This window comes from Vulpes lagopus, chromosome 12, assembly GCF_018345385.1.
Source record: "Vulpes lagopus strain Blue_001 chromosome 12, ASM1834538v1, whole genome shotgun sequence".
NCBI lineage: Eukaryota > Metazoa > Chordata > Mammalia > Carnivora > Canidae > Vulpes > Vulpes lagopus.
In genome coordinates this window covers 25,349,183-25,410,130 of record NC_054835.1, presented here as the reverse complement: position 1 = coordinate 25,410,130, position 60,948 = coordinate 25,349,183, and the positions used below count along the sequence as shown (strand labels likewise).

Sequence of the window (60,948 nt, the reverse complement as noted above, 5' to 3'; positions counted from 1 at the left end):
TATTTGCACATAACATGATGCTATATATATATTTTTTAATTTTTATTTATTTATGATAGTCACAGAGAGAGAGAGAGGCAGAGACACAGGCAGAGGGAGAAGCAGGCTCCATGTACCAGGAGCCCGACGTGGGATTCGATCCTGGGTCTCCAGGATCGCGCCCTGGGCCAAAGGCAGGCGCCGAACCGCTGCGCCACCCAGGGATCCCAACATGATGCTATATAAAGAAAAACCTAAAGACTCCACCAAAAATCTGCTAGAACTGATAAATGAATTCAGTAAAGTTGTAGGATACAAAATCAATGTACAAAAATCTGATGCATTCCTATACACGAATAATGAAGCAGCAGAAAGTGAAATATAGAAAACAATCCCACTTACAATTGCACCAAAACCAATAAAATATCTATGAATAAAATTAACTAACAAGGTGAAAGACCTGTATACTGAAAACTATAAAACACTAATGAAAGAAACTGAAGATGACACAAAATGGAAAGACACCCCATACTCATAGGTTGAAAGAATAAACATCATTAAAATGTCTATATTACCCAGAGCAATCTATAGATTTAATGCAATCTCTGTCAAAATACAATAGCATTTTTCACAGAGCAAGAACAATCTTAAAATTTGTATGGAACCACAAAAGACTTCAAATAACCAAAGCAATCTTGAAAAAACAAAACAAAACTGGACGTATCACAATTCCAGATTTCAAGTTATATTACAAAGTGGTAGTAGTTAAACAGTATGGTACTGGCATAAGAATAGACCCATACTTCTCCGAGAGAACACCAAATGGCCGAGGGCACTGGTGCTGCGGGGGCCCGGAGGCCGCGGGGGCTTCCGCGGAGGCTTCGGCAGAGGCATCAGGGCCGGGGCAGTGGCGGCGGAGGGCAAGGAGTGGATCCCGGTCACCAAGCTGGGCCGCCTGGTCAAGGACATGAAGGTCAAGTCCTCTTTTCTCTGCCCATCAAGGAATCTGAGATCATGGACTTCTTCTTGGGGGCATCCCTCAAGGCTTGAGGTTTTGAAAATCCTGCCCATGCAAAAGCAGACCCGTGCTGGCCAGCCGACCAGGTTCAAGGCATTTGTTGCCACCGGAGATTACAACGGACACGTGGGTCTGGGCATCAAGTGCTCCAAGGAGGTAGCCACTGCCATCCGTGGGGCCATCATCCTGGCCAAGCTTTCCATCGTCCCGGTTCGGCGAGGCTACTGGGGGAACAAGATCGGCAAGCCCCACACTGTCCCATGCAAGGTGACTGGCCGCTGTGGTTCTGTGCTGGTGCGTCTCATCCCTGCCCCCAGAGGCACTAGCATTGTCTCAGCCCCTGTGCCCAAGAAGCTACGGATGATGGCTGGTATTGACGACTGCTACACTTCGGCCAGGGGCTGCATTACCACCCTGGGGAACTTTACCAAAGCTACTTTTGATGCCATCTCCAAAACCTACAGCTACCTCACCCCTGATCTCTGGAAAGAGACTGTGTTCACCAAGTCTCCCTATCAGGAATTCACTGACCATCTTGTAAAGACCCACACCAGAGTCTCCATGCAGAGGACCCAGGCTCCAGCTATGGCTACCACAGAGTTTTATACAAGAAAAATAAAAGTGCATTAAAGCTGGTTTAAAAAAAAAAAAAAAGACCCATAGATCAATGGAATAGAAAACCCAGAAATAAACTCCCAATTATATGGTCAGTTAATCTTCAACAAAGGAGAAATGAATATACAATGGGAAAGAAGACTTCTTTTCAACAAAAGGGTGTTAGGAAAATGGGAGAGCCACATGCAAAAGAATTAAATTGGACTACTTTCTTTCACCAAACACAAAAATAAATTCAAAATGGATTGGGGCACCTGGCTGGCTTAGTTGGTAGTGCAACGCCAACTCTCAATCTTGGGATTTCTGAGTTTGAGCCTGTTGGGTGTAGAGGTTACTTAAATAATATTGTTCAGTCAGTAAAAATAAGGAATGAAATAATGCCATTTGTAACAACAACAACACGGATAGAGCTAGAGAGAATAATGCTAAGCAAAGTAAGTCAGTCAGAGAAAGACAAATACCATATGATTTTGCTCATATGTGGAATTTAAAAAACAAAAGAAACAAGCAAAGGGTAAAAAAAAAAGAGAGAAAAAGACAAACCAAGAAACAGACTCATAACTATAGAGAACAAACTGATGGTTACCAGAGGGGAGGTGGGTAGGGGAGTGGGGGAAATATCGGATGGGGATTAAAGAGTACACTTCTCATGATAAAAAAAAAAAAAGAAATTTGGGATGCCTGGGTGGCTCAGATGGTTATGCATCTGCCTTCAGATCAGGTCATGATCTCCAGGACCTGGGATGGAGCCCCGGCATCAGGCTCCCTGCTCAGTGGGGAGTCTGCTTTTCCCTCTCCCTCTCTCTCAAATGAATAATGAATAAATAAAATCTTTAAAAAAATTAAATAGGGGTGCCTGGCTGGCTCAGTCATGGTGGAGCATGGAACTCTTAATCTCTATGTTGTGAGTTCAAGCCCCACATTGAGTGTAGAACCTACTTAAAAAAAAAGACAAGAAAATTTGATTAAGGAATTAAATAAATAAAGTAACAGGCTAAATACACATTAATAGAGAAGTGGTTAGGTAAGTCATAGATTCAGTTAATGAACAATATGCAGAGGATCAAACAATTGAAGTGATTGGAATACCGAGGTGTGTTTATATAGAAATCACTAAGAAAGATGAATATAGGAAAAGCCTATGATAAATAATTACTGGTTACTTTGGGTATATAAAAAACACATAGACATATTTGTATAAAAATACATGCAAAACAGGGGATTCCTGGGTGGCTCAGCGGTTTAGCGCCTGCCTTTGGCCGGCGGCGCGATCCTGGAGACCCAGGATCAAGTCCCAGGTCGGGCTCCCTGCATGAAGCCTGCTTCTCCCTCTGTCTGTATCTCTGCCTCTCTCTCTCTATGTCTATCATAAATGGATAAATAAAATATTTTTTAAAAATACATGCAAAACAGCTTTTCTCAAAGGATATATGTTATAAAAACATATTGACAATGAGCACATTTGGAGAGTAGGATCAGGGGTGGGAAAATAAGGAAATAAGAGAGGAAGAACTATTTCTTTTCATTCTATAACTATCTTTACACTACTGAAATATTTTTTTTTGAAATATTTTTACCAAGAAAAAAAATTCTTGAAACCCTATAACCAAGAGATAAGTACATTTCAGATATTGGTGCATTTCTCTATTGTCTTTTTTTTCTGTATGTGTGTTTATTTCGCATTTCATTCATGCCTCATTTTGATATCCAGACTTCATTCCTATCGTGACTGTTTCCCTACACTATTATATATGGAAAGTGTTATTTTTAAGTTAATTTTTTTAATTTTTAAAAAAGATTTTATTTATTCATTCATGAGAGACACAGAGAGAGATAGAGACATAGGCAGAGGGAGAAGCAGGCTCCCCACAAGGAGCCTGATGGGGTACTCAATACCAGGACCCTGGGATCATGCCCTAAGCCAAAGGCAGACCCTCAACCCCTGAACCACCCAGGTGTCCCTAAATTAATTTTCAAATTTAAATTCAATTAATTAACATATGTGTATTATTAGTTACAGAGGTAGAATTCAGTGATTCATCAGTCAGTGCTCATTACATCACCTGCTCTCCTTAATGTCCATCACCCAGTTTCCTCATCCCCCCTCCCCTCCAGCAACCCTGTTTGTTTCCTATGATTAAGTCTCTTATGGTTTGTCTCCCTCTCTGATTTCATCGTTTTATTTTTCCCTCCCTTCCCCATGATCCTTTGTTTTCTTTCTTAAATTCCACATATGAGTGAGATCATATGAGAATTGTCTTTCTCTATTGACATTTTGCTTAGCATAATATCCTCTAGTTCCATCCACGTCGTAGCAAATGACAAGATTTCATTTTTTTAATGGCTGACTAGTCCATCAAAAGCTACAGTAGTCCACTGTATATATACATACCATAGGTTTATCCATTCATCTGTTTTTTTTTTTTAATTTTTATTTATTTATGATAGTCAAAGAGAGAGAGAGAGAGAGGCAGAGGGAGAAGCAGGCTCCATGCACCGGAAGCCCGATGTGGGATTGGATCCCGGGTCTCCAGGATCGCGCCCTGGGCCAAAGGCAGGCGCCAAACCACTGCGCCACCCAGGGATCCCCTATCCATTCATCTGTTGATGGACATTTGGGCCTTTCCATAGTTTGGCTGTGGTGAGCATTGCTGCTATAAACCCTGGGGTGCAGGTGCTCCTTTGGATCACTACATTTGTATCTTTGGAGTAAATCCCCAGTAGTGCAATTGCTAGGTCATAGGGTTGCTCTATTTCCAACTCCCTGAGGAAACTCCACACTGTTTTCCAGAGTGGCTGCACCAGCTTGTATTCCCACCAACAGTATAAGAGGGTTCTCCTTTTTCTGCATCCTGGCCAATATCTGTCATTTCCTGACTTACTACTTTTAGCCATTCTGACAGGTGTGAGGTGGTATCTTATTGTGGTTTTAATTTGTATTTCCCTGATGTCAAGTGATGTTAAGCATTTTTTTATGTGTCTTTTGGCCATTTGTATGTTTTCTCTGGAGAAATGTCTGTTCATATCTTCTGCCCATTTCTTTTTTTTTTTTAAGATTTTATTTATTTATTCATGAAAGACACACAGAAAGGCAGAGACGTAGGCAGAGATATAGGCAGAGGGAGAAGCAGGCTCCAGGCAGGGAGCCTGATGTGGGACTCGATCCTGAGACCTTGGATCATGCCCTGAGCCAGGGGCAGGTGCTCAACTGCTGAGCCACCCAGGCATCCCTCTTCTGCCCATTTCTTGATTTGATTGTTTGTTCTTCGGATGTTGAGTCTGATAAGTTCTTTATAGATTTTGGATACTAGCCCTTTATCTGATAAGATGTATGCAAAATACCTTCTTCCATTCTGTCAATTGTCTTTTGGTTTTCTCCACTGTTTCCTTTGCTGTGCAAAAGCTTTTTATCTTGATGAAGACCCAATAGTTCATTTTTGCTTTTGTTTCCTTTGCTTTTGGAGACACGTCTAGCAACCAGTTGCCATGGCTGAGGTCACAGAGGTTGCTGCCTGCATTCTCTAGGATTCTGATGGATTCTTATCTCACATTTAGGTCTTTAATCCATTTTGAATCTACTTTTTATATGGTGTATGAAAATGGTCCAGTTTCATTCTTCTGCATATGGCTGTACAATTTTCCCAACACCATTTGTTGAAGAGACTATCTTTTTTTCCATTGACTATTCTTTCCTGCTTTGTCAAAGAGTAGTTGACCATAGAGTTGGGGGCCATGTCTGGGTTCTCTATTCTGTTCCATTGATCTATGTGTCTGTTTTTGTGCCAGTACCACACTGTCTTGATGATTCCAGCTGTTTAAAGAGCTTAAAATCCAGGATTGTGATGCCACCAGTTTTGGTTTTCTTTTCAGCATTCCTTTGCCTATTTGGAATCTTTTCTGATTCCATCCAATTTTTAGGATCATTTGTTCCAGCTCAGTGAAAAAAGTTGATAGTATTTTGATAGGGATTGCATTGAATGTATAGATTGCTCTAGATAGCACAGACATTTTAACAATATTTATTCTTCCAATCCATGCACATGGAACATTTTTCCATTTCTTTGTGTCTTCCTCAATTTCTTTCATGAGTGTTCTTAGTTTTCAGGGTACAGATCCTTTGCCTCTTTGGTTAGGTTTATTCCTAGGTATCTTATGGTTTTTGGTGCAATTGTAGATGAGATTGATTCCTTAATTTCTCTTTCTTCTCATTGTTAGTGTATAGAAATGCTGCTGATTTCTGTGCATTGATTATATATACTGCCACTTTGCTGAATTGCTGTATGAGTTCTAGAAATTTTGGGGTGGAGTCTTTTGGGTTTTCCACATAGAGTATCATGTCACCTGCGAAGAGTGAAAGTTTGACTTCTTTGCCAATTCAGATGCCTTCTATTTCTTTTTGTTCTCTGATTGCTGAGGCTAGGACTTCTAGTACTATGTTGAATAGCAGTGATGAGAGTGGACATCCCTGTTGTGTTCCTGACCTTAGGGGAAAAGTTCTCAGTTTTTTTCCATTGAGAATGATATTTGCTACGCTTTTCATATATGGCTTTTATGTTATTGAGGTATGTTCCCTCTATCCCTACACTGTGAAGAGTTTTAATCAAGAAAGGATTCAGGGGGATCCCTGGGTGGCTCAGCGGTTTGGCGCCTGCCTTTGGCCCAGGGTGCGACCCTGGAGTCCCGGGATCGAGTCCGGCATCAGGCTCCCAGCGTGGAGCCTGCTTCTCCCTCTGCTTGTGTCTCTGCCTCTCTCTCTGTATCTCTCATGAATAAATAAATAAAATCTTTAAAAAAAAAAAGGAAGGAAGAAAGGATGCTGTACTTTGTCAAATGCTTCTGCATCTATTGAGAGGATATGGATCTTGTCCTATCTTTTATTAATGTAGTGTATCACATTGATTTGTGGTTGTTGAACCACACAGCCCAGGAGTAAATCCCACTTGGCTGTGGTGAGTAATCCTTTTAATGTACTGTTTGGATCCTTACGGCTAGTATCTTGAGTATTTTTGCATCTGTGTTCATGGGATATTGATCTGTAGTTCTCCTTTTGATGGGGTCTTTGGTATTGAGATCAAGGTAATGCTGGCTTCATAGAATGAGTTTGGAAGTTTTCCTTCCATTTCTATTTTTTGGAAACAGCTTCAGAAGAATAGATATTAAGTCTTCTTTAAATGTTTGGTAGAAGGGAATCCTTGGTTGGCTCAGCGGTTTGGCGCCTGCCTTCGGCCCAGGGTGTGGTCCTGGAGACCGGGGATTGAGTCTCATATCGGGCTCCCTGCATGGAGCCTGCTTCTGTCTCTGCCTGTGTCTCTGCCTCTCTGTGTTTCTCATGAATAAATAAATAAAATTTAAAAATAATAACAATAAATGTTTGGTAGAACTCCCCTGGGAAGCCATCTGGCCCTGGACTCTTGTTTGTTGGGAGATTTTTGATTATTGCTTCAATTTTTTTGCTGGTAATGGGTCTGTTCTGGTTTTCTATTTCTTCCTGTTTCTGTTTTGGTAATTCATACATCTCTAGGAATGCATCCATTTCTTCCAGGTTGCCTTATTTGTTGGCATATTTGTTGCTCATAATATGTCCTTATAATTGTATTTCTTTGGTGTTGGTTGTGATTTCTCCTCTTTCATTCATGATTTTGTTCATCTGAGTCCTTTCTCTTTTCTTTTCGATAAGTCTGGTCAAGTGTTTATCAATCGTATTAATTCTTTCAAAGAGCCAGCTCCTAGTTTCATTGATCTGTTCTACTGTTCTTTTTGGTTTCTATTTCATTGATTTCTGCTCTAATCTTTATTAATTTCCTTCTGCTGCTGGGTTTAGGCTTTATTTGCTCAGTTAGGTTGTGCATTTGAAACCTTTTTTGTTTCTCGAGAAAGGCTTTTTCTATACTTCCCTCTTAGGAGCGCCTTTGTTGTATCACAATGGTTTTGAAGAGCTATGTTTTCATTTTCATTTGTTTCCATGAATTTTAAAAATTCTTCTTTAATTTCCTTTGGTCCATTCATTCTTTAGTAGGATGCTCTGTAATCTCCATGTATTTAAGTTCTTTCCAAATGGAAAGTGTTATTTTTAATGAGTACATAGTATACCAGTTTGTGAATCAGCCATAATCTATTTAATGCATCTATAATTGTTGGAAATATTAGTTATCTGTTGCCACATAGCAAATTACCCCCAATTTAATGGCTTGAGCAAAAATATATATATTAATTACCAATTCCTGTGGAACTGGAATTCAGGAGTGGCTTAATTGAATGGCTCTGGCTTAGGATATCTCATGAGATTGCATCAAGATGGCACCAAGGTTGCAATCATCCTAAGAATTGGCTACACCGGGCACCCCAGGTGGCTCCACGGTTTAGCGCCACCTGCAGCCCAGGGCCTGATCCTGGAAACCCGGGATCGAGTCCCACGTCGGGCTCCCTGCATGGAGCCTGCTTCTCCCTCTGCCTGTGTCTCTGCCTCTGTGTGTGTGTGTGTGTGTGTGTGTGTCTCATGAATAAATAAGTAAATAAATTTTAAAAAAAAGAATAGGCTACACCTGGAGGATCTGCTTCCAAGATAGCTCACTCACATGGCTGTTGGCAGGAGGTCTTCGTTCATTGTCATATGGGCTCTCCATAGGCTGTTTGAGTGTCTTCACGACACGGTAGCAGACTTCTCCCAGGACAAGTCCTTCCAACAGAGCGAGCAAGACAGAAGCCTCAATATCTTTCATGCTCTACCCAGAAGTCACACTCACCATTTTCACCATATTCTATTCATTAGATTTGGTCACTAAGTACAGTTCACACACAAGAGAAAGGGAATTAGCCCCATGTCTTGGAAGAACCAGTATCAGAATTTGTAGATATAGTTTAAAACCACCACACTGGACATTTAAATTGCTCCCAGTTTTTCCCTATTGTAAATACCTCTCTGATGATTATCCTTGACACTAAAACTTTGTGCACATCTTTGATTCATGTCTTATAAATTCCTAATAATGGAGTTGCTGAGTCAAATTTTGACACACACAGCCAGGTTGTACCAGTTTCCATTCAAGTTGTAATATATCAGAACTCTTAGGGTCACCTGGGTGGCTCTATCAGTTAAGTGTCTGCCTTCAGCTCAGGTCATGATTTCAGGGTCCTGGGATCAAGCCCCAAGTCAGCTGGGTCCCTGCTCTGTGAGGAGCCTGCTTCTCCTTCCCCTCTGCTGCTCCTCCTGCTCTCTCTCTCTGTCAAATTGATAAATAAAATCTTTTAAAAGCACACACACACACACACACACACACACACACACACACAAACTCAACAAAACACTGGGCTTTATAATTCTTTTCATTGCCAATGTGATACAAAAAAAGAATCTCATTCTTTTTGCTTGCATTTCTTGGATTAGTGCAATTAGGTGATGCATTCTGGGTCTGTGAAACACTGACTTTTCAGAGACTTATCTCAGACGTCTTCTGCTGGCAAACAATGCCCCTATATCAGTCCTAAGTGCACCAAGAGCATTTCCTTATTCCAGAACATCTCCCATGGCTCTGATACTCCTGTTCCAGTTCTCTAGAAACTTGTCAGCTATCTGAAGTTCAATACTTGATTTGGACTCCAGTCTGCCCCTTCATCCCTCTTCCTTACAGAAAAAGAATCTAGGGGAGGGATCTGTTTTGGGGTAAGCTTCTAGGCTTGCATCAAGGCTGATGACCATCCTCTGTTTTAAAACAGGAGGAAAAAAATAAATAAATAAAATAAAATAAAATAAAATAAAATAAAATAAAATATAAATAAATAAATAAACCAGGAGGAATATAGCTCTTTTAGAAATAACAGAGAGGGACACCTTGGTGGCTCAGCGGTTGAGTGTCTGCCTTCGGCTCAGGGGATGAAGTCCCGCATCAGGATCCCTGCAAGGAACCTGCTTCTCCCTCTATGTCTCTGCCTCTCTTTCTGTGACTCTCATGAATACATAAAATAGAAAGAAAGAAAGAAAGAAAGAAAGAAAGAAAGAAAGAAAGAAAGAAAGAAAGAAAGAAAAAGAAAGAACAGGCAGTGGATTAGCTAATCTTTTGAAACATTTTATTTAAAACTTTTTCAAATATATACAGATTTTCTTTTTTTTTATATACAGATTTTCAAATGTATATCCCTTGTACCTCTCATCCAGTTTAAAAATCCATGACCAATTTTTTCTTTTAAGATTTTACTTATTTTATTTGAGAAAGAGAGAGAGAGTAAGAGTAGGGAGAGGGGCTGAGGAAGAAGCCGGCTCCCCCCTAAGCAGGGAGCCCAGTATGGGGCTTGGTCCCAGGACCCTGAGATCATGACATGAGCTAAAGGCAGACACTTAACCAACTGAGTCACCCAGGAGCCCCAAATCCATGGCTAATCTTGTTATAATTATTCCTTCAGCCTCTATGCACTCTGCCTTTGCCACTAAATTATTTTTATTTTATTTTTTTTTTAATTTTTTTATTTATTTATGATAGTCACACAGAGAGAGAGAGAGAGGCAGAGACACAGGCAGAGGGAGAAGCAGGCTCCATGCACCGGGAGCCTGATGTGGGATTCGATCCCGGGTCTCCAGGATCGCGCCCTGGGCCAAAGACAGGCACCAAACCGCTGCGCCACCCAGGGATCCCCACTAAATTATTTTTAAATAAAATCTCAGACATCATACTATTTTGTCCACAAACATTTCACTGTTTATATATAAAATATATGTATTTTAAAAATACATAACTCCAAAATGTTATTACCACACTTAAAAATATTGTTATCCCTTTATATCTTCAAGTAGTCAATTCATGTTCAATTTCCCTGTTTCATATACATTTTTATGTAATGTTTGTTTGTTCTAATCAGTATGTAAACACGGTCCCCACATCTTATTTGGCCATAACTTTTTCAGTCTCTCCCAATCTTTAGATTTCCTCTTCCTCCCCCTCAATGTTTTCTGTTTATTAAGGTAACTGGTTTATTTGTTCTTTGGATCTTCCTATAGTCTAGAGTTTGCTGCTTCTGTCTTTGTAGTGTCAATTACTATGCTCCTCAGTTCCTTATATTTCCCATGAACTGGAAATTTGATCAAATTCAGATTCAAAAACAATTTTTTAAAAAGATTTTATTTATTCAAGAGAGACAGAGAGGCAGAGACACAAGCAGAGGGAAAAGCAGGTTCCACGCAGGGAGCCCGATGTGGGACTCAATCCCGGGGTCCAGGATCACGCCCCAGGCTGAAGGCGGTGCTAAACCACTGAGCCACCAGGGCTGCCTTCAAAAACAATTTTTTTTTTTTTTTGCAAGAATACAGCCTCACTGGATGCTCATAATGTCTGGCTATTTCTCTTTATGATATTCAGATTTATCTATGAATTCAGATGTTGTCTACTATTTAACTTGACCATTAGATTTTTAATATCAATGATGTATTCTTCATTTCTAAAATGTTCTATTTGGCTCTTTTTAGAATCTGTGTACCCTTTTCCTGTCATATACTGTTTTGCTTATTTTAAGTAATCTCTGCACCCAATGTGGGGCTGGAATTCACAATCCTGAATTCAAGAGTCACATGCTCCACCTACTGAGTCTGCCAGGTGCCCCTTTTCATATACTCTTTTGTTATGGTAGTATATTTTTCTCCTTTTTCGTAAAAATTCTACATGAAAGACAGATCAATGGATCAGAACAGAAAGTTCATAGATAGACACAAATAAGTCAGGAATTTAATGTATCATAAGAGTGACATTTCAAATCAGTGTAGGAAAGACGAATTTTTTCCCCTATGTTATATCCTATAAATACACTCCCACATGTGCAAGGACAACTGTTTAGCCATCTGAAAAAGAATATGTTGGATTCCCTCTTATACAATTTATAGCAAAAAAATTTCAGATAGACCAAAGATTTATTTTTTTTATTATTTTTTAACCTTTTTTTAAAGATGTATTTATTTATTCATGATAGAGAGAGAGAGAGAGAAGCAGAGACACAGGCAGAGGGAGAAGCAGGCTCCATGCAGGAAGCCCCACGCGGGACCCGATGTGGGGACTCCAGGATCGCGCCCTGGGCCAAAGGCAGGCACCAAACCGCTGAGCCACCCAGGGATCCCAAGCCACCCAGGGATACCTTATTTATTTTTAAAAAAGATTTTTATTTATTTATTAGAGAGAGAAAGGAAGAGCACAAGTAGGCAGAGTAGGCAGGCAGAGGGAGAGGGAGAAGCAGACTCCCCACTGAGGAGGGATACCAATGAGGGGCACGAACCCGGGACCCTGGGATCATGACCCTAGCCAAAGGCAGACTTTTTTTTTTTTTTTTCAAAGGCAGACTTTTAACCAGCTGAGCCACTCAGGCTCCCCAGACCCAAAATTTAAATGTAAAAATTGAAACCCACTGCTAGAAGGAAATTTTAAATATTTGCTGAGTGGGGAAAACCTTTAAAAATTATAAAGAAACCATTAAAGGAAGGACTGATTTAACTACATAAAAATAGAAAATGTCTGCATGAGCAAAGGAAAAATCATAAAGTCAAAACACATAAGCAATTGGTGTGGAGTCAGGAGACCTGGAAAGTAAGTATTTCAATTAAGTTGTGCCAGCCCTAAGTTGCTGTTTTCTATTCTGTAATGGGGAAGAGTCTGGGATGGAAGTGGGTCAGGCAGTGGTCAATCATTTCATCTGTGGTCAGGACCCTGTTCCATTTAAGACTTTAGGAAAATATCCATTATTCTGTACGAGAGGAGCCCTCCTTGCTGCCTGGTCTGGCTTTTGGTGAGGCATTTTTCCTACAGTGAGACTACCTAAGGCACCATAGGCCAAGGTATGATTGGGGGTTCCCATGTGGGCACATCACCTCCAAATAGTCTTCCCCAACCTGCTTCTGGTGTCCCCAAGTCCAGCTTAGAAAGTCATACTTTGGGTAGAGATATCTTAACTAAGAAAATACAAACTATTCTGGAAGTAATGCGTTGAGTCTTGTTATTTGTGGGTTATTTGTGGGATATGAGCATTTTAGCCAAGAGTAGGTGGAGCATGTGTCATTGGTGTAGGGGAAATGTGCCCATCCAGGGACATCAAGTTTGAGTTCTAGTCCCAGTTCTGTCATTGACTTCCTGCCCATCCCTGGTGAAGTCAACATTTCTTTTGGGGCCTCTTTTTTTTTTTTTTTTTCCCTCTGAATCAGGAAGGGGTTGGACTAAATGCTCTAGTTTGATTTGTTAGTTCATTCATTCATTCTCCAAATGTTTACATACCTACTATGTGCTAGGGGACTGCTGTAATTAATTGCTTGGGATAAGGCAATGAACAAAACATACAAATGCTCTGCCCTTGTGGAACTTAAATGTTAGTGGGAGGATACCATCAATAAACAAGAAATACAATCATTAACTAAATTTTATAATATTTGAGAGGCATAAGTGCCTTAGGAAAACAAAAACAGAGGAAGGGATATTCAGAATGTGTGTGGGTGTTGGAATTTGAAATGCGGGTACATGCTAGGCTACACCAAGAAAGTGACATTTGAACAGAGATTTGAAGGCAATAGCTAACAGGGTATCTTGGGAAAGAACATTCCAGACAAAGGAAAGAGCCAGTGAAAAGGCCCAGAGGAAGGAGTATGCTTGACAAGTATGAAAAAAGCAGGAATGGGATCAGACAGGTAACAGAATGAACAGTGAGAGTGAGGGTGGATCATTAGTAGGCCTTGTAGGCCCTTGCAAAATCTTTGGCTTTTGATTTGCATGAGATCAGAAAAAAGTCTTTTTTTTTTTTTGAGGGTTTTATTTCTTTGTTTTAATACTTAATTTTTATTGCTTATTTATTTATTTATTTATTTGAGGTGGGAGGGACAGAGTGTGAGGGAAAGGAAGAGGGAAAGAATCTCAAGCAGACTCTGACTCTGCACTGAGTGCAGAGCCCCACACAACGTCTTGATCCCAAGACTCTGAGATCATGACCTGAGCCAAAACCAAGAGATGGACGCTTAGCCAACTGAGCTACCCAAGAGCCCCTTAATATTTTATTTTTCAGAGCAGTTTTAGATTCACAGCAAATTTGAGCAGGAGATTCAGGGATTTCCCATACACCACCATCCCCACACATGCACAGCCTCCTTCATTATCCACATCCTGCGCCAGAGTGTTACACCTGTTACAAGGACACATCATCACCCAGAGTCCATAGTTTACACTAGGGTTCACTCTTGATGTCTCACACTTTTATGGATTTGGACAAATGTATAATGACAGGTATCCACCATTCTAGGATCACACTGAGTATTTTCACTGTCCTAAAAGTCCTTTGTGCTGTCGTAGGGTTTTGAATGAAGCAATGTCCCATGATCTTCTTTTGTGAAAATCCAAGATCCTACCAAATTTGAGGAGAGTTAAGAGGGCTGTAAAACCACGACTGTTGTCTATTTTGCCTTCAGGCCTTCTCCTCGTCCCCTTGCTGGCTGTAAATTCCCCTATTTCCTCCTGGTCTCTGCCTCTGCGCGCACCCTGCCATGGCTGGAAGAAGGCTGTAGGATCCCATAATTCCTCTAGGTGGTGGTGCTGCCTCACACACAAGGTTCCCAGAACCGCCAGCCCTTTCCTGGGACCTCAATGAAACCGCTCAGGAGTAGGGAAAATCGGAGGGAACCTCCATCATCAGGGACACCCTCCACCCTGCTCACCCTTCTCTGGAAAATCCTCTGTGCTTTGTCAGGACTATCAGGGACCACTGGAGTGAGGCTGGCCCCCAAGCCTGTATTCTCATCTTGCCTCTTCTGGAGAGCAATGAGTGTGAAGAACACAGAGAGAGCTGGGGCCTTCTTTCACTCTTTAATGCTTCCCTGTACTTGTTCTTCGAATCTTGATATTCATTTTAGCACTTAGTATTTGATGACACTCACTCCTGACTATGAATTGAGGGAGAGGAGGAGAGTCACACACATGCATTCTGGTGCCACCGCCTCCGGGGCAGCCCTGGGTACTGTATGCTGCTGCCTCAGGCAGAGTTCAGATTCTCCTGTGCTTTTGGAAAGTGATTGCACCTGCTTCCCCTCCTGGAGTTGACCATCATCTACATGGTCTTTCTAGCCAGAAACAATGTATTATCTTCACTTCCTCCTCCTCCTCTGCTTTTATCTCTTACATCTGTCACCAAAAACTGTCCATTTACCCTGCATAAATGTCACAAGTCCACCCCTCCCCCTGTTATGCGTGTCTTCACTGACTTTTATTTCCCTAGGGGAGCAAATATGAAAACTGAAAAGAGTTAAAAGGTTGATATAAACGAGGGAAGGGGGCACCTGGGTGGCTCGGTGATTAAGCATCTGCCTTCAGCTCAGGTCATGATCCCAGGGTCCTGGGATGAAGCCCCGCATCGCTTCGGCCTCCCTGCTCAGTTGGGGGCCAGCTTCTCCCTCTCCTGCTGCCTGCAGCTAGCTCTACTCTTGTTGGGGCTATCTTTATTTAAAGATAAACATCTTTAAAAAATAAATAAATAAATGAGGGAAGAAGGCCAGTGTGTGAGGCAAGAGGGATGGGGTGGAGACTGTGGTGAACTAGAAAGAATATCGGTGGAACCTGAGCCACTGCTTCTCAGCCCCAGCCATGTGCTGCTGTGGGGAGGCACACCCATGGGTGGCAAGTTTTTATTTTTTTATTTTTATTTTTATTTTTATTTTTTTTGCAAGTTTTTAAAAGCCAGAAATCTGTTGCTGTTTTTAATGTGAACTGTACAAAGTTAATATTGGCAACTTATTTTTTAAATAACATGTTTTAAACAATGAGTAGACCACCACAAGGGGCAAACAACACACCGGCGGTCTGAATTTAGCATGCAGCAGCTGATTTTTGACCACTGGTTTGAACCATCGTCCTAGCTACGATTATTTTTTTTTTTTTAATTTTTTTTATTTATTTATGATAGTCACAGAGAGAGAGAGAGAGGCAGAGACACAGGCGGAGGAAGAAGCAAGCTCCATGCACCAGGAGCCCGATGTGGGATTCGATCCCGGGTCTCCAGGATCGCGCCCTGGGCCAAAGGCAGGCGCCAAACCGCTGCGCCACCCAGGGATCCCCTAGCTACGATTATTGATGTGGTTTCTTCTCTGGTCTCCAGCCTCTACCGTCTCTCACTTCCATGCACTTTGCTCACAGCCTGCAGAGCATTTCCCCAGTCAAGTCACACCAGCTCCTCCCACTGCTTGACATCAACCTTGCCACGGTCCCCCAGATTACCCAGGAGACCAAGTCCAGACAGTTGAGGCAGGCCATCAGACTCCTCTGTCACTGCCTCTAGGCCCGCTCCACTCCCCACTGTGCTCTCCTCTGGCACACATCACTCCTTTGTCACAAGCCAAGACGTCCCCGGGCACCTCTCTTCAACCCCTTGTAATGTCTATCCCTGTGTGTCTCCTGCACTAGATTGTGAGGGATGGTCATTGACCCAGGTGACCATCTCTTATCTGTCTGTGCTTATGTGGGGCACCTACCACTCAGAAGGTAGCTGGTAAATATTTTTTTTTGATAAATTAAAATATGAACGAATGGGGGTGCCTGGTGGCTCAGTTAAGTGTCTGTCTGCCTTCGGCTCAGGTCTTGGGATCGAGCCCCTGCTTCTGTCTCTCACACTCCCCCTGCTTGTGTTTTCTCTCTGTCGAAAAAATAAATACAATCTTTTTTAAAAAAAATAAAAATTTAAAAAATGAATGAATGATGATTGTTAGCCAAGTAAGGTAAAACTGTCTTAAAGGATGTTTATTTCCTGCCCCCTTTATATATAACTAAGACTTGAGCATCCTTTTGACAAAGACAGTTTTCTTCTTTCCCCTCACTGGTCTCTAGCCCCCAGGATGCAGGGGTGTTGAAGACAAGTGGTCTGGGAGCCAGGACACGCTGGCCTTCTGTCCCGGCAATTCTTATGGGCAGGTCTCTGGGGTCTCCGGGCCTTCCTTAATCCGCTTTCTCTTGGGCTTTGTTTTGTGAGGAAGTTTCCTTAGAGAACCTGAAAAGGGAAGGTGAAAGAGTCCTGATAACATCACAAATCGTAAGAGAATCTCAGCCTGTGACATTTAGGGGGTGTGGTAGGGAAAGAAAGGAAGAGCAACAAAATGTTATCTTCACTTGCAACATAGTCCCTTCCTCTTTCCTCACAGGAACCCTGCGGCGTAGGAAGATGGTATCACTCCCATTTACAGATGAGGGATCTCACCTAAGCACAGAGTCCACCCAGCCCAAAGCCCTAGGCAAGTTGGGGCACAGTCAGGACTAGACCACATTTCTTGACTCTGAGTCCTCCCCACACCCAGCTCAGATTTCATGCCCTACTTCCCAGGACATGCATCTGGAAAGTGCTAGCAGTAGCGAGGACAATGTGATGTTTATATATTCTTGTTTTTACTTATCAATATTATCTTATTTTCTATGCTATGCTTATGTTTTTAGGAACAAAATGTTATTTTAAGAATTACATAAAAACCCATCCAAGGCTTTTTCCTATTATTCCCCATCCTGCACTTCTGCAACCTGCTCTTCCATTCACCTCCAGGCCCAGACTGTATGCTCATCACCCCTCACCTCTGTACACACCTTTCCTCTTTCCCTCCCTCCCCCCTTCTTCTCCTTTTCCTTTCCCTTTCTTTTTTATCTTTGATCTTTTAAAATTTTAAAAAGATTTATTTATTTGAGAGAAAAAGAGAGAGAGAGAGCGAGAGAGCATGAGCGGGGTGGGGGGGGTTAGGAGGGAGAGGGATGGGGGAGAGGAAGGGGGGAGAGGAGGAGCAGAGGGAGAGGGAGAAGCAGACTCCCAATTGAGCAGGGACCCTAACATGGAGCCACCCAGGAAACCCTTTACCCTTTATTTAAAGCCTGTCCCAGAGTAACCTCCTTTAACCAGCCTGTCCTACCCTTTGCCCTATGGCCTCGGATTGCTCCTTTGTAAAAGGGAGTAGTAATACCCATCTCCTGTGAATGCTGCAGGGGTTAGGGTTAGGTAAATAAAGAGATACCAAGCACCTGGTATGGGGATAGGCTGGCCCCAAAGCCCAAAGCTCACTTTCTTTATCTGATTCATGAATGACTTGGCCTGGGGTGTCTGAGTGGTTCAGTCAGTTAACCATCTGCCTTCAGCTCAGGTCTTGATCCCAGGGTCCTGGGATGGAGCCCTGCATCAGGCTCTCTGCTCAATGGGGCGTCTGTTTCTCCCTCTGCCCCTCCCCCCTCACTCATGATTTCTGTCTCTCTCAAATAAATGAATAAATAAAATCTTTTTTAAAAAGGATGGACTGGCTTTCATCCCATTGTATATTTTGCTTCCTCAATTTAAACTGTAGGCAGCAGGGCCAAGGGCCCTCACAGAGCCCAGAGAGGGTTCTGGGCCTCAGTAATTGTCTGACTCACGCCCACTGCCCCTGCCCTGTTCTCACTCTTGCTATTACACTCGAGGTAGCTGTGACCGGTGGCAGAGGCCCAGAGAGCTGCTGACCTGCATCAGTCCAGCCAGCCTGTCAGAGGAACACCTAGGGCCAATTTAGGACCACATTTTAAGATTCTAGGCCAGTTTGCCTTCACTTCCTCCCCCAGTAGCTAAGCAAGAACAGCTAGCTAACTGTAGTCCCAGAAGCCAGATCCAGAAGAGTGAGGAGTACGTGGCTCCAATATCAGTGCACAGGAGGGGACTTCATAGGTTCCAGTTTTGGCTGGGACCCCTCCCCGAAGAATCTCTGTCCCCTAACCCCACAGCCTCTATCCAGAGGGCCAAGCAGTGCAGTCATGGCAGAGACCAAGGCTGCTGGGAAGGCCATGCCCAGGCCATCTGACTTTCTCCGCACTGTGGGAATGAACCGCTCCCTTAGCCCATATCCCACCTGACACTGAGAGTGGGCATCCTGCCACTGCTGGGACAATTCCTGAGAATCCCCACTCTTGGCTGCTAGAAATGGTCTCTGCTTCCAGTCCTACAGGAAAGTACCTTCAGTTAAGTTGAATCCTTAACTGAAAAAGGCAGGATCCAAAATGGTATGTATGGAGACCTCGGGAGGGAAATCCTACAGAATGCTGAAAGAAACTCTGAACTCTTAACAGTTGTGGCCTTTGAGTGGTGGGTGACTTTTCCTGTCTCCTGGTTTATGCTTATCTATACATTGCAAACTTTTTATGATAAGCATACCTGCAGGGAGGGGGACAAAAAAAAAAAGAGAGAAAACAAAGTGCAGAGGGGGAAGGAGAAATAGAGAGGGAAATGCAGGGTAAAGATGGAAAGGGGAGCTCATCTGGCTGCACCACAGCAAGGCCCCTCCTCCAGGTGCACCCCCAACTTAAGGGCATTACCTTTCCTGACCCCGGTCAGGGATGTGAGCTCCCCCAACAGAGAGGCTTCTCCGTGGGGAGCCTGCATCTTGGACAGCCTCTCCTTCATGCCGCTGATGTTACTGTGCAGCCCCCAGGCACTGCAGAGCTTGGGCAGGTTGTCTTCCTGGTCTGCCAGCAAGGAGCTCTCCGGGGCGTCCAAGGGGCAGACCGCCACCTGCAACGGGCCCATAACGTTGAGGAGAGTGTGGAGGAGAGACAGCTCCACCTTCCAGAGGCCCAGCCCTGCCCTTGTTAGGAAATTACTGTGGTTGGCTGTGCCTCACCCCTGCCTAGCCAGCGGAAGGAACCAGTCACAGATGGGGGAAGAGAAAGGACCGTGGGGGACATGCAGGCCAGGCTGCCAACTGTGTCTTCTTGGGTGGTTCCTTACTTTGATATATGTCCCCCATCTCTTTTTAAAGTTATATATAGGGCCTCTCTTATTTGATTCAAGTTTTTATTTAAATTCGATTTAGTTAACATAGTGTAATATTGGTTTCAGGTGTAGAATTTAGTGATTCATCGCTTACATACAACACCCAGTGCTCATAACAATACCTTAATACCTGACACCCATCTAACCCAGCCCCTGCTCACCTCCCCTCCAGCAACTCTCGGTTGCTATACTTGTCTATAGCTCCATAGTTAAGAGTTCTCCATAATTAAGAGTCCCTTATGGTTTGCTTCCCTCTTTTTTTTCCCCTTCTCCTATTTTCATCTGTTTTCTTAAATTCTATGTGAGTGAAATCATGATATTTGTCTTTCTCTGACTTATTTTGTTTAGCATAATATACTTTAGCTCCAACCACGTCATTGCAAATGGCAAGATTTCATTATTTTTGATGGTTGAGATTGTGAGATAGATAGATATACATCATCAGTCAATGGACACTTGGGCTCTTTCCATAATTTAGCTATTGTTGATAATGCTGCTGTAAACATCGGGGTGCAGGTACCCCTTTGAATCACTGTTTGTATCATTTGGGTAAATACCCAGTAGTGCAATTGATGGGTTGTAGGGTAGCTCTATTTTTAACTTTTTGAGGAAACTCTAAACTGTTTTCCAGAGTAGCTGCACCAGTTTGCATTCCCTTAACAGTGTTAAGAGGGTTCCCCTTTCTCCACATTCTCACCAACACCTCTTTTTTCCTGTGTTGTTAATTTTAGCCATTCTGACAGGTGTGAAGTGCCATCTTATTGTAATTTTGTATTTCCCTGATGTTGAGTGATGTTGAGCATCTTTTCATGTGTCTGTTGGCCTAGAGTTATGGTGTCTCATGTGCTTGTTTGTAATGAAACAATGGTATTTGTTTCAAAGTCCTTGGCAGGGGCACCTGGGTGGTTCAATGGTTGAACATCTGCCTTTGGCTTAGGTCATGATCCTGGGATCCTGGGATTGAGTCCTGCATCAGGCTTCCCTAGGGAGCCTGCTTTTCCCTCTGCCTGTGTCTCTGCCTCTCTCTGTGTGTCTCATGAATGAATAAGTAAAATCTTTAATAATAAAAAAAAAAGTCCTTGGCAAAATTAAAATTGAGAGCCTAAAAATATTTTTTGAAATTTTCCTGGCCAGTGAAATCGAGAAATCACTAAAATGACACCTCATATTCAGATGATTCACTGAAACGATCCATCCATTCATGTTCAGAGGAAAAAACAGAGACCCAGAGCGGGGAAGGCTTTGGTTAAAGCTGCACAGCTAGAGTGGGGTGCCATAGTTAGAGCAGGGCTTTCCTCTGAGCCAGATTACATTTGAACCCAGATCTTCCCTCCATTTGCTATGTGGTCTGGGTCATGTTACTTTAACTCTCTGCGTTTGACATCTTCATTTACACACTGTGGACACTAATTCTAATTACCATGTTGGGTTACTTTTGAAGATTACAGGAGGGAACATAAAGTTCATATAAACTGTTACCTATGATTATTATTTTGAACTAGTGATCCTCAAAGTGTGCTCTGTGAACCCATGGGGGCCCCTGACATATTTTTACCTCACTGACCCCCTGAAACGTGGGGTCTATTCAAAGTGCAAGAGAGAAACCAATGGATTCTAATGTAACCCAGTGTGAAGAGGTCATTGATAAAATCTGAGAAAGCTATATACTTTATATATGATTTCAACTGTATGACATTCTGGAAAAGGCAAAAACACTGAGACAGTAAAAAGATCAATGGTTGCCAGGAGTTTGAAGGGAAAGAGTGGAGGGGTGAATACGTGGAGCAAAGGGTTTTTAAGGCAGTGAAACTATTCTGTAGAATATTGTAATGGTGGATATGTGTCATTATGCATTTGTCAAAACCTATAAGGGGCACCTGGGTGCCTCAGTTAAGTGTCTGCCTTTGGCTCAGGTCATGATCTCAGGGTCCTGGAATGGGGCCTACATCAGGCTCCTGGCTCATCAGGGAGCCTGCTCCTCCCTCTCTTCCCCACTCGTGCTCTCTCTTGCTATCTATCTCTATCAAATAAATAAATAAAATCTTAAAAAAAAGTATAGAATGTACAACACAAAGAGTGGGCACTAATGTAAACTATGAACTTTAATAATGTGAACTTTTATAATGTGTCAATACTGGCTCACTGATGTAATAAATGTGCCTCTCTAATGTAAGTGCTAATAATGGGAGCAGGAGGGGATATTAGATGCGAAATCTCTGTACTTTCTACCCATATTTTCTGTAAACCTGAAACTAAAAATATTTATATATTTTAAAATTCATTGATTTGGTTTCATTTATTTATTCATGAGAGACAGAGAGAGAGAGAGAGGCAGAAACATAGGCAGAGGGAAAAGCAGGCTCCCTGCAAGAAGCCCCATGTGGGGGATCCCTGGGTGGCGCAGCCGTTTGGCGCCTGCCTTTGGCCCAGGGCGCGATTCTGGAGACCCGGGATCGAATCCCATGTCAGGCTCCCGGTGCATGGAGCCTGCTTCTCCCTCTGCCTGTGTCTCTGCCTCTCTCTCTCTCTCTCTCTCTGACTATCATAAATAAATAAAAATTAAAAAAAAAAAAGAAGCCCCATGTGGGACTTGATCTCAAGACCCCAGGATCACGCACTGAGCGTGAAAGCAGACGCTCAACCACTGAGCCACCTGTGTCTTCCTCATTGATTTGGTTTCAGATTCCACGTTGCTACTAAGTAGCTGCCACTTGCTGAGTTTTGGTATCAAGGAAAAATATCCACGACTATCTGACAAAGCTAATAGAATTCTCCTCTCATCTCTAAATATACATCTATCTGTACAGGCTGGGTTTTTTACAATCAAACCACTGATCTTAAGAGATTGCAGAAACGATTATTTTTTACTAAGACACTGAAGAAGTTTGCGAAAATGTGAAACAGTGCTACTCTTCTCGCTCACTAAATTTTGTTTTGGAAAATATAGATATTTCTTGTAAAAATGATCTATGTTAAAATGCAATGGGCTCCTTGTTTTTATTCTTAAATGGATTAGTAAGTACATATTTGAATTTTTTCTTTAGTTTCAATTTCAATTAGGGCAAATATCAATAGATAAAACCAACATAAAGGCTTTTGGGCTTTTGGGGCTTCTCGATAGCTTTTAAGAGGGTGACCATGACTTGAGACCAGAATGTTTGAGAGTGACTGTTTTTGAACAAAGCCAGGCCAGGCTCTGTTGATAGTCGTTGGAGCCTTCCCCAAGCTGGCTGTGCCCTTCTGCCCCGACTCTGCCATCCCCACCCATAGCTCCTCGGGAATGTCCCTGCACCTGTTACCATCAGGGTGTGGGTGTGGAGAGTGAATATGTATCAAGAACATGAAGCTAAGCCTCTGCCCTCTTCAGCCCCATTTGATCCCCTGCAGGGGTAAAGATAGAGGTAGTGGGGTCTTCCTGAGGCAGTGTGGAAATGAGCAGAGGGATGCTGGCAGTATCAGAGGGCCCCCTCAGCCCCAGGCCTCCCCCCATAATCCAAGAACACACCAGCCAACCCTCAGCTGGGCCCGGGAGGAGCTTTCCTGAGCGCCTCACCAGGAGCTTGGCCGTCTGGTTGCTCTTGGTGTACTTGTAGAGCCTGCGAAGCTGTTTTGCCTCCAATTCTGAGAAGAGAGAAACAAATCGCCAGAGCATCCTGCAGGGGAGAAACCATGGCTAAGGGAGGCAGAACACAGCCCCCTTTGCCCTTCAGTATTTGTCTTGTGTTCAGGACCCACCCAGGGAGAAATGGGTCATATGCTGCTTCCTTGGATTTGGTTGGACACATGGAGAAATGGAGATTTGCTAAACCTTGAATATCCCATCCTGGTGATGGACACCCACACCACACAGCAGTTGTTCCATCAGAGGTTATTCTCCACAGGGTCAGGAGAGTTCTTTGTCCACTGTGTATGCAAGCTGCCATGAATCAGCACTGCCCTGAATAACTAAAGGACTGTTCTCTCCACCCCCTTTTCACCATGCTCAATCCAGGATCCTGACTCTTTCACATAAAGATGAAGGACTCAGAGATTTTGACTGAGGTGTGTCCTTGAATGGAAGGGCGTGCGTGGGGCATGACCCAGGAAGGGGTATAGTGGGAAGAGCAAGGAGGCCGCCCTACTTCCTCCAGTGCTTGATTTCCCAGGTTCGGCAGTAGTGCTGCAGAAAGGTGTTGATGTGGTCCCCTAGGACCACCAGGCTCTGCTTCATGTACTTTAGCTTCTTCTTCTGGGGAAGATCCTTGGGCAGGTGCAACTTTCGCAGGAACTTCTTCAGTGGCCTTAGATATTCTTTACACTGAGGAAGCAACAAATGAAGTGAGGGACTATAGGAGAGAAGAAGAGGCAGTTGGGGAGTCCCAGGTAACCAGCAGCCCTTCTGGGCCAGGAAGTGTTAAGTCAGTTAGGTAAGGAGGCTCTAGTCAAGGTCTTACCCCACTTCCTTCCCAAAAGCACAACAAGTGGACAGTAAACTGGGTGTGAGGCCTTCCAATTTCTGTCTCTGGGGGAGGGACACGGAGGAGAGACAGAGTCCCTTACTCACAATTTTGAAGGTGTCCTGGCCCAGGCCCTTGGCATGGCGTACAAGTGAGTCTCCAGTGCGGTTGGTGCTGGAGCTCTTCTCTAAGACGTGTACATCTGTCACCTGGGAGGAGGCAGGGGGCAGTGGTCAGTCGGGGGGTGGGGGCTTAAGTGAGTGCTCCTGAGGGGCAGTGCTAGGCAACCAGTGGTCCAAATTCCAGCCAAAGCCCTTCTCCCTTTTCTCTAGGACCTCTTCCTTGGTCCAGCCCTGAGGCAAACAAGCCCTTCACAAAGAAACCCATTCCTGAAGATCCCTGCTTAGAAAACCTAGAATGCCCTACCCATTTCTTTTATAATAATTATAGCACAATATAGTAGCTAATTTTGCAAAGCACTTGATAAACATGAACTCATTTTATTCTCCCACAAATTCTTTTTTTTTTTTAAAGGTTTTTATTTATTTATTCATAGAGACACACAGAGAGAGAGGCGCAGACACACACAGGCAGAGGGAGAAGCAAGCTCCATGCAGAGAGCCCATGTGGGACTCGATCCTGGGTCTCCAGGATCACGCCCTGGGCTGCAGGCTGCGCTAAACCGCTGAGCCACTGGGGCTGCCCCTTCCACAAATTCTGCAAAGTGAGATATCCTTATCCCTGGTTACAGATAAGAACCCTTTGAGGCACCAAGAGATTTAGGGAACTCCTTGAGGGGAATGAGCAGGGAGTCATTTACTCCTTCATTCAGCGAACATTTAGTGAGTGCCCAAGTCCCAGGCCTGCCTTTAACCTCTAGCATCAAGCCATGGTAATGGGCACTCAGAAAAGCACATGACAGTGATGGTAATGAGAAAAAGCTTTCTGACAGCAAAAGTGGGGCCAGAAAAAAACTAAAAATTAAGGAAGACAAAGTGACTGTGAAATAATACTTGCAGAGCACAGGATTAGACTGACACGGTAGGATTTGCACCTGACCTTTCAAAAGCCTCTCAGAAAAATAAGCATTAATTCCCTCTTGCCTGTGTTCAGGGGGAACAAGAAAGATCCAGGCCCAGATCGCTCTGGAGGTGGAGACCAGGGAAAGGGAGAGAGGTCAACGGAGAGAGTACGGAAGTTCGACTGCTCCAGGCCCCAGAGAGAGGAGGCACTCTGGCGGATCGACTCCACCAATACACCACTCACACCACACAACCATGCACGCAGACCCTAAGGCAAGTGTACACACTCATGTGCAGACACATATGAGCACTGTTGTCTCCATAACCAAAACAATCATTTTGCCAGGAATCTAGGTCTTTGATAAATATGTTTGAATGAGTTAACATCCTCTTGTTCTTTCTGTCTCGTGCTGACTCGTGTATATCACCATCTTTCCATCTTCTTCCCTGAGTTTCATGTTCTCTGCTTTCCAAGACCAGCCCCCCACCAAGGACTCCCCTTTCTTCTCTCCCTCCTATCCTTAGCCCTACTTCACCTTTAGTGGCTTGTCCCCTTCAGCCCCTTGCCCACAGGAGGCCTCCATCTCAACAGGTGCACTGGTGGACTCCAGAATGGCACTCCTGTTCCCTCAGGCTTCTGACCTACTGCTTCTGTGACCTGAGTGTCTCAGGGAGTGGGCAGGTTGGCTCCAGAACTCAGAGCAAAACCATGGCAACTGCCAACACAGAGCCTGGTTCCCCTCCCCCTCCCCAACCCTCATTCTCAGGGGTGGCCACCAGCCAACTCCGGTGGGGGGTGGGGGGGTGGGAGTTGGCACCCCCTCTCCCAGGAGAACTGTCAGAGGCCCGTGGTGGTGAACCCTAGTAAGGCCTTTGAAATAAGTTTCCTGCGTGTGCATCATCCATGACTCCTGGGGCACACCAGGGGTCCCCGAGATGAGAGCCATGGTTTCTAACATTTCATTCTAGCCTGGGGACAAAGGCCTAGAAAGTGCACGGAGAACGTGGAATACAGTACGTCTCTCCTGCAACGGATCTTCTGATCCTCTGCAGCCTCCAGGAAGTTACTAAGCCCGCGGCGTTTGGCGTCGGTTGCGGGGTGGTAGTGTTTATAGGAAGGGTGCAAAAAATACAAGCTACCGTGTATTATCTCAATTAATCCTCACAACAGCCTTCCCTGAGGTTGGTGCCAGCGGCGATCCCGTTTCACAGAAGAGGAGCCGAGGCGCATCGAGGTCGGGGGACCTGCCTGAGGTCCGCGGCTCAGTGGGGCGCGGGGCTTCCGGTGGGAGCCAGGCTGCTCTCGCCCGTCCCCCCGACGCCGCCCTCCCGGGATCTGAGGCCGGGAGAGTCGCTGCTGCCGCCGGAGTAGCCGGGAGGTTCTCGGGGCTCTCAGGGGTGCGGAGCCCCAGCCGCGACCTCGCCCCCCACGCGGCCGCGCCGCCCGCTCGCCGCCTCGCTCAGCGCGCACGGCGGGGACCGGGAGCCTCGGCCTCCTCGACTGTCTTCTCTGCGGGGACGCTGAGCTCCGTGTCCTGGCCCTCGGCCTCGTGGCCTCCAGGTCCGGGGTCCCGGCCCCCTGCCCCCGCCGGTACTGGGTCGGACCCGCTGGGCCCACCGAGCGCGCTGGGCTCCCGGCCCCGCCCCGCCCCGCCGCTCCGCGCCCCGCCGCGCCCCGCGAGGGCCTCCCTCTCGCCATCTGGCGGCGGTACCCGCTCATGACAGGGGCCCTGTGGCCGGGACCTTGGGGAGCGCGGGGGGATGGGGGGGGACATGGCTCTCCTCCAAACTGGAAGCTCTGTCGTCTGAGCTTTACACCCGGACTATCTTGCCGCTGTTAGGAAGGAAAATTATATCGGCAAGAGTAAGGAAAAAGGGGGCTCTCTTACACACTTCTACTGGGAACGAAGCACATTGTTAAATGTACATTCCCTTGGGCCCACAAATTCTACTTCTAGGAATTGGTCCTAAGGAAGGATGATGTATTTCTTAGGACTATTACAGTGGTGACGATTTGGAAACAACTGAAGTGTCATCTGTAGGAAAGGGTGAGTAAACTGTCGAACACCAATGCTTAAAAATACTGCTCTACTGGGACGCCCGGGTGGCTCAGGGTGGCTCAGCGGTTGAGCGTCTGCCTTTGGCTCAGGGCGTGATCCTGGGGCCGGAAATCGAATCCGCAACCGGCTCCCTGCAGGGAGCCTCCCCTCCCTCTGTCTGTGTCTCTGCCTCTCTCTGTGTCTCTCATGAATAAGTAAGTAAATAAAACCTTTAAAAAATACTGCTCTACTAAATAGTAAATAAATTTTAAAAATACTGTTGAAATACTAATTATTAAAATATTTTTTAAATTACTACTTTATATCTCTACTGAATGATGTGGAAAACAAGAACCAAAACTGCATTTGTGGTATGTTTCCATTTTTGAAAGTATGTATTTATATATGCATAGAATAAAGGCTTCGGGAGATTCTTGGTGGCTCAGCGGTTTAGCGCCTGCCTTCGGCCCAGGGCATAACCCTGGAGTCCCGGGATGGAGTCCCGCATCGGGCTCCCTGTATGTAGCCTGCTTCTCCCTCTGCCTGTGTCTCTGCCTCTCTCTCTGTGTCTCTCATAAATAAATAAAGTCTTAAAAAAAAAAAAGAAAGAAAGAAAAAAGGCGTGAAGGGTACACTTCAAAATATAAAGGGTGATTTTTCACTTTTTTTTTTTGCATATTGTCTGCATTTTTAAAAATAATGAATATGCTTTACATTACAGTCAGAAAAAAAAGGAGAGCTGAGTCTGTTTTTAAAAGTTACTCACAAGGAATAAATAACATCATTAAAAATGTTATATAATGATGTTTAAAAACACAACACAAAAGAGTATTATACTATAACTCAGATAAGTCGACATGATTATTATGGTCCAAGACTGGAAGAAAACAGTAGAAAAAAGGAACAAGGAGTTAAATATAGATATAGATATTATATATCTATTCCTCCCCCTGCCCCAAATAATATTTATGATTCAGAAGGAGAAACTAAGAACTTCATAGTTTATCTGTCCCTGCCTGCTCCCTCATCCCACTCCACTTCTCCTTTTCCCTCCCAGAGCCTCCATCAAGTCCTAGACTCCAGATGCCTGCCCTATTCCCATAATGGTTTTATTATCAACCATAGGGAGTAGCCTGAAGAGACAATTGAGCCTACCAGCAGCTAGGAATGACTCAACACTCAACATTAAAACAAAAATCCATTGCCTTTGGGAGACATTCTTCTAAATCCAATTGGTTAGCATAAAATGACACTATAGGGCAAGTCAACTCATTGAACTGAGTTATTCTTCCAATATTTAATTAGAAAAAAAAAACACCTCTATGTGCCATGTACCTCAGGCAGGTGCAGTGGAGAAGGTGAGGTTGAGGATGTTAATTTGTTCACCCTCCACTATGAAGGTTGGTATATTCCTTGATGGTATGGGCCAGTTTCATAATGATCATGTCTCACCCCTACCCTCTAGTGACCAAAATCTTGTTGTATGCCCTAAATTCAGTGGACAGGGAAAATGACTCTTGGCATCTACTGCCTACAGTTCCCCTCATAGACTTGAAGATCTCTTTCCATATCTCTCTCTGGGTTTAAGAGTGACTCAGACTTTTTATTCCCCTAAAGAACTCTCTCTCTATCCCTTTCTTTAATAAGAAATCCAAGAGTATCTTAGCATTGCCAAAAGAAACCTCTTGATCTTGCTCTGAATTATCCAACTAGAATTGTATCAAGTCTCCAAGAAAAGGAGGGCCATTCAAATTCCTACCATAGCTGAAGTGCTGGGTCTGAAGGAAATGTGACAGTTCCCAGCTGAGGGCCAAGGTATCCCTAATCCAAGGCCACGAGGGACTTTTATTACTACCCAAGACAGAGTCTCTTAACATGAGGTCCACTGATAGGCCTGAGGGAGTCAATAAACCCTTTGAAACTCTTAACTAGCAAGTTCTATGTGGAGAATCATAGTCTTCATCGGGCGATCAGAGAGGTCTGTAGCCCTAAAGAGGTTAAGAATCAATGATCTAAGAGGTCTAACCTACTTCTTAGCAATAGTTTTCAGGTGGGTCTTTACATCTGAGCTCATGGAAGCCCTCAAATGGAGGTAATGTGAAAAATGCCAGAAACACAGTTGATCTAGAGAGAAACAGGATAAAGGAAGAAGACAAGGGGGTTTTTAAGTCTTACTAACCATATTTCAGACCTGACTCAAGAAACCAGTGACTGAAGAGAAGGCCAGTGAGATCCTTGCTTTGTCCAGTAAAGCTGAAGTATTGCACCCCCTGCCAGCAGCCTGCGCCCTTCCCTCACCAGTAGGAAGGAAGCTCCTCCTGCACTAATTTGAGCGTAAGAGCCTGTCAGGATGGAGCCTACTGGCGTGACACCTTTCCCTCTCACCTTGGCAGGATATAGTACCTCTCTGTATGTTGATCAGGAGCGTCTCTTCATCTCTCTCAAAATATTTCTCAAAAATAGTTGGTTCTTTTTTCTTCACTCTTATCTGCTGTTTACTATAGTTTTCCATTTATGGAGCCCTAGTTTAATTTCACTTTGGGTTTTTTTGTTTTGCTTTGGTTATGGTTTTTTTTGTAGCAGTGTTTTAATTGGGGCTTTATGTGCTTTAAAAATATCAGGATATCAAAATAACACCACAGAATGGCAAACATAACTTCAGAGCATTTTTTTTAAAGATTTTATTTATTTATTTATTCATGAGAGACACACAGAGAGAGGCAGAGACAGAAGCAGGTTCCCTACGGGGAGCCTGATGTGGAACTCAATCCCAGGACCCTGGGATCAAGATCTGAGCCTAAGGCAGCTGCTCAACCACTGAGCCACCCAGGTGCCTCTGATTGTATAAGTTGATGGAGGTAATTAAATTGAGTGTGGTGATCATTTCAGCATATATACATACATCAAATCATTATGTTGTACACCTTAAATTGATACAATGTTGTATGTTAATTAAAATTTTTTTAAATTTTAAATTCTTCAGGTGAAAGGGCCCATCAGGGCTCAGCTGTTAAGCATCTGCGTTTGGCCCAGGGTGTAGTCCTGGAGTCCCAGGATTGAGTCCCACATCAGGCTCCCTGCATGGAGCCTGCTTCTCTCTCTGCCTATGTCTCTGCCTCTCTCTCTGAGTGTCTCTCATGAATAAATAAATAAAATCTTAAAAAATAAAAATAAATAAAATAAACAAACAAACAAACAAAAAAACAGAAAGGGCCCATCAGTGTGCCTGACACATAAGAAGTGTTTGGTTAGTATTTATCTTTCACTGTAGACCATGAGCTCCTTGAGGACAGAATCCTGCTCAAATTAGCTTTCTATCCTCCAAATCTCTATTGCAGGAGCTCAATAAATGTTTGTTGAATAAGTGAATGAATGGATGGTTGTTCCCATGATAAATGGAGAAAATGTTATCTTAACAGTGAGCACCAGAATTACTTTTAGGAAAGGAAACAACTTCACTAGTTGAGGGCATAAGGTAAGATCTGAGGCCAAGGCAGGAGCCTTATCACGAAAAAGAGGTAGTGAAGCTGCTTTGAAAGAGAAAATGAGAAGAATTTGGCCTTTGATTTTGCTTTTGACCTAGAAAAGGATGTCAGAAGTCAGAGGAAGAGAGAGGGGAGCACTACAGAGATAAGATGATGAGAGGTTGAGTCACCATGGGATGAGGTGGAGGCTCAGTAGCTGGGTATGACACTTCCAATGAGGCATGCCTGGGGAAGAGTGGCCCACAGGATGAATATGGGTTGTATCCATTTTCCATAAGGTATGAGATGCAACATTTCATTAGGACCTCTGTTGTCTACCCTACTCAACAGCTTTAGATTTGTGTCTGTTTTAGAATGAGATGAAGCAAAGAGAAGCCAGGCTATCCTATTTTGGGCCCAGGCTGCCAGTGAGAGATAAGGGGCAGCAACAAGATATGGTACAGAGGCAAAAATGGGGCAAAGGGAAGAAACATGATCAGAAATGACCACTGTGATGACATCAATTCCTGGGAATTTGTAGAGAAAACTGGAGACTCACTCTAGACTTCCATGGTTTATAGATTGGTGACCCAAACCAATTTTCTCTAGATCTTAAAAAGCTAGGAGTCTTAGTTGCCAATGGATTACATTCAATTATGTTGAAATTTATATAGCTATGTAATATTCCACTGCTTAACCAGTGGATATTAATATAATACACTTTGGCTCATTCCTATAGTTCAGAGACTATATTCCTCTAGTTCCTATATACTTTGAGAAGAGTTTTTGTCTTTTTCTTTTTTTTTTTTTTTTAAATTTTTATTTATTTATGATAGTCATAGAGGGAGAGAGAGAGAGGCAGAGACACAGGCGGAGGGAGAAGCAGGCTCCATGCACCGGGAGCCCGACGTGGGATTCGATCCCGGGTCTCCAGGATCGCGCCCTGGGCCAAAGGCAGGCGCCAAACCGCTGCGCCACCCAGGGATCCCGTTTTTGTCTTTTTCGATTCCTGCTGGAATTAGGAATGTTCTGGATAAATCCATAAAATCTAAGGCCCTTATACAATTACCCTACTCTCTTACAAAATGTTTTGTGATGTCCAACAAAAGTTGAGCTATCTAAAGGAGAGAGTAGGGCAGCCCCGGTGGCGCAGCGGTTTAGCGCCACCTGCAGCCTGGGGTTTGATCCTGGGGACCCTGGATTGAGTCCCACATCAGGCTCCCTGCATGGAGCCTGCTTCTCCCTCTGCCTGTGCCTCTGCCTCTCTCTCTCTCTCTCTCTGTGTGTGTTTCTACGAATAAATAAATAAAATCTTAAAAAAAAAAAGGAGAGAGTAGGGAAATGGAATGGCAGTAACAGATAGTGGAGAAGCCTGGGAAACACTGCATTAACCTAGTGATGAAGGTTAACATTACCAATGATGTCATGTGAGTATCATGTACCCCCATATATGATGTGTTATGAGAAGAAGACTTCAGGGGTACCTGGGTGGTTCAGTTGGTTAAACATCCGACTCTTGATTTTGGTTCAGGTTATGATCTTCGGTCATGAGATCGAGTCCCACATAGGGCTCTGTGCTCAGAATCTTCTTCAGATTCTGTCCCTCTCCCTCCTCCTCTGCCCCTCTCCCCGTTCATACTCCCTTTCTAAAATAAATAAATAAAATCTTTAAAAAAGAAAAAGAAGAGGGATCCCTGGGTAGCACAGTGGTTTAGCGCCTGCCTTTGGCCCAGGGCACGATCCTGGAGACCAGGGATCGAGTCCCAGGTCGGTCTCCCTGCATGGAGCCTGCTTCTCCCTCTGCCTCTCTCATTCTCTCTCTCTCGCTCTCTGTGTCTATCATGAATAAATATATAAATAAATAAATAAATAAATAAATAAATAAATAAATAGAAGAGAACTTCATCTCTGCAATATTATTCTTGTTTTTTAAGATTTTTATTTTAAGTAATCTCTACACCCAACATTGGGCTCAAACTCATAACCCTGAGATCGAGTTGCATGCTCTACCTACTGAGCCAAACAGGTGCCCCCATCTCTGCTGTATTCTTAAAAAAAAAAAAATTATCCCAATCTAATAATGAGAAAAAATCAGACAAAGCCAGATTGGGAGAATTCTACAGGATATCTGGCCAGAACTCCTCAAGATTGACCAGGTCATAAAAATAGGGAAAGACTAAGAAACTCTCACAGACTAGAGGAGACTGAGGCGACATGACACCTAAATGTAATGTGGTACTCTCAGTTGGATCCTGGAATAAAAGATGAACTTTATTGGATCCAAAGCAAACCTGGAATTTAGATAATATACTAATGTCAATTTTTTTAGCTTTGACAAAAGTAGCATGGGAATATGTTTTTTTTTTTTAATTTTTATTTATTTATGATAGTCACAGAGAGAGAGAGAGAGGCAGAGACACAGGCAGAGGGAGAAGCAGGCTCCATGCACCGGGAGCCTGATGTGGGATTCCATCCCGGGTCTCCAGGATCGTGCCCTGGGCCAAAGGCAAGCGCCAAACCACTGTGCCACCCAGGGATCCCCTGCATGGGAATATGTTAACGATAGTGGAAGTTGAGTAAGGCGTATACAGGAACTTTTTATATAATCTTTACAACTTGTCTGTAATTCTGAAAGTATTTCCAAGTAAAAAGTTTATTTAAAAAAATCTGAGGGGCCCTGGGTGGCTCAGTCAGTTGGGTTTCTGCCTTCGGCTCGGGTTGTGGTTCTGGGGTGCTGGAATCGAGCCCCACTTTGAGCACCCTGCTCAGCAGAGAGCCTGCTTCTCCCTCTCCCTCTGTTGCTCCCCTTACTTGTGTTCTCACTCTCTCTGTCAAGAAAATAAAATCTTAAAAAAAAAATAAAAATTACATCTGAATTACATGGCCTTTGGTCTGACCCAGGGAACCCACATATTCTTATGTTTAGCTTTTCTGCTTAAGGGAATATAATTACATGGTTTATTTGTGCCACCTGACAGAGTACATTTCAAGGAATCTTCATTTATTCACCTCAGGAAAGAAACAATAACACCTTTTCTCTAGGTTCTGCTAGCCTAGAAAAAAGAGACACATTCACATTCCAGGAACCTGGTACCAGGAAAGACATCTTCCATTAGGCTGTTTTGGTAGGATCAAACCTGACTTCCTTTTCAGGTCTGCCCTCTGGGATAATTATTCATGGATGCTTCATTTGTGCAATAGTAATATATAGAGATCGAGTGCACCTCTGTGCAGAACTTTGTCCTGAATACTTACATAAGAAAGGAAAACACAGGGATCCCTGGGTGGTGCAGCGGTTTAGCACCTGCCTTTGGCCCAGGGCGTGATCCTGGAAACCCAGGATCAAATCCCACGTCGGGCTCCCAGTGCATGGAGCCTGCTTCTCCCTCTGCCTGTGTCTCTGCCTCTCTCTCTCTCTCTCTCTCTCTGTGACTATCATAAATAAATTTAAAAAAAAAGTTTAAAAAGAAAAAAGAAAGGAAAACACATACAACTGAAGTGATAGCACTAAGGTTATTGTCAACCTGGTAAGTGTTTTCTGGGCAGTGAATAAGCCTATGATGGCCATGAATGAATTTGTTAAATGACCGGTTTGTACAATCTAAACTGGGACTCCTACTAGTGATTATTCTCTGTTTGTCTGGGGATTGTGGCACTGGCTAAAAAGACCAGTTTTCTATTTAAGTGTCTTTTTCAAACTGGAAACATGAGAAGATTGTTTCTTGGCAGCCACTATTTTTAGAGTATGTGCTCCGGGAGCACAATAGTGGTGCTTCAAGGGAGCTAATCTCAGTCTCTTTTGAGGCAGATGTGCATCCTTCTACAATTTCTCTGAATAAGTCCAAGTCACACTTACAGATACCTTTGGCATGGTATGTAACACAAATACCATTGAAAAGCTGTGTTTCCGCATGGACAAAACCCCCTCTCAGAAAGGGATCTTTCCCAGACCAGCTTTTTAAGGAAATGAGATGTGGAGGAAGGTAGGCTAAAGTAGGAAGTGATAGTGCCTTCTCATAGGCATCTGGGCAAAGGGAGACCTAAAAGGTCTTCTCTCAACCCCCAAAAGTTAATATAAACATCAACTTAAGACTTGTCCCTGGAGTTAAAAATTTCAAAAGACTAATGCTCAGGACCTATGTTGTATGCATCACCTTGAAAAAACTTTTTACTTAGAAATAACTTCAAGTTTACAGAAAAGTTGTTAAAAAACCAAAACACAACAAAGAATACTTGTACACACTCAGATTCATTTCTTAATGTTTTAATCAAGTTGCTTTATCATAGCACTCTCCCTCTTTCCCATTCTGTCTCTCTCCACACACACACATTACACATATATGTACATACAACATATATAGTCTAGAAATGTGTGTGTTGTGTGTGTAAACACTTTTTTTACCTGAACCATCTAAAAGTAAGTTTCAGGGGTGCCTGGGTAGCTTAGTAAGGTAAGTGTCTGCCTTTGGCTCACATCATGATTCCAGGGTCCTGGGATCAAGCCCCTTGTCAGGCTCTCTGGTCTGAGGGGAGTCTGTTTCTCCCCCTGCTTGTGTGCTCCCTCTCTCTGTCTGTCAGATAAATGAATAAAAAAAATTTTTAAAGTAAGTTTCAAAAAAAAATGTAAGTTTCATACATCATGGTCCCTTCCCCCTAAGTAACCCTGGTGTATATTTACTAAGGAACAAGTATTCAAGTCAAGAGATATTCTATTTGAGGGTGCCTGGCTGACTCAGCTGGTGGAGCATGAGACTCTTGATCTCAGGGTTGTGAGTTTGAGCCCCACATTGGGTATATATTACTTAAAAAATAAAATCTTAGAGAGAGAGAGAGAGAGAGAGATAGAGAGAGAGATACTATATTTGATGAAACACACCCAAAGAGCCTCATTCACACCTGGATCAGATCTTAGTGATGAAATCCTACAGTCCAGGCTTGAACCTGATATCATAATGCAGATTTGGGAGAAGGAGGTGAATGTATATTGCAATCAAGAGAAATATAAGTCCTTGTGACCGGGGGCAGGCTGTGGCACAGCCATTCCCTTGAGCCTAGGCAGAACTTTGTGACCACATCAATGACTAGAGTGCAACAGAAATCACATTGTGTTACATCAACGCTAGGTCATAAAACACAACTTAAGCTGATTACTCCCTCCCCCGACTCCATGAATGTATGCAGACACTGCACACCTTGGGAACCTAGCCACAGTGTTATGAAGGAAGAGGAAGTGCATTACATGTGTAGTTGTTTCAGCCCACAGTTCCTGCTGAGGTCTCAGCCAACAACAGGCGCCAATTGTCAAGCATGTGAGTGAGTGAGCCTTCAGAGGATTCCACTCCCTAGCTTTCAAGCTGTTGCTGTTGACTGGATGGAGCAGAGGTTAGCTATCTTTGCTGAATCTTGCCCAAATGGCAGATTCATAAGCAAGATATGTTCTATGCCACTAAATTTTGGGAGTAATTTCTTGTGCAGCAATAAAAATCAGAAACACATGCAATGGCACAGGTACACTCACATGTAGAAACAAATATGTATGTACCAGCATGTAATTACACTTAGTGCTCTAAGTCCTTCAGAATAATGTAAAAGTTTGAGATCAATGAGGGATGGAGTATTGAAGATGGAGAAAATCCTTATATTAATGTTTGTATAATGCAAGATTGGGTGCAGTTAATAAATGCACACAGCGACCTATAATTAGAATTTAAGCCTGCCCACCTTTGTTTTTGTTCCATATCCACAGAAACTAGAAGATTTGGGCTAATTTAGCCCTGTTTTTTGGAAAGGTTGCCCATGAGTCTGGATGTGGCCTGAGCTACTAATGAAGAGAATTTTTCTGAGTGGGGGAAATTGAACCCTTTCCCTGTGGAATTTCTGGGGACAATCTTAGTATCTATTGGGTACTCCCTCAAACTTTGGCATTAATTAATTAGGATGTCAGTATTACTTACTAAAGTACACAAAAATATGTGGGCCTAAACAATCTCTCTTGAGTGACATCCAGCCTGAAGTTCATGCACAGGTAGAAATCTAACTTCAACTATTAATTATCATACTTTAACCTAATTCAATTCATTCTTTTAGAACAAATTTTAAGGGTGCCTATTGTCCCCAGAACCTCCTGACAAGTATTATCTATTGAGAGATCAAAGAGATCATAACAGAATAGTAATCTGATGCAAAACAACCAAGCTCTTAAAATCTACCTGAAACCATTCCTCAAATTCTTATAATTCTCACCAAGTGTTAGAAGTGAGAATTATTGGGCAGCCGGGTGGTTCAGCGGTTTAGCGCCGCCTTCAGCCCAGGTTGTGACCCTGCAGACCCGGGATTGAGTCCCACATCAGGCTTCCTGTGAGGAGCCAGCTTCTCCCTCTGCCTGGGTCTCTGCCTCTTTCTCTCTGTGTCTCTTATGAATAAATGAATAAAATATTTTTAAAAAAGAAGTGAAAATTATTATCTTGCTAGTTAATCATGCGTTTTGATTTTTCAGTTGTGTTAGTAGCTAGCTTTTTGTTCATATAAAGGGCATTTCTTTTTTTTTTTTTTTTTTTTTTTTAATTTTTTTCATTTATGATAGTCACAGAGAGAGAGAGAGGCAGAGACACAGGCAGAGGGAGAAGCAGGCTCCATGCACCGGGAGCCCGACGTGGGACTCGATCCCGGGTCTCCAGGATCGCGCCCTGGGCCAAAGACAAGCGCCAAACCGCTGCGCCACCCAGGGATCCCTAAAGGGCATTTCTGATGAGGCAGAGCTGTGTATCTTTTGAGTTCTACTCTGTTCCTTTATTCACACTTTTTTTCTTTCCTAGAATGCTCGTTCCTCTTTTATTTTTTTTTTAAGTTTTATTTGTTTTAGAGGGGGATGGGCAGAGGGAGAGGAGAAGGATCATGCTGGCCCAAGGTGGCACTCAGTCCTAGGTCCCTGAAATCCTGACCCTGAGATCATGACCGAAACCAAGAGTTGGCCACTCAACTGACTGAGCTACCCAGGCACCTCTCACTCTGCACTCTTCTTTGCTTTCCTACCTTACTGGTTTCACCTTCTCAGTCTTTTTTGTTATTTCCCACTTCTGAACTTTTAATGTTGGAAGCCCCAGTTACCTTGGAGATCTCTTCCAGTCTCATGACTTCTAATATCATGAATCTCTAATGACTCCTCAATTTATATCTCCAGCCAGAACCATTTCTCACTTCAGACAAATATTTAACTCTCCATTCAACATCTTTGCTTGGATGTCTAATAGGCATTTCAAAAGTAAAAGTTCCAAAGCTGAGCTCCTGAACTTGCCCCACAAACCTGCCCCTCCTATTATCTTCTATATCTCAGTGAATAGCAACTCTAGTCTCCAAGTTACTTAAGCCACCAACTTGGAAGTGGTTATTCTATGACACATTCCGATTCAGTCTATCAATAAATCCTGTTGGCTCTACCTTCGAAATATTATCTTGGACTCAACTTCTCACCCCTTAACCCTCCCTGCCTGGAAATCTGCAGTAGCCTAACTGGTCTCCCCATCTTTACCCTCCCTCCCTTCCTTCCTTCCTTCCTTCCTTCCTTCCTTCCTTCCTTCCCTTCTTTTTTCTTTTTAAGTAAAATCTATGCTGCTCAATGTGGGGCTCAAACTCACAACCTGGAGATCAAGAGTCATATGCTCTTCCAGCTGAGCCAGCCAGACACCCCTCTGTCTCTACTCTTTCATCTCTTTTCTCACTCCAGTTCATTTTCAACATATCAGAGAGATCCATTTAAAGTGTATGACAGATCTCTTCTCTATGCAAAATCCCACAATGGCATCCCATTTTCCAAATAGTAAAAGTCAAAGTCTTCCTGGAGGATGTGCCTCTAAGCATTTCCCTCAGTGTTCAGTCACACTTGCTCCTTACTGATCCTTAAACCTGCCAGGATGCTCTTGCCTCGTTGCCTAGGATATCCACAAGGTTTACTCCCTTGTCTCCTTTAGATTTTGGCTTAAATATCACCTTTTGGCTCCTCTCTGACTATTCTATTTTAAATAGCAACCTTCATCTTCATGCTATTTAAATAGCAACACTTCCTATCTCCTTTCTCTGAAGTTTTTCGCCACAGAACTTGTTACCAATGCACTTACCGTTATTTTACTTATTTTGTCTTTTTCCACTAAAATGTAAGTTTAATAAGACCAGGATTTTTTTCTTCCTTTCTTTCTTTTTTAAAGATTTTATTTACTTATTCACAAGAGACAGACAAGACAGTGAGAGAGGCAGAGACACAGGCAGAGCAAGAATCAGGGTCCCCACAAGGAGCCCAATGTGGGACTCATCCCAGACTCCGGGATCAGGCCCTGCCCCGAAAGGCAGACGCTCAATTACTGAGCCACCCAGGCATCCCTGACCAGGAATTTTTCTTTGTTTAATTCCATATCTTCAGTACCTAGGACAATGCCTGCTATATATTAGGCACTTTGCACTTGTTGAAAGAGTGAATGAATGGCTGATTTCTTACTTTGTCTTCAAGACTCCCATCCCCCAAGGCTTCCCTCCCTCCCCCATTCCTTTATTTTGGACTCTCCCTATTTTCAGTTCCTATAATATACTATATTTGTCTTGATCATAGTACTTCCTAGAGCTTTAAAAAGAATCCTTTTTGTATACCTTAGGGTTTAGCACAGTCCCTTGCACACAGAAAATGATTAAATTTTAAAATGAATTATTTGCAACATTTATACCAAATACAGGGCAGTGGGAAGATGTTAGATAGACATGAGTGAGAAACTTCTCAACTTCCTCTGTTTTTATATGAATTTCCTTCCTTTTTCAAAGAAACCCAGATTTGATTCCGCCGCCACCCATAGTATGCCAGTAGGTGAATATAATTGCCAAAAAACTTTTGGCCAAATGCTATTTTATAGCTTTCAAATCCTTTTGGAGGAAAATATTGGGATTTTTAAAAATCTTAACTGTTGCATCAGGACCAACCAAGCAAAAAATTTTATCTAAATCTTGATCACTCGGGATCCCTGGGTGGCGCAGCGGTTTGGCGCCTGCCTTTGGCCCAGGGCGCGATCCTGGAGACCCGGGATCGAATCCCACATCAGGCTCCCGGTGCATGGAGCCTGCTTCTCCCTCCGCCTGTGTCTCTGCCTCTCTCTCTCTGTGACTATCATAAATAAATAAAAAAAAAAAATTAAAAAAAAATAAATCTTGATCACAACTCACATACTGCATATCTAGCTTCACCTACTAACTGCCTTGAAGACTAATGATTTACCCTATCATCACTCCCACTGTGAATGTCAGAGTTTTTGAATTATACCACAATTACTAGCTATTAAATACCTACATGTGGGCAGGTACCTCTCTGTATCAGAATTTTTGATTAACACATATTTTTTGAGCAGTTTTAGGTTCACAGTAAAATTGAGCAGAAAGTACAGAAGTTTCCCATATAACCCCTGTCCCCACACATGCATAGCTCCTCCCATCAAAATAATATCAATCAAATGGAAGCCTGGAGTGAAGAAAGGGAGGACAATTAGACAAATAGCAAACTGGTAGTTCAGTAAAGGGTGGAAAACAGAATAGAAGCATTTATTAATAGCCAGGTGAGAAAAAACTCAGCCTGAACCTAAAAATAAAAAGATTTGAGCTGGCAAGAGAATGTACATTTCAAGAGATAATAAGATAATAGGATTTAAGAACTGGAAAAAGCCTGATTGAATTTAAATCCTCATCTACTAGACAAAGAAATCAAGGTCTAAGGTATACAGCTAGAGTTGGCATTTCTCAAACATCTAACAAAGCATATTAGCTGGACTTCAGATGACTTGATAAAGCTATTTATACTCTAGAAACTGAAGTAAGGCATAGCTTATCTGTTCAGACCTGGATTCTGTATTATTCTTTGTTTTGACTGCTGATTAGAATTCAATTAATGACTTCTTCTTAAACTTGGAGTTTCTATTTTGATGGAAAAGACTGGCCTAAGAGTAAAATGCAGTTCCCATATTAGAAGGAATAAGATCAGATGAGGACAAGAGAAGCTGCTTGATTTTTCAGGAGCTAACAACAACAACTACTGTGAAACTGTCCACAATACCCATTCCCTAACCTTTGTAAACTATTAATTTCAAAGAGACATAAATACAACTTCATTGCAGTTGGGGTGGAGGAGGGCAATTTGGAGTATTATAAAAGAGTGAACGTTTACTCATAGGTTCAATGTAGTAGAAATGGTTTGCCAAGCTTGGATTGTGGTAAGACAAAAAAAGATTTTCTGAAGTAGATCTAAGTTAAAGGCCCTCACTTGGAATGTGTTACTTCTTTGCCATTCTTAGTTTTAGCTTATATATCTTGTGAGTCAGAAGCTCTTAGGGAATGGGCCCTGTTGAAATTTTGCCAATTTTAGGCACCTTTAAAGTAATGATAAACAGAAACGAGAGGCATCTTTATTTATTTATTTTTTTTTTAAATTTTTTTTTTTTTATTTATTTATGATAGTCACAGAGAGAGAGAGAGAGAGGCAGAGACACAGGCAGAGGGAGAAGCAGGCTCCATGCACCGGGAGCCTGATGTGGGATTCGATCCCGGGTCTCCAGGATCGCGCCCTGGGCCAAAGGCAGGCGCCAAACCGCTGCGCCACCCAGGGATCCCTATTTATTTTTTTAAAGATTTATTTATTTGAGAGAGAAAGCACAGGAATGGGGGGTGGTGGGGGAGGAGGAGAAACAGGCTCCCCATCTGAGCAGGAAGCCCCACAACTCAGGCAGCTGAGAACGCTGAACCATCTGAGCCACCCAGGCACCTGAGAAATACCTTTAAATGCAGATGAGAGAATAAAATTTCTTTGGTCATTTTTTAAAAAACATTTTATTAATTTATTCATGAGAGACACAGGGAGAGAGAGAGAGGCAGAGACACAGGCAGAGGGAGAAACAGGCTCCATGCAGGGAGCCCGATGTGGGACTCGATCCCCGGGGACTCTAGGACCACACCCTGGGCCAAAGGCAGATGCTAAACCACTGAGCCACCTAGGGATCCCCTCTTTAGTCATTCCTAAAATATTTTGTTCAGGTTTAAAATGAAAATGAATTTTTGTCTAGAAAACCAGGGATTCAGTTCTGTGTTGGTAGGATTTGTGATAGGTAGAGCGTAATGACAAAGATCAGTTTAAAAAGATATTAATGTGGGGTGCCTGGGTGGCTCAGTAAGTTAAGCGTCCGCCTTCTGCTCAGGTCATGATCCTCAGGGCCTGGGATCGAGCCTTCAGTTGTTGGGCTCCCTGCTTCTTCTTCTGCCCCTGTCCCTGCTCATGCTCCCTCTTCTTCCCTTTCTCTCTCTCAGATAAATAAAATCTTTAAAAAATTGATATAATGCTAGGAAGGTGAGAGGAAATTGGCTCTCTCAGATACTCTTGATTAGAATGTAAGTTGGTCCAAATATTTAGGCTAACAATTTGGCAACATCTACTATTAATACTTAAAAGGTACATACTCTTAAGTATTCAATTCAGCTTCTGAAAATTCCATCTACAGATACACTCACATTTGTGAAGATGATATATGTGTTAGGATGTTAATTGCAACAATATTTGTAATATTGAAATCCTTGAAGCAATCTAATGTTCATCAACTGGTGATTGGTTACTTACTCATTAAATACACAAAATTGGCACATTATGTTAAAAAGAATAAGGTAGATCTATAAGCTGATATGAAAAGCAATTTGAGTGAAAAAGAAATTGCAGATCAGTATATAGACTATGAAAAAAAAGGTGTGTAGTGGGTATAGTTACAGAAAATTGGAATGATATACATCTCCAGGGAATGAGACAGGGTGAAATAGAAAGTGTGACCTTTTACTTTATATATGCTTTTTTTTTTTACTTTTGGAAAATCTTTTTTTTTTAAAAAAACATAGAATATATACTATTTTCATTAAAAATAAAATGGTAAAGTTATATTTTAATTTACTCTAAAATACATGTATTTTAAAAATACAACACAAAAAAATAAAAAATAAATAAAAAATAAATAAAAAAACAAAAAAAATAAAAAAAATAAAAATACAACACAGTAACCACATCCTTATATTGTGTCATTACAAGGCAAGAAGTATATAATACTGGGGGAAAAAAACAATTTTCTTACCGTATAGTCATGTTTCAAACACTGTTGGCCCCATTTTGTGGCAGTCAAGTTATAAATTAGGTGCTGTTGCATAGCTTCTTTATCGTATTGACCTCCCTGCCTATGACCTAAGCTTCTTTAGCAAGTCCTAAAATGACTCTATCCTACTCCTATGTTATTTCTTTGGGAGTACAAACTGAGGAACATTGTCATTTAGGTTGCTCAACTGGAAGTAGAAATTACATGGCAATCTCCCATGCTTTAAATTTTCATATGGACAACTCTTTCACAGGCATGTAATTATAGTTAAAACAATGGTTCCCCAAGTGCAACCTAATGCTTAAAGTCAGGTGGCTGGCCAACTCTTCAGTAGATTAAGTGAAATATAATGAAAGTGAACAAACTAAATGATTAATAGAATTCCTTTCAGCATAAGTAGACTTTAGATTTTCTACATCATCAAACTTAAGTACTGTGTCAATTTTAAGTTATAGAGGGATATTTAACATTTGACTGCCTGATACTGTGTAATACAAACCAAAAGGCAGGTTTTAATCCCAGTTTAACACTTAAAATTCCCATCAGGCATAACTATCTGCTTCACTGCCTTCAATAATATGCTTAATTTAACTCAGACAAAGGAGAAATACTATTTCCTAGCTTGCTATTTCAATTCACAATTTTGAGAAGTGTTTAATCCATGGTAAACTCTGTGATTGGTATGAAAATTTTTATGGCCCTATGGGAAGGCAGGCCTGAAACCACGGAGGAAATTTTAAAAGTTCCTGTGTGTTACTACTGCTGTAAATCTTTCATTATAAAGTTTATAATCTATTCTTTCTTGAGTATTTTATAATAATTTACTATCATGCCATAGATTAAGTCCAACTCTTAGTCCAACCTTTTTTTTTTTTTTATGATTTATTTACTCATGAGAGACAGAGACATAGGCAGAGGGAGAGGTAGGCTTCCTAGACATAGGCAGGGGGAAGCCTGATGCAGGACTTGAACTCAGGACCCCAGGATCACCACTTGAGCCAAAGGCAGATGCTCAATCACTGAGCTAGCCAGGCACCCCTTAGTCCTATCTTTTAAGGGGGCCAGGTACTACAAAGAGTTAAAACAATCTGCCTCCAATTCCTCTGTAAATCAAATGGGTAGATAATCACCCAGGCTTATCTTTTGTACACCAAGTTTCCTTTTAGGTATTATTTGGGACAGTAGTAATACTTAGGTATGCTGCAGTTGATCTCTTAGGGGGTCTTTTCCCCTTCAGCTGAGCCCTTAAGATTCACTTCCCATTAATTATGATAATCTAACTGCAGATGACAGAGTTGTTTTGTCTGGAGACTTCTGTCTATACCAAACTAATGATCTGGAAATTAAAGGCTTTGGAGTACATTCCCAACCCCTTCATTCATGACCTTTTAGTAATGAAACTAATCTGAGGTCTTAAAATTAACTGCCTCATGGTGAACTGGAAAGGGCAGCACAGTGACTAATGCCACGCTGCTAATCTGGTCTGCCAGGAAAGGTGAGTGGAGAAAACAAGAGTATTGCCTTCTTTCTCGATCGGGGCATATTATAATCTGTTGGTTTTAGGAACTAAAATACTTTTGCTAGCTCTGAATTACTTAACTGGCACCTCTCATCTAATCTTATCCAAATGGTTATTTTTGAAAGTTATTTCCTTATCCAAAAACTTTACATTGTGACTTTGAGGGTGAAGACTAACAAAAACAAATTGAATAAACTTAAAATGCAAGGAATTGGAGTCAACTGTGTACCTAGACACAGACACCTACGCACATATATGTGTGTCTGTGTACATATATACACTCACCAACCGTCTTGCGTAGGCAAAAATCCTTGTGTAACTCCCCCAAAACCTTTACTAATAGCCTACTGTTGATTAACCAGAACCTTGCCAGTAACAGTTAACATAGATATTGCGTGCTATAGGTATGCTGTATTCTTAAAATAAGCTAGAGAAAAAATACTAAGAAAACCATAAGGAAAATACATTTACAATACTGTATTTATGGAAGAGAATTCACATACAATTTGAACATACCCATCCAGTTCAAATCTGTCAACTATACCACATCTATTCATCTGTCCATTGATGGACATTTGGGTTATTTCAACATTTTGGCTGTTGTGAATAATGGTCTATAAACGCCGTGTATTAATATGTCCCTGCATCCAATCCTTTTGGGCATATACTTACAAGTGGAATCTTGGGTCACATAGTAAATCTGGGGAATTCTGACACATACAACAGAGACAAACCCAGAGGACATTGCGCTAAGTCAGATTAGCCAGACATGAAAGAATATATTCATACTGTATGAATCCACTCATGATGAGGTACTTAAAAATGGTAAATTCTGCTGGTATTTTACCACAGTAAGAAATTTTTTTTTTTTTGAAAAGCAAGGATCTCCGCTGTAAGCCTCACATCCCTGGTGGGGAGCAACTCTTGGGAGTCGCTACGCCTTTTGCACAGTAGCTTCCAGAGATTCTGCACAACAGGCAGGCTCACGGCCGGGAGGTGAGCTTGCGGACATGAAACAAAATCTAGAGTAGTCAACGTGGGTGTAGGGGGGAAACGGATAACGTGAAAAGATATCCCAAACTTTCCACAAGGTTCATTTCCCTTAGGGATCTCCCCACCAGGATTAAGAACGCTTTCGTCACAGGAGATCCCTGAGAGGCTCTTTCCCTTCACAACTCCCTCCCAGCCAAAACTTCCCATAACGTTATAGGAGTTTCTCCCCAGCCCGCCCCGTTCTCAGGGCACCCCTCACACCCCGGTTCCCTAAGATTCTACCCAAGATGGGGCCTGTCCAAGGACAGACCAACCGCCAGCCGCTCCGGCCCCGCCCATCAGACGCCAGAACGGGTGGGCGGGAGACTCAGCCCCTAACGCTCCGGAAGTCGCCCCCTCGGGTGGGCGGAGGCTCCCGGGCCCTGCGGCTCCGGATTGGCGGGAAGCGGGGATATGATGCGTTACGCGCGGGATCCGGCCACTCCCCTACGCTCCTGCGCGCGGAGAGCGCGGGGCGGGGCGGGGCGGAGTGTGTGGCCCCTGGCGGCCATTACCCGGAACAATCCCCGGCCTCGGGTCAGGTGACCCTCGGCGGGGCCGGCGGGAGGGGGGAGGGGGAGGGAAGAGGGCGTGAGGAGGAAAGGGAAGGGAGGAGAGAGGAGAAGGGCGGAGTAGGAGGGAGGGGAAGGGGGCGGGGTGGGAGCGGGTCACGTGATTCGGCATGGAGGCGGTGGCGGCGGCCGGGAGGAGCTGCCGGGGCAGAAGCCGCACTTGTTAGTGTTGGGGGAGGAGGGGGCTGGGGGACGCCGACACCGTCACCCAGGGACGCCGAGTCGTGGGCGGGAGGGGGGGTGGGGGCGAGATCAGGCTCCGACCCCCGGCCGAGGGGATGAGGGGAGCATGGGCGCCAAGGAGTCACGGATCGGATTCCTCAGCTACGAGGAGGCGCTGAGGAGAGGTGAGGGGGGAGGGGTCTGGGCGAGCTGTGGGGGAGGCCAGCGACGGGCTGCCCCGAGGGTGGGTGACCGGGGAAGGGGAGGGGAGGTTGAGGGCGTGGGGCGCCAGAGGCGGATGGGAAAGGAGGCCAGCGACGGGGAATGTAATTGGGGGAGAAGGGTCGGGTGGGAGCGGTGTTTGGGAATTGGGACCGTATGGAAGAGGGAGCAGCTTTCCCAGACCGACGGGTATCTGGCGCTGGTTGGGAAATGCCCGTGCTCTTTGGTGGCGTTGTTATGCTGGATGTGTCCAGGGGGGTCTTCCTCTCCCTCTTTTCTTGGGTGGCACCAGCCCTTCCAGCCTCCCTCATCCTTTACTGCCATTTTCTCCTATCACTCCATAAACCCCGACAACATCCTAAGCTTGTCCCCAACAGCCTTGGTCAAGGAAGGGAGAGGGGAGGCGGCTGCACAGCCCTCTTCTCTGTCTGCTGCTGACAGCCCCTTCCAATTGCGAAGTCTCCGCCTTTTCCGAGGGCCTCTGCCAGCCTCTAGGGGGGCTATCATCGTCCACTCTTGCCACCCGCCTCACCCTTCGAGCGACTGACTTTGATAAGAACGACCTCAAATTAAGTTGCACTGGAGGTGAGATGAGACTGGACAGCTGGTGTTGCCACAAGACCTTGTCTTAGATTTCATCTCCTTAGACGTTGGCCAGAGCCTTACTTGATCCCCAGTTCTCGCCCCCTCCTCCCGGTAAAATGGCATATTCGGAAACCCAACATTCTGATATTGTGTTATAGCTCCCTTTAGAGACCGGCCTTGCTGCCAGTCCTCGCCTGCTGCTTATTGGCTCTAATGCACAGTGTTAACAGCCCCAACCCCCTACCAGTTACTCTGATACCGCTGTCCGTGATCACTAAAGCACACGCTAACTGGAAGTGCCTATTGCAGTTTATGGCCGGAATGTGACTTAATTTTTCATGACGGGATTTGAGTATGTGTGTATGTATGTATTTCTTTTCGACATTTAATGGATCTTCTCTGTAAGAAGTGAAACATTTAAGCAGGTTGGATGCTTGGCATTATTGTTAACAGGTTTGCAAGTCAAGAAACCAACCATGCTCCAGGTGATAGTTTCAGTAGCTAAGGATATAAAAATAAAAACTGGATTAAAAGACAGGCATTCAAAATGAGGATTTAGTAAGTGACCTCTTGTTCATATGTAGGAAAAAAGATAAATTCAGAGGGACATCACCGGAAAATAGGTAAAGAATTTACGTGTATTCATTGTGGCCTGACCAGAATAACAAAAATATGCTCTTTATATCTTTTTTTTTTTTCTACAGAACAGTATAATGATTGTTCTTATGGACAATATCACTTGAACTTTTTTTCTCAATATGAGAAATATTCCAAATTCTTGATGTGTTTCCAGCTTTAGTAGGCTAGTCATTTCCGGGATGCTGTCGAGCCTGACAGGTCTGGGCTCAATTAGGCAATGGCTTACATGGCATGAAAGAGGACATCAGTCAGATTGGTTTACAGCTTCATGGTTCAGAAATGTTCAGTTTCTTAAGTTTGGGGGTGATGTAGCTGGCATTAAAGGAATTCTAAAATTTAACTTTTATTAAAACTACCTTGCTTACTCTCGTATCAAACTAAGATGTTAGCACCTTTGTAAATATAAATGAAATTAATAGGTGCATTTTAAACTGCTTTAATTGAAGGTCTTTGCTCAATTTATTAAGTTGAATTTTAAAAAGAATATTTGAAGAGGTGGCAAAAATATTTGTTAAAACCTTTTTAAACTATTCTTGGAATAAGTTTATGTTTTATCAGTTTTACCCCAGAGGAAAATAAAAGCAAAAGAGAGAAGCTTGTTGATAAATAGTATTTCTAAATGTAAACCAGGAGCTTTTTTAAAAAAGTGGATAATTTTTTGAACACACTGTTTACTGTAGTAAATATTAGACTTAATTTATTTATTTTTAAAGATTTTACTTTTTTGTGAGAGCGTGCAAACATGATGGGGACAGGCGAGAGGGACAGAGGAAGAAGGAGAAGGGGACTTACTGCTGAGCAGTAAGACCCTAGGGTCATGACCCAAGCTGAAGGCAGACACTTAACTGAGCCACCCAGATGCAGGGTGGGTTATAGAATTTTTAGTTTTTTAAGATTTTATTCTCTTGAGAGAGTGAGCACCAGAGGGGGGAGGGGCAGAGGGAAAGGGAGAAGCAAAGCTGACTTAGCTGTGAGCAGGGAGTCTGACTCAGTGTTCTCCAGGCTTGATCCCAGGAACCTGTAATCATGACCTCAGCCTAAGGCAGATGCTTAACTGAGCTACCTAGGGACTCCAACTATAGAATTTCTTTTACTAAGATAATAGAAAGAATTTTTTAAAAAGATTTATTTATGATAGAGAGAGAGAGAGAGGCAGAGACACAGGCAGAGGGAGAAGCAGGCTCCATGCTGGGAGCCTGACGCGGGATTCAATCCCGGGACTCCAGGATCATGCCCTGGGCCACCCAGGGATCCCCTATAGAAGGAATTTATATAAAGCTTTTGATAGAGCTAAAAAAATGGTTTGGGAAATTTGAGGGAAATGTGAAGAATCTAAATAGGTACTGAAACCTTTGGTAAGTAATTAAGACTTAACAGGTGAATGTAAGGTGAATGGGGGTGGAGGATAGGGAGAGGATTGGACACATTGTAGGTTATGTGAATCACTATACAAGTTAAAAGCTTGATAAACTACTGAAATACCTATCCCCTTGGCTTTATTTGAAATTATTAAGCAGTAAATAATGCCCAACCGTAATTAGGTAGTATTAAAAAAAAATAGTCAACCATATATTACTGGAAACAGACATGGAATTCCGGGCAGTTTATCTTCTAAAATGGAGCCTTGGAAATGGAGTGTTATGTTAATGACAAATAAGGCTTACCGGTCCTAAGTGAAGGGCAGTCTGGTGACTTCTCATTTACATTGCAGAAGCTCTAGAAATTAGGAAGATTGGTATTGTATGCTATTTTGGCTAGACTATGTCAGTTATGTAAACATTAATAGTTTTCTGAAAGCATACCTTAAAATTTTTTTTTAAGGTAGACATATTAGCAGTAGCTTTTATTTTTGGTATCTCTGTATATATCTGTCATGTCTTGTATGAACAGAAATAGGCTGTTCCTTGAAGGCTTGACCCTTGCTTAGATTGCATGTATTTCCTCAAGTCTGTCTACTGTACTTCATGGGTCCTGAGAATTTTAGCAGCTATGTTCATCTGTTTACTTCACTTCCTCTTGCATCTAAGTTTGTGGCTTGTGTATTCCTAAAAATATATTCTAAATGCTTGGAACATAGCATTAAAAAAAAATTGAATGAAAGATGAGTTGCAGTTTAGAGTATTTCAGAACTCCAAGAAACCTTAAAAACCTCCAGTTCTTTAGTTCTTCTCTCCTTTTCATCATTCTGGAAACAGAATTATAAGGCTTTATTTTCTTCCCCGCAAGAATTGGCTGAATTGAAATTGTCCTTAGCTTTTAAACTGTGTTAATAAAATATAGTGGGTGAATTTCTTCTAATCCCTTTAAGAAAAATTTGGCACTTAAATTAGACTAAGTATAAGTAGTTGGGTGAAATATAGCATGTCAGAAATTATGCTGTGGTTTAATGTTTTTGAGTGCTCCTTTGCTCATTCATCCAGCAAATTTTTACTGAGTGCTGCCAATGACTTAGGCATCAAAGAAACAAAGATGGCTTACTCTCTGTCGTTGGGGGGTATAAGCTGGGCAGTCCAATGAAGTGTATATACCTCAAGGTGTATTCAGGACTATCCATGGGATGTAGGAATAAAATAGTAAAACTTCTTTTTAAAGTTCTATTATTTATATATTTGATAATGGACAATATTTTCAAAAAGTAATATATATATTGTTTATAAATGATCAGCATATAGTATGTAAATGCCACAGTGCTATACATAGAAGGAAGTGCTATAGGGATGTAGAGTGTGTGTTGGTGTATTGGCCTGAAAGTGCCTAACACACTCATTTTTTAGTATGTGCTCAATTGTGTTAAAGAACTTAATTTCATCATCACTTAAAGGTTGTTGTCTTTGCTAGTGGGATAATTAAGTATGTAATAGTTGAAGATTCCAGTAGTTTTTTTTTTTTACTTATTATCCACCAGCCCTCATATGTCAATGTTTTATTGACTCCCCAACCAAGATTTTATTCACCAAGTTTCATAGGTATTAATATTAAAATTTTACTGATATTACACTGCCTATGATGTAAGGTTAGCTGGTTTAGCATAATACATCGTTGTATAAATGAAAATTTAATTTCACAGTTGGTATCTTCTGGTATGCACTATTCTCACTTATTTGCCTTCGTTTGAATTTATTAAATATACCAGTCAGCTTTCTTGCATTAGGGTGAAATTGCAGGTTTTGGTTAAGCCATTTGCACGTATACCTAACCAGCTGTTATTATACGTAAAGAGAAAAATCGGGCAATTTTAAGTTAGTCAGTTTATATGTAGTCACCTAAATAATTACACAGGTGGTGTTCTTCATAATTTCCAGTTTGACACTCCGTACAGAGTGTTCATGACAAAGCAGAGGTAAATACACCAATGAACCCTGGATTTGGGGAGGATGAACAGAATGAGGTGACATCACTTGATGGTTAATGGCCTCCCATTTACCAAACTGGACAGCTGTTGTTTGTTTTTTCTTGTTCATTGTTTGTCTTTGTGCTTGGTTAGAGAGACTTCACAGTGACAGCATTCAGGGTTGCCTTCCAGAAAGATGTGTAAGTACCTAGAGTTGGGAATGTGGTGACCAACCAATCGTGAGATGTTCTCTCAGGAGAAAGAGAAGATTTTTGGCATTTGATTGCATGGTAGGTCACAGGAAAAGTTAGAGAAGTGATTATTATTCTTGCTGTGACTGTAGGAAATCCATTTTTGGATTTGAAGTACTAGAGATTAATGGTGAGAGCTGGATTAGAAGCTTTGATGTTAAGCTGCAGAGGTGGAGAGATTTTATTTATGAATTAAAAGTTGGTGCTTTGATTTGGGACAACATAGATAGAGCTAGAGGGTATTATGCTAAATGAAACAAGTCAGACAGAGAAAGGCAAATACCATATGATTTCATTTATGTGTGGAACTTAAAAAACAAGTGAATAAACCAACAGCAACAAAGAACAATAGATTCATAAATATAGAGAACAAATTAGTGGTTGCCAGAGAGGAGAAAGGTGGGGGAATGGGTGAAATAGGTGAAGGAGATTAAGAGGTACAAACTCCAGTTATAAAATAATTAAGTCATGGGGATGGAAAGTACAGCATAGAGAATATAGTCAATATTGTAATAGCTTTGTATAGTGGCAGATGTTAACTACAGTAATCATGGTGAACATTTTGTAACGTATGTAATTGTCAAGTCACCTAAAACTAATATAATGTATGTCACCTATTCTCTGATTTAAAAAATGGTTGATGGGGCAGCCCAGGTGGCTCAGCGGTTTGGCACTGCCTTCAGCCCAGGGCAGGATCCTGGAGTCCCGGGATTGAGTCCAGCATCGGGTTCCCTGCATGGAGCCTGCTTCTCCCTCTGCCTGTGTCTCTGCCTCTCTCTCTGTCTCTCAAGAATGAATTTAAAAAAAAAAAAAAAAAAAAAAAAAAAAAAAAAAAAAGGTTGATGGTCTGATAAGTACTAAGTACTTAGAAGACTTAAAATGGAACTGAGAGTTCTATTCATATAGTATCCAGAAAACATGGCTTCTCTGTTTAGGGCTTGTTTATGCTTCTGCTTTTACCTTTTGGGCTTGATGATAAATGTGTTTAAATTGAGCTAGTCTAAGGGGTGCCTGGAGCGTGCAGTCCTAGGAGCATGTGACTCTTGATTTCAGGGTTGTGAGTTCAAAGCCCATGTTGGGTGTAGAATACCTCAATAAATAAACAAGATCTGCTTTAAAAAAATAAATAAATTGAGCTGTTCCACCTTTTTACTGTATGCTAATCAGTTATCTTCTTTTATCTAATAATAAAGATTTCTTGGAAGTCAAGAATGGATAATTACTGACAAAAGCCTGATAAAACCAGTATAGTATTTACTGTTAAAGTCAGAGACCTATCTATTAGAAGATCTATTCAAAGATGAAGGCCTTCTTTAACATCCTTCTTTATTAGGGATTTAGTATTCATTAACATAAGGCTCTTTTTATTTCAGGGAAATCTCAAGTTTATCATTATTTTGTAAACAAGGTTGGAGTCCTTGATATCGGACTGCATTAAAGGAAAACTATGCTAAAGTGAAGTTTTACAGAGAAATTTTCCAGCTTCTCTTTCATTTCCATGAAGTTACATTGTCTCAGTATTGTAGCCCTAGAGAGAAAAGCCTTTTAAGGCTTCTTGTGGTTTCTTGCCTTTTTCTAATGACTCTTGAAAGACTAAAGAGATTCTTTTATGAAAAGGACCCTTCTATCAAGCAGTCCTCCCCTTAGGTGTTTTTTCCACCTAAGTAAATGCTACCACTATTGGAACATAGTTGCTAAAACCAAGAATCTGTAGACTTGCTCAGTTCTTCCTTTTCTTTTGCCATCTGACTTATCTTCTTATCCCCAGTGTGAGTCTGTCATCCAGTTCTGTTAGTTTGGTATCCAGTCTAGTCTGTTACCTTTGATTCACTTTCATTGCTACTACTTCTAGTCCCAGCTGCCATTGTCTCTTGCTAAGATACCATGCAGTGGTTTTCTAGTTCCACACAACAGTCAGTATAATCCTAAAATTCAAATCAGATCCTGTTATTCCTTTCCTCTCAGCCTGGAAAGGCTGCTTACAAATTTTCACAGGTCTGGCTCATCATTCTTCACACCTGAAGTCTGAACTCTTATGGTCTCAGTGAGGCCTTCTTTTATGTTTTATGAAGTGTTCTTCTGTCAGTATTGCACTATTCTGTATGGTTCATTTATAGCTTTTATCATAATATATAAATTAACATGTTTATTGTCAGACATGATGACGAATCTCCAGTGCCAGGATAGATGCAGTGCTGGGTATATTTTAAGTGCTAAGTAAATATTCGATGGCTGGGTGAATGTATAAATGTATAAATGATACAAAATTTGGAGAACTGCGTAATGTTTGTAAGGTTGGAGGGTAAAGGATCAAGTAATAGGGAATGAGTAAACTAAGCAATGTATTGGTATCAAGATTTCTTTTCCTTTAATCAACTTTGAAAAATGTGCTAAAGGGATCGCTGGGTGGCTCAGCGGTTTAGCGCCTGCCTTGGGCCCAGAGCATGATCCTGGAGTCCCGGCATCAGGCTCCCTGCAAGGAGCCTGCTCCTCCCTCTGCGCCTGTGTCTCTGCCTCTCTCTCTGTCTCTCTGTCTCTCTTATGAATAAATAAAAGCTTAAAAGAAAAAGAAAAATGTGCTAAAGATTTTGAATGAATGTTACATTAAAAATGTAAGAGCCTTAAATATAGTATGTAATTTTGTCTGTTCAGATATTTAGGTTAGATACCTAATAGTGTAAATTCCTGAGTAGACAGACATTAAGAGATTGATATGGCATTAAGTATTATGTTCATGAACACTTGAGAAGTCTTTCAGTAAAATATTTAATAATTTTATTCATGAAATGATTTATTTTTACACAATGATCTTTATGTACTTTTCTTCAGTGGTGACAAGTATCATCTTACTGCCAAATGTAAGGTTACAGTTGGAAACTTGTTTGCTTAAATTGTTGTACAGCCTTACTTTGGAAGCTGATGATAATATTCACATCAGCATACAAGTGCTCTCATTGTTTCTAAATAGTCCAGGTGATTTAAGAATACATTTCAGGGGTATCTCGCTGGCTCAGTGCATAGAGGATGCAGCTCTTGAGCTCAGGGTTGAGAGCTCGAGCCCCACGTTGGGAATAGAGCTAAGACAAACAAATAAATTTTACTTATAGTTTATTTATTTATTTTTTTGGCCCAAGATTCTTTTTATTTAATGTTCCATGGCTAATGCTCCTCCCCCTACCTTTTTTCCCCCCCAGTCTTTTAGTTTTAATTTTTATAGCAGTGATATATACACATAATTTAGAATCAAATGGTACTCCAGGATTTGTAATGGAAACAGTAGTACTGTTATCCTCTCTCCCTTTCCAGTTTTCCTCCGCTTACTGTCCAGTACTTTTTAATAGTACTTTTTAGTACTTTTTAATATTTTAAATTTATTAATTTGGTCTTTACATTGTATCTCCACATAATACTTTTATAGTGATACTTTTTCTTTTTTTCCATTTAAGGAATATTTACTGGCATTCCACTGTTAAAAAGATTAGGATGTAGCTCTTAATTTCACTGCTACTCATCCTCTAAGTACACACATGTATGCTCTTTCTATAGTCCCATTTCCTCATATTGGTACATGTATTTAAAAATTTTGGTTAGATCATTGTTCAGTTTTTTTTTTTTAATTTTTTTATTTATTTATGATAGTCACAGAGAGAGAGAGAGAGAGAGAGAGGCAGAGACACAGGCAGAGGAAGAAGCAGGCTCCATGCACCGGGAGCCCAATGTGGGATTCGATCCCGGGTCTCCAGGATCGCGCCCCGGGCCAAAGGCAGGCGCCAAACTGCTGCACCACCCAGGGATCCCCATTGTTCAGTTTTTATGCAATTAGGTCTTTATAAATGCTTTTCACAGCTAAGCTGTTTAATATAGTAAGATTATTTTTCCTTTCCTGTATAATTGATTTCCTCCTAAATATTTCCTGTAATAATTGCCTTCTGTTTTTATTTGCTTAGGTTTCTTTTTACTGTAATTCAACTCTCAAAGTTCCCACCAATTGTTAAATCTATCCATATGTTAGTATACATCACATGCTTACTCCATTATGTTGGAAAATTTTCTTGGAACTTTTTGGCCTACTCCAGTCTGTACCTATTGCCCCTGTGCTCGAAGCATAGCTGCCGTCTTGGGATCTTCCTTCACCATTATTCTGGAGCTTTCCTTCACTATTCTATGTTGGATCCCCTGTTCTCTGTATCCCTTGTTTCCTGTTTCTTGAATTACTATATTATTTTGATGGAACTCATCCTCTGGTAGCTTCCTGAAGAAGGGTTCATGGGAGATAAAGGTTTAAGACCTTTACTCTTGAGCTCTTTTTCTTACTTTAAAATAATTCTTATATTTTTGTTCTGCTATTCAGTTTCCAAGAGGCTCTCTGTTTTTTACCAGGTAATTGTTTTTGAAGTTCTTTTCAATAATCCTTATACTTGATCTTGGGTCATGTGGGTCTTAATGTAAGCCAAGGGCAGATTCATTGCATGGTCAGTTAGAAACTGACACATTGCCCTAGAATGCAGTTTTCCCGATCATGTACTACTAGACTATAAAACTCCATGAGGTGACAGCATGTCTGTTCTGTTCACTGCCATATTTCTAGTAACTGCACGTAATTTGCCCTATTTTAGCTACTCAATACATACCTGTTGAATGACTGAATTGCATATCAAAGCAATCTTTCCTAAAAACTAGATTAAACTTTTAGAAAAAAACTTGGTTCAGGATAAATGTTTGTGTGCTTATGAGTATATGCCTTGAGGCTTAAAACTCATGTTTTTATGTCTATGTATATTTATGTATTTATTTATTTTTAAAAGATTTTATGTATTTATTCATGAGAGACACAGAGAGAGGCAAAGACACAGGGAGAGGGAGAAGCAGGCTCCACGTAGGGAGTCTGACGCGGGACCCGATCCTGGGTCTCCAGGATCAGGCCCTGGGCTGAAGGCAGTGCCAAACCACCGAGCCACCCAGGCTGCCCTATGTTTGTTTATTTATTTATTTATTTATTTATACATACATATATTTAAATGCATCTTTTGCCTTTAAAGAATTGTATTAAAATCTTACTGTGTCATTTTTCGCTCTGCTTTGAAGTTGGTTTTGGAATCTGTTGGTGAGCAGCTGTGGTAGGAAGCTGTGGTGGGTTTATTTTATTTTATTTTATTTATTTATTTATTTATTTATTTTTTTTTTAAAATTTTTTTTTTTAATTTTTATTTATTTATGATAGTCACAGAGAGAGAGAGAGAGAGGCAGAGACACAGGCAGAGGGAGAAGCAGGCTCCATGCACCGGGAGCCCGATGTGGGATTCGATCCCGGGTCTCCAGGATCGCGCCCTGGGCCAAAGGCAGGCGCCAAACCGCTGCGCCACCCAGGGATCCCTATTTTATTTTTTTTAAATTTTTATTTATTATTTATGATAGTCACAGAGAGAGAGAGAGAGAGAGAGAGAGAGGCAGAGACACAGGCAGAGGGAGAAGCAGGCTCCATGCACCGGGAGCCCGATGTGGGATTCGATCCCGGGTCTCCAGGATCACGCCCTGGGCTAAAGGCAGGCGCCAAACTGCTGCGCCACCCAGGGATCCCTGTGGTGGGTTTAGAACAGTTGTTTGATTAATAAATTTGGTTTAGAAATTCTTTATGCAAGCACCAATAAATGAAATCTTCCACTGTGTGGAGTGTTACAGATCAGAAGTTGTCATTTGTCAGAGATGCTGAGGTAAGAATACCTCTTTATAGCTAATTATGGAAGGAGAACAAATTGCTTATTCTATAGGCTTAGAGGTGTAGTAAGAAGTATTCAATGGTGGAAGCATTTTTTATCGTCATATCCTTGGTACCATACAGATGTCAATTGAAGTTGACAGACGATTGCCAAGCAAATATATTGAAATAATGAAAGAAATAGGATATCAACCGATTGAACAGTTGGTAGTAAATAACATCTCATAGAAAAAGGTGTCCTTTTGTGTGGAACATTTTTTTATGTTATTTCAGTAGAGTCCAAAGCTAAATGCAACTTAGATTTTTACAGACCTGCTTATATATTGTATATGAGTGATTTACCCATGGGCCCAACCCAGAAATCTGGTTATCAGTTGAGACTCTTTCTTTTCTCTGTTCACATTTAATCGATCACAGTGTCCCTTGGTGCTACCTTCTTACTATCTTCTGTTTCTTTTCCATCTTTAAAGTCATTACCTTAGAAAAGTCTTTCATCTGTCCTCTGGACTATTATTAGTCTCCTACCTTTTCAGTCCATTTTTTATATTTCCACCAGAATAACCTTTCTGAAATATACATCTGGTCATTTTACTCAGATGCTCCTCAGTGGAAGGTACCCAACACCCTGTAGTTTGAAGTCTTTAGTGTGGGAAGTCCTGGTAGTTTCTGTGACTTGGCCTTTGCCCACTCTGTGTGCTGCTTCCCGAGATCTTGGAATGCCTTCTTTTATTACTTACATTCACTGAAGTGCACAAATGATGCTATATAGCTTGATGAAATTTTAGCTATGTACGCAAGCAACCACTATGTAAAAACCAAGGTAGAGAATGTTTCCGACACCCCAGTAAGCTTTCTTGCCCTCTTCCGGTTGATACTGCCCCTCAGGTAACCACTGTTCTGACTTCTGTCCCTATAGATTAGTTTTATCTATTTTTTCAGTCTTGTATAAATAAAATCATAGAATGTTTACTTTTCGTGTGTGTGCATGGTGCATTTAAAAAAAATGAGATGTGAACTCATTTTTAAGACCAAATTTTAAGTCTTTTCTGTATGAAGTAAATTTCTGACAAGTAGTGTCTTGAAGTTAGGGCAAGTGTATTATTGTGGTGGCTGGCATGAAGTACATGCTTATTGATTAATTGACATGCATCTTTATCCCTGAACTGTCTGCCTAACTAGATCCTCATCCATCAAAACTAAGCCCAGGCATCAGGTCCTCTCAGCAGCCTTCCCTGATACTGCTCCTACTTTTCCTCCCCTTCTATGCTGTACTGTAACCATACTTCTATTGTAGTGGTTATTCCACTGCATTACAGCTGCTAGTTTAATTGACTGTCTACTTTATATGAGTTCTGAAAACCTTGAGAATAACTCCGGAGCCTAGAAGGTAAATGACAGGGCTTATTAAAATGTTGATTGAATGAGTAGGACAACTTAGTGCTCTTTGAATAGAAAGAAAGCTGACAGAATAAAATTAATAGTAATAATCTGGTAAATTGTATTTTTACAGGATAAATTATAGTTGTTTCATGACCTTTATACAAATATTCCAGATGTTCCAGGAATATAAACATTTAAAATTTGGGTTAAAAAGAATACCTGCTGGCCCTAAACTAAAATTATCTGAATCCATGAAGCACTCAGTAGAAAATATGAAGGAAAAAGGAAACACAATCTTGTATGCAATGACTCGTAGATTCGTAATTTGTTATAATTAGCTTTGATTAAATTTAGTGCCGACATTTTGCAGATGAGCCTTGATTTGATTGGTTCTAAGACACTCAAATTTTTCATAAATAGCAAATACTTACTGGTGTGAATAGGAAAACATGGTAAAATCATGTCAAATTCCATGCAATTTTTGGAACTTTTTCAAATAATTTGCATAATTTAATATGTACTTCTACATAGCTTTTTTGTTTCTTTTGAGAAAGTGTGCATGTGCTGATGAGGGTGGTGGCGATGGGGGAAGGGCAGAGTGAGAGGGTGAGAGAAAGAATCCCAAGCAGCCCCATGCCCAGTATGGAGCTGGATGTCAGGCTCCATCTCACAGCCCTGAGATCACGACTTGAGCCAAAATCAAGAGTCAAGAGGCTTAACTGACTGAGCTACCCGGGTACCCCTCTGCCTAAAATTTTTAATCTCTTAAATTTGGGACAATTGGTTTGCTCTCTTCATTTTGTGTTTCTGTGATTTCTCTTTAGTGGAGTGACTTTTTCTCTATCTTCATCTATTCTAATTTATATTGTACAAAGTGGTGAACAGGAAAGATGAAGATAGATTATGAAGGGTTCATTTTCATTTGATTTTACTTATCTTTCTGGACTTCTAGACTTTATCTAGATCTTACCTTCTTTGAAACATACCTGGACTATCTAGCACTTATCTCCTTTGAATTCCTATGACTCTTAGTTTGTATCCTTGGTATTTGAATATTTTTACATATACATGGTATTGTTTTATGTGTATTAATTTAATCTTCCCACTTAAGTTTCTTGAGGAGGAATCTTTTTTTAAACCACTTTGCATTGTTTTAAGTACAAATAGGTATTCAGCATATGCTTGATGATGGAGAGAACCAGATGGTTACAGTTGTTGGTGCCTTTATATAATTGTGATGTGTTGTTTTTTACTTAAAAATTTTTTTATTTTTAAAATATTTTTATTTTTTTATTCATGAGACACACAAACACACACACACAGGCAGAGACACAGGCAGAAGGAGAAGCAGGCTCCATGCAGGGAGCCTGATGTGGGACTCGATCCCAGGATCCCAGGATCACGCCCTGAGCCAAAGGCAGATGCTTAACTGCTGAGCCACCCGGATGTCCCGATGTGTTGCTTTGAAAAATCAAGTTATCTTATTTAGTTTTCTTTTAAGATATATCTTTTAACTTTCATTTTCATGTTTTCTTCTAAATGTTTAACATGTGGCTCATATCTCAAACTCCCAATTTGTAAGTTTGTGGGAATGTGACTGAAAGTTAAAATTATAGGTCCAAGAGAACTGCACGGCATGGCAGTTCTATATGTGCTAGAAGAATTTATTAGGGACACCTGGGTGGCTCAGTGGCTGAGTGTCTGCCTTTGGCTCAGGGCATGATCCTGGGGTCCAAATATCGAGTCCCACATCAGGCTCCCTGTGTGTGGAGCCTGCTTCTTCCTCTGCCTTCGTCTCTGCCTCTCTATATATCTCTCATGAATAAATAAATGAAATAAAAAAAAAGAATTTATTAGAAGTTAGACAGTTGTTGATTGCAAAAGAATTTAGGAGAGTTTTGCTCATCTTTATGTATTTGTCAGTTTGAGGATGGGTGAATACACCCAAGATGACAACTGCTTATCAGTATCTCTTGTGATTCTAATATTAACAAATAAGTAAATATGCCTTTTCTCATATATATGAGAGAAAAAGCAAAAATTGCACTAAATTATGATTTCTGACTGTATTTTCAATCATATATTTTAGTATTGTTATAAGGGACTTGTGAAATATTTCATGTGAATTTTTGACTGATTCTCACAAGTTCAGGTATATACATAGTTTTATTTTCTGGCTTTAGTTATTACTGTGGTAGATTATACATAAGATGAAATTTATTGTTTGAGCCATTTTATTTTTATTTTTTTTAATTTTTTTTTAAAATTTTTATTTATTTATTTATTTATGATAGTCACAGAGAGAGAGAGAGGCAGAGACACAGGCGGAGGGAGAAGCAGGCTCCATGCACCGGGAGCCTGATGTGGGATTCGATCCCGGGTCTCCAGGATCGCGCCCTGGGCCAAAGGCAGGTGCCAAACCGCTGCGCCACCCAGGGATCCCTATTGTTTGAGCCATTTTACTATTCATTTTGTTTCTTTAAGATTTTACTTGTAAGTAATCTTTATACCCAGCATAGGGCTTGAACTCAAAACTCCGAGATCATGAGTTGTATGCTCTACTGACTGAGCCTGCCAGGTGCCCCTGAGCCATTTTAAATTGTATAATTCAGTGGCATTAAGTACATTCATGATGTGTGGTCATCGCCAATATTCATTTCTAGAACTTGCTTATCGTCCCTACCAGAAACTGTGTAATCCCTAAATAACTTCCCATTTTCCCTCCCCTCTTGCCAGTCCCTGGTAACCTCCATTCTACTTTTTTCCTCTGAATTTGCCTATTTTAGGTACCTCATATAAGTAAAATCATACATTATTTATCCTTTTGTGTCTTTCCACTTAGCATGTTTTCAAGGTTCATCCATGTTGTAGCATGTAGCAGAATTTAATTCCTTCCTATACTGAGTAATGTGTGTATACCACATTTTGTTTATCCATTCATCTGTTACTGTACATTTGGATCATTTTTCACCTTTTTGCTATTGTGAATAATGCTACTGTGGATATTGATATACAAAGATCTGAGTCTCTGCTTTCAGTTCTTTTAAATGTATG

At 41.9% G+C, this 60,948-nt stretch overlaps 2 protein-coding genes and 1 pseudogene across 3 annotated transcripts in view; 2 read left to right on the top strand and 1 right to left on the bottom strand.

Moving 5' to 3' along the window:
- The first annotated feature begins 801 nt into the window (after positions 1-801).
- LOC121473839 lies at positions 802-1,631 on the top strand (annotated as a pseudogene).
- A 14,725-nt stretch (positions 1,632-16,356) lies between these two features.
- On the bottom strand, positions 16,357-24,041 carry C12H17orf64 (chromosome 12 C17orf64 homolog; the record flags this gene model as incomplete). The annotated part of the gene is made up of 5 exons (XM_041726803.1): positions 16,357-16,594; positions 18,919-19,114; positions 22,929-23,028; positions 23,497-23,672; positions 23,919-24,041. Coding segments are annotated over 5 exons (681 nt in total), but the record flags the coding sequence as incomplete, so codon positions are not given.
- A 21,695-nt stretch (positions 24,042-45,736) lies between these two features.
- The window catches only part of USP32 (ubiquitin specific peptidase 32), a 204,498-nt gene continuing 189,286 nt past the window's right edge, over positions 45,737-60,948 (top strand). For both annotated transcript variants that reach the window (XM_041725031.1, XM_041725030.1), the window contains exon 1: positions 45,737-45,955. In XM_041725031.1, coding sequence (XP_041580965.1) covers positions 45,898-45,955 — 58 coding nt within the window. In that variant the 5' untranslated portion in view covers positions 45,737-45,897. The remainder of the gene's footprint in view (positions 45,956-60,948) is intronic.